We start from the raw sequence: 72089 nt of genomic DNA on the forward strand, positions 1-72089 counted from the left end.
CTTCGGTTTATCGAGACCTCTAGCAGAAGCTTGCTTCGTTGCCCTTGAAACATGCATGAAACAACCAGAGTTCATTAGATTAAGGACATTCGACATAGGCACACCCCACCCGAGTCTCGTGGGAAAAAGAGCAAGCCATCACATTGGCTCAACGCATATTTGGGACATGTTGATATGCAGCCAATACGATCTATGAGGGCTGGCTTGAGATTCGCAAGCTACATGAATGCTCAGGTCTTCCTCCTCTCGAGGCTCCTTGTCCTCCACCAGCTTACAATGACATATCTAGTGGCGAGGATGATGCATAGGGGATGCAATAAAAATGGATCTCGACCCATTTGTTTAGTGATTTTTGTATTTGATAATCAACATAACCTTTTGGACTAATGTGTTTGCTAGTGTTTTTATTTATAGTTCAAGGATACAACATGGACTGAACTGAGGCAATGAGGAGGGCAACACCTCAAAGAAGACACCAGAAGACTTATTGATGACTTACCAACATCATGCAAGAGTCCAAGGCACAAGACAAGAAAAAACCCAAGAAAAGGAACTCAAAGAAACAAGAAAATCAAGCAACACAAAGGAGCATCAAACCAATCCACTATACATTGGTGGCTCACTAGACCTGTGTTCTGGATGAATAGAAGACTGACTGAAGCCCTGCATGCACATGACTCGGTCTGGTGAGCACCAGACGAGTCTTCGGACTCAACACATAGAGAGGGTGCAAAACACACTAGGGCCATGTGGTGCACCCGACAAGTCGAGAGGGACATCGAACACACATTGCTCCAACAGTTAGCAAGGCCTAGCTCCACCAGCTAGCTGATATGGCAAACATCAGGCACGTCTAGTATACACTTCTGGTACATCAGACCGGTCTTGTGTGTTATAGAGAATATGCCAGCCTTCAATGGCTAGCTGATGTGGCGCTGTCGTGGAAGGCACCGAACCTAGTCTAGTGTAAACAGATGGCACACTGGACTGGTCTGGTGTGATGCATAAAAGTTTGCTTCCTTCCAACGGTTATTTTGGGCTTGGGGCTCTATATATATTCACCCTGAATGAAACATGTGATGCCTAAGAGGGGGTGAATTAGGACTTCTAAAACTTTCTCTAAACTAGGCCAAAAATAAATCTCTAGAGCAAAACCTATGCAAATAATCAAACTAGAATGTGCAAACTAGGTTTTGTCTAAGTGTTGCTATCTCTACTGCAATCGCTAAGTTTCAATCCTAAACAATCCAAGTATAAAGATAAGATTAAAACTTAAATGTTTAATATAAATGTAGAAGCTAAAGAGCAAGGTAGCAAACTCTCGTGGATGATGCCGTTATTTTTACTGAGGTATCTGGAACCACGCAAGGTCCCGACTAATCCTCGTTGGTGCCCCTACACAAAGGGAAGCCCACGCGAGGGCTAAGCACCACGATCGAGTAACTCCATAGAGAGCCGCGGGCCTTCTCCACACGCAAGTGGTGCTCCCCTTCCGGCTCCTCTCGGACGCTCTCTACCGTCTCTACTATGGAGCTTCCGGCCGAAATGCCGTGGGCCTCGTTTCCTCTGGAACACGGTGGCGACCGTGACACAAACGTGGTTGTCATGGTTTCGCAAGACTCTCGCCCCACTCGGTACAATGACAATGGCTTGCTCAAGAGCCGAGTGGTTGTGTGTTTTTTCTAAACCCACTCAACTAACTAGGATTTACCTAGAGCAAGCACTAATGCGGTCTAACTAACCTAAGCACTTCACAAAGCACCTACGCTAATCACCGATTGATTCTATTAAGCACTTGGGTGTATGAGCACTTGGAAATGTCTACTTTATGCCTTGGTATGTTGCTTGAAGAGTCATCCCAAGTCTTGACACTTGTAAGCGCCTTGTCCTTGCTCCTCCCCTTTTTGGGTTCGGCCATCGTTGGACAGCTATCCCTGAAGTGGCCCTTCTCTCCGCATGCGAAGCATCCTCTCTTTCTTTGCTTTTTTATATCAATGTTAAAGAGAAGATCCTTGACCTGCAGAGACACACCCATTAGATTAATCTTGTGGATCATCCCCATTACCTTTCCGGTGCGTCAGATTGTTTCTTCGTCCTCGGAGGATGATGTTGATGGTTGATTATCTTCATCATCGTCACTTTCTTCTTCTTCCTCTTCTTCACTTGAGGAACTTGGAGTGGGAGCCTTCTTTTTACCCTTCCTTTCATCACATGCAAAATCATATGGTCTTGAGGAAGTTGGCTCCTCTCCCTAACACATTTTTCGTTACATCTCAAAAGCCGCGATTTTTCCAATCACAATTATCGGGGTCATTGTACTCAAGTCCTCCATGTTGTGAAGAATAGTGATGATGCTCCCATATCTTTGTTGTAGTAGTAGGGAGATAATCTTCCTTACAATATTCGCACCACCTAGCTTATTAATGCCAATAGAATTGAGCTCATTGATAATTAGATTCAAACGAGAATATATGTCTCTAACAAGCTCATTATCTTTCATAGAAAAAGAATTATATTCATTTAAGACTAGGCAATGTCTTTGCTCACAAACATTGGATGTGCCGTCATGGAGCTCATGCGATTTTAGCCAAATCTCATTAGCAGTTTTCAAAATAAAAACTTAATTAAAAATATCCATGCTAAGAGATTCATACAAGCAATTTTTGGCTCTAGCATTTAAATAAATTTCTTTTTCTTCACTCGTGGTGGGTTTCTTGGGATTCTTGGGTGGTTTCATCGCATCACGAGTGACTCTCCAAACACCTAGATCAACGGTCTCTAGGTTACAAGTCATTCTAGCACTATAATATGGGAAGTTGTGGTGTCCTATGGGTATCCATCTCCTTTCTCTAAAAAGCGTCAACTCTTTTAATGGTGAAGCTAAAGCATTTCAAATGAGCCAAATCAGGCTCTGATACCAATTGAAGGAAACAGGTGACACCTAAGAGTGTGTGTGTGGGGGGAGGTGAATTAGGACTTCTAAAACATTCTCTAAACTAGGCCACAAATAAATCCCTAGAGCAAAACCTATGGAAATAATCAAACTAGAATGTGCAAACTAGGTTTTGCCTAAGTGTTGCTATCTCTACCGCAATGGCTAAGTTTCAATCCTAAACAATCTAAGTATAAAGACAAGATTGAAACTTAAATGCTTAATATAAATGCGGAAGCTAAAACCAAGGTAGAGATGCAAACTCTCGTGGATGACGTTGGTATTTTTACCGAGGTATCCGGAACCATGCAAGGTCTCGACTAATCCTCGTTGGTGCCCCTACGCAAAGGGAAGCCCACGCGAGGGCCAAACACCACGGTCGAGTAACTCCATAGAGAGCTGCGGGCCTTCTCCACGCGCAAGTGGTGCTCCACTTCTGGCTCCTCTCGGATGCTCTCCGCCGTCTCCACTATCAACCTTCCGGCCGAAATGTCGTGGGTCTCGTTCCCTCCGGTACATGGTGGCGGTCGTGACACAAACGCGGTTGTCACGGTCTCGCAAGACTCTCGCCCCACTCGGTATAATTACAACGGCTCGCGCAAGAGCCTAGAGGTTGCGTGGTTTTTCTAAACTCACTCAACTAACTAGGATTCAACTAGAGCAAGCGCTAATCCGGTCTAACTAACCTAAGCACTTCGCAAACCACCTATGCTAATCACCGAGTGATTGTATTAAGCACTTGTGTGTATGAGCACTTGGAAATGTCTACTGTATGCCTTGGTATGTTGCTTGGGCTCCCACACCTTGAAATGGTCAATTGGGGTGGTATTTATAGACCCCAACAAAAAACTAGCCGTTGGAGAAAAGCTGCTGCTCTCTGCGGCACACGGACAGTCCGGTGGGGTCACCGAATAGTCCGGTGGACTGACACCGTAGATGATCGTTGGCACTGCAGGCTTTTACACCGGACAGTCCGCGTGTCACACCGGACAGTCCGATGGCTTCTCTCCACCAGTGCCACCTGGAACTAGTCGTTGGGCTACTGTTCCATGGTGCACCGGACATTCCGGTGCTCTCAGCCGGACAGTCCGCTAGTGGCAACACTTGTCTTCGTTTCTTGGACTTTCCTTGATACTTGTTGATCTTCTTGTAATCTTCATAATGTCTTCTTTTGAGGTGTTGCTTTCCTCAATGCCTTAGTCCAAGTAACTTTAGCATCCTGTGAACTACAAACATAAACAGTAGCAAACACATTAGTCCACTGGTTATGTTGATCATCAAACACCAAAACCTATTGAGCCAAATGACCCGGGGTCCATTTTCCTTACACACTCAATCAGGAAGTTGCAAGTGTAGAGAGCTGAGAAACATAGTGTATGAATTGAGACACCAATCCATAGCTTAAAACACTCAAGTGCTTAACAGAATGACTCGGTTATTAGCACATGTGCTTTGCTAAGTGCTTAGGTTAGTTAGAGCGCTACATGGCGCTTGCACTACGTTTATTCCTAGTTGATTACAGTGAGGTTAGACACCCTGAAACCCCTTGACACTTGTGTGCGTAATTGTAACGCCCTGAATTTGGGGGTAGAATTTTTTTCTTCTTTTCTCTCACCAAATTCGGGCATTACTCTCTTTTCTCTTCCCTGTTTCGCTCCTTCTTCCCAATTTCAAACCAGTATAGCGACATGTGTCCGTGTCATGTATAAACCAAAACCTAAGTGTCATGGGTGTTGCATCATGCCGACGCACATTTCTTCGTCTGATGTTGCGTGTTCGTCTCGTTCCGTTTCGGATTTCGATTCGCGATTTAATTCCGTTTAGTGGTCGTGCACGTCGTGGGTTTTCGATCCGCGAAGTGGCTCAGCCCAGCCCAGCCCAGCCCAGCCCAGCCCGGCCCAGCCCGGCCCTGCGCGCCCCGGCGCCCCCACACCCCCCATGCGGCCCTCCTCTCTCTCTCTCTCATTTGGATCTCCCGCGCAACAACCTCCCTCTCCCTCCTCCACCTCTCTCTCCCCGTGGTGCCCTAGGAATTGGAGACGGCGATCACCGGAATTTGGACCCCGAGGTGAGCTCCCCTCCCCTTCTCCTCTCTCTCTCTCCCTCTCCCTCTCCCTCCTCTTCTTCCTCCCCCGCGCGCGCCCTCCCTTTCTCCTGCTCGCGCGCGACCCCGCCCGCCCCCCTGCCCACAATGGCGGCCCCCGCCCCCGCTCCCCTGCTCGCCAGCGGCGCCCCCACCCCCTCCCCGGCCCGCGGCGGCGCGGCCCCGCCCGCCCCCTGCTCGCCGGCGACGCCCCCCGCCCGCCCCTCTTCCCGCGGCGGCGATCCCGCCCGCCCCCTGCCCGCGGCGGCCCCCCCCGCCCCTGTCTGCGGCGGCGACCCCGCCCCCTCCCCCTGCTCGCCGGCGCGCGGCCCCGCCCGCCCCTGCTCGCGCGCGGCGACCCCGCCCCGTCCCCTGCTCGCCGGCGCGCGGCGGCCCCCCGCCCCCCTGCCCGCGGCGGCGCCCCCCGCCCGCCCCCTGCCCGCGGCGGCGCGCGGCCCCCACCCCCTGCTCGCCCGGCACGGCCCCGGCGCAGCCTCCGGCCCCCAGCGTGGCCCCCCGGCGGCTCGGCCCCGGCTCGGACCCGGCGCGGCCCCTGCCCCCGACGCGACCTCGGCCCCTGCGCGCGTCGTTCTGGCCGTTGGCGTGGTTTGCGTGGCCTTGGCGTGGCCTCGCGCTTCCCCGTTTACCGCTAGCGCGTTCTCGCGTGCGCGACCCGCGTTCGCGGTGATTATTTTTGGTTGGTAGTCAATGTCAAACTCCGTTAGTTAGCGTGCTGCGTCGCGCGCTTCGTCGCGTGACGGATTTGTCTAATTTCAGATGCTATTTATGTGTTGTGTCGTGCGCTTCGTCGCACGACGATCCTTTTTTAATTTCAGGTTGTTTAAGGTGCAACGTCGCGCGTGTATTCACGCGACGTTCCACTTTAGACTCAGTCTAGTTGACGTATGCCGTCGTGCGTTTCGTCGCGCGACGCTTAACGTCTCTTTATAATTAGTGCGAAGTGTCTCGTTGCGTGCTCGGTCGCGCGACGAGTCGTTAACTTCTTAATTCGTTTTAGAGTTCTATGTCGCGCGTCTCACCGCGCGACAATCCTTTTTATTTATCTTCATCTGCTTATAATGATTAGACATGAAACATGACTTTACTTTACGCTAAACATAGTGTCTACATTAATTTCCTTCTATTAAGCGAGTGGTTAATTTATAATCATGTAACGTGACCGTTTCTCGACTGTCTTGTTCTCTTTCTCTCTTAACTGTAACTGCGAGCCCGCGTGGAACGTTTGTTTACTTACTGCATTCTATTGTATGGTGTACTGTTCTTTTGTATTAAATATGTGGATGTATGTGTGTTTGCGCTCGCATAGAGAATGATCTGGTCGGAGAACCCAAAGAACTCGCAGGAGAAGCCCCTGAGCAGTAGTCGGTTGGTGGAGGCAAGTGTCCCTTGACCTATCTCTGTCCTATTCATTCTTTAATTCACCTCCCGCATTCCACATGTATACCTAAGGATTGACTAGCTTTTGTTATCCATGTCCTTGTTCACCTATTTGGGTTGGATTATTATTGTTTAGCTTTATGCTATTGCTCAACCTCTAATCAATGAACATAATGAGATTATCTATGATACGCTGTTTTCCCTTCTCTTATTATGATGTTGTACTTGTGGTCTTCAAGGGGGCTCGAGCGGTTTCTCGAGTGCCTCTCCGTAAGGACCTGTTCTATGGATGACCGCCCGGGAAAACAGTGCAACCATGAGGGTGGAATGGGATGCCCTTAGCTGAATAATTAGAGGATCCGGGGTGTAGTTCACTTAGCCGTCGTGCCGTCAATGGGGCTCGGTGTATGCGGCTCGCTCTGCCAAGTTTGGGTTCGCCCCTTGGGGAGGAGTGCGGTGCATTTAGGAAACCTAACGGGTGGCTACAGTCCCAGGGAATCTTTGTAAAGGCTACGTAGTGATGCCCTGCTAGACCACCTAGGTAGTGGTTAATGGAGAGTAGCTCTCTCCGGGCAGAATGGGAATCACGGCTTGTGGGTAAAGTGCACAACCTCTGCAGAGTGTTTGAAAACTGATATATCAGCCGTGCTCGCGGTTATGAGCGGCCAAGGGAGCTCCAGTGATTAGTGGTACTTGATCAGAGACATTATGGTACAGGAGGCTATGAGATCGATGGTTTTGGTTATGACTATGGTGCTGGTAAGTGGTATTCTTTCCGTTTGGAAAGGGTACATCGGGCTAATAACTTGGGTTAATGCTAAAACCTGGCTTTCTATTAGTAAATAATAATCTGACCAACTAAAAGCAACTGCTTGACTTATCCCCACATAAAGCTAGTCCACTACAGCCAAACAGGATACTTGCTGAGTATGTTGATGTGTACTCACCCTTGCTCTACACACCAACCCCCCCATCCCCAGGTTGTCAGCATTGCAACCACTGCTCAGGCGAAGATGAAGCTGTGGAAGGAGACTTCCAGGAGTTCCAAGACTACGACGAGTTCTAGGCGTGGGTTAGCGGCAACCCCCACTCGGCTGCCTGTGAAGGCCGCGTTTATCTACGTTTCTTTTCCGCACTTTGATTTATTGTAAGGACTATGTGGACGTCTCAGACGTATGATGTAATCAACTATTATTTCCCTTTTAATACTATTTTGAGCACCGTGTGATGATGTCCATGTTATGTAACTGCTGTGTACGTGAATAACTGATCCTGGCACGTACATGGTTCGCATTCGGTTTGCCTTCTAAAACCGGGTGTGACATAAGTGGTATCAAAGCCGTGCTGACTGTAGGACCGCTAACCTAGAGTAGAATGGTCGTTCTAAGGACTATAGACCTCTGTCCCTGCCTTGACTTTGATATCTCTTCAAAAGTTGGTCATACCGACCAAACCTATGTTCTACTATATAATATACCTTGCTGAAAATTGTGTTTTATTCTAATCCTTCATTTTATTATGGTTTATTACTTGCTGGTCATATTAATTCTGTTCTCACCCTTTTGCTTGCGATGTCTTTTGTAGATGGCTCGACTTAGACACACTGCACGAAAGTCTGTCATCCCCTTCTTACCCTCCCGTCTTGCTGAGCGTCCGCTTCGCCGTCCCGTGGCCGGACAGTCCAGCCACTTGGAGAGACTGCACCACCGCCTGCATGAGGAGCAGGAACGTCGACGACAGGAGCAGCAGGGCTCTTCTTTCTCGCTCCAACAGGAGATAGAGTCTATGAGGAGCTGCTCCCCTGTGCTTCCCCTGGAGGCGCCCCCTGCACCACCACTGGGCGCCCCAGCCTCTGGAGTAGCTGCTGGAGGAGACCCAGACGACGGAGGTGGCGACGACAGCTCGAGCCACGACACCGACTTCTCTGCTGACCAGGAGCTGGAAGGATGGGTTGCTCGACCTATCACTCGAGACGCTGCTCGCGGGTGTCACTTCCACGATGCGCTTGATACCCTGCTACGTCGGGCACTTAACCGGCGTACCTGGTCCATCGAGTATCGCTGTGTGGTCTACCAGCATAGTCGCGGGGTCTACCCGGACCGCTGGGAGGCGACCTGCTTGGTGCGCCGCCCGGAGAACAGTCTCCAGGGTGCGGAGGCCTGCTCAGAGCACTATTCTATCTCTGAGCGGGACTCAGCTGAGGCAGCCATGCAAGATGCTGCACGGCGTGCGCTTTCGCACTACTGCTCGGTTCTCGGTGGGGTAGCTGACGGTCTTGACCTGAAGTATTACCCCCGCCGTCCATCTGGCAGCACAGGAGGCGTGATTGTCTCACCTGTCGGTGAGGACAATCCTAGGTTGAGCAGCACAGTCAACCTAGCCGCCGTGCTAAACACGGAGCTGGACCATGCATTAGACGAGCTGAGTAGGGCTCGTGCTGAGATCGCCCTGCTGCGGGCTGAGCGCGCGGAACGTCGTCACCTGGACGATGGTTCCCCCGCTCCCGTTGGGACTCAGCACCCGTACCGCTCACCTCGGCGTGGACGCCAGCCTTATGGCAACCCCGACTGCAAGACCAAGATAAATCTAGAACCATAGATCGTTAGAGTTGGATCTTGTAATTAATACAAAATATATATACGTAGAAGCTTCAGTCTTAGCGTTAGTCTCGGTCTTAGTTAGTCTTAGTTAGGCAGGGTAGTTTGCTATATCCTGTGCATTTATGTTTGTCATGATGAACTGTGTTTGGTTTGGATCTTTGTAATGACTGTCACCAGAGTGTGGGTATCCCCTGCATTTTGGTTTACCTATTATGTTAATGGAGTTAGTTAGCTAGTTGGGAAACCTTTTATTCCACTTTCCTCTTTATCTGAGAAGCTGTGTTGGTCTGTGTTGGAGATCAGTGAAGATGCTCATCTGTTCAGTGCTGTTGAAGAATTCTATACTCTTTTCTTATGGTGCAAGATTTGCCAGATCAGTTCTGATGTGTGGTTGCATTCTGCAGATGTCAGAGAACAGGCGCAGAGGAGGAAGGCTTGCTCAGCAGGAGCGAGCCGCTCAACAGGAGAAGGTGCCCCAGCAACAGCATCTGCCGCCCCCGCCCCCGATGTCGATCGAGCAGATGTTTCTGATGCAGACTCAGGCAGTTCAAGCCATCAGTCAGACTCTGGCCGCTATTCAGCAGCAGCAGCAGCAGCAGGCACCACCTCAGCCTCAGATGCCCAGAGACAAGCGTGCTGAATTCATGAGAGGTCATCCACCAACGTTTGCTCATTCTTCTGACCCCATGGATGCTGAAGACTGGCTGCGCACTATGGAGCGGGAGTTGCATACCGCTTAGTGCGATGATAGGGAGAAAGTCCTGTATGGTCCCCGTCTGTTGAGAGGAGCAACTCAGTCATGGTGGGAGTCCTACCTCGCCACCCATGCCCACCCCGACGCCATCACCTGGGAAGAGTTCAGAGGTAGCTTTCGTCAGTACCATGTTCCTGCAGGTCTGATGACAGTGAAGAAGGAGGAGTTCCTGGCCCTCAAGCAAGGGCCATTGTCGGTCAGTGAGTACCGGGACAGGTTTCTGCAGTTGTCTCGCTATGCTCCTGAGGATGTCAACACCGACGCCAAGCGGCAGTACCGTTTCCTGAGAGGCTTGGTTGACCCTCTGCAGTACCAACTGATGAATCATACCTTCCCGACATTCCAGCACCTGATCGACAGAGCAATCATGACAGAGAGGAAGCGTAAGGAGTTGTAGAACTCCGTTGCAATGAGATCAGCCTGGAGAAAAGCAGGTGTTTGGGCCAGACATTTTGCTTGAAGCTGAAGAGAACATCAGGATGGTCCGAGAGAATATGAAGATAGCGCAATCAAGGCAGCGAAGCTATGCAGACACAAGAAGAAGAGAGCTGAGTTTTGAAGTCGGAGACTTTGTCTATCTGAAAGTGTCACCGATCAGAGGAGTCAGAAGGTTCGGAGTCAAAGGCAAGCTAGCACCCCGCTACATTGGTCCGTACCAAATTCTCTCAAGGCGTGGAGAAGTGGCCTCTCAGCTCAGTCTACCAGAGAATTTGTCTGCTGTGCATGATGTCTTTCATGTGTCTCAGTTGAAGAAGTGCTTGCGTGTGCCAGAAGAGCAGTTGCCAGTGGAAGGTCTTGAAGTCCAGGAGGACTTGACCTACGTTGAGAAGCCAGTGCAAATCCTTGAGGTTGCAGACAGAGTCACTCGAAGGAAGACCATCAGAATGTGCAAAGTCAAATGGAATCACCACTCCGAAGAAGAGGCAACCTGGGGGCGTGAAGATGATCTGATGGCTAAATACCCTGAGCTCTTTGCTAACCAACCCTGAATCTCGAGGGCGAGATTCTTTTAAGGGGGATAGGTTTGTAACGCCCTGAATTTGGGGGTAGAATTTTTTCTTCTTTTCTCTCACCAAATTCGGGCGTTACTCTCTTTTCTCTTCCCTGTTTCGCTCCTTCTTCCCAATTTCAAACCAGTATAGCGACAGGTGTCCGTGTCATGTATAAACCAAAACCTAAGTGTCATGGGTGTTGCATCATGCCAACGCACATTTCTTCGTCTGATGTTGCATGTTCGTCTCGTTCCGTTTCAGATTTCGATTCGCGATTTAATTCCGTTTAGTGGTCATGCACGTCGTGGGTTTTTGATCCGCGAAGTGGCTCAGCCCAGCCCAGCCCAGCCCAGCCTAGCCCAGCCCGGCCCGGCCCGGCCCTGCGCGCCCCGGCGCCCCCACACCCCCCCATGCGCCCCTCCTCTCTCTCTCTCTCATTTGGATCTCCCGCGCAACAACCTCCCTCTCCCTCCTCCACCTCTCTCTCCCCGTGGTGCCCTAGGAATTGGAGACGGCGATCACCGGAATTTTGACCCCGAGGTGAGCTCCCCTCCCCTCCCCTTCTCCTCTCTCTCTCTCCCTCTCCCTCCTCTTCTTCCTCCCCCGCGCGCGCCCTCCCTTTATCCTGCTCGCGCGCGACCCCGCCCGCCCCCCTGCCCGCAGCGGCCGCCCCCGCCCCCGCTCCCCTACTCGCTGGCGGCGCCCCTCGCCCCCTCCCCGGCACGCGGCGGCGCGGCGCCGCCCGCCCCCTGCTCGCCGGCGGCGCCCCCGCCCGCCCCCCTGCCCGCGGCGGCGATCCCGCCCGCCCCTGCCCGCGGCGGCGACCCCGCCCCCTCCCCCTGCTCGCCGGCACGCGGCCCAGCCCGCCCCCCTGCCCGCAGCGGCGGCCCCCGCCCCCGCTCCCCTACTCGCCGGCGGCACCCCTCGCCCCCTCCCCGGCCCGCGGCGGCGCGGCCCCGCCCGCCCCCTGCTCGCCGGCGGCGCCCCCGCCCGCCCCCCTGCCCGCGGCGGCGATCCCGCCCGCCCCTGCCCGCGGCGGCCCCCGCCCGCCACCTGCCCGCGGCGGCGACCCCGCCCCCTCCCCCTGCTCGCCGGCACGCGGCCTCGCCCGCCCCTGCTCGCGGGCGGCGACCCCGTCCCGTCCCCTGCTCGCCGGCGCGCGGCGGCCCCCCGCCCGCCCCCCTGCCCGCGGTGGCGCCCCCCGCCCGCCCCCTGCCCGCGGCGGCGCGCGCCCCCCGCCCCCTGCTCGCTCGGCGCGGCCCCCGGTGCGGCCCCGGCGCGGCCTCCGGCCCCCGGCGCGGCCCCCGGCGCGGCCCCCCGGTGGCTCAGCCCCGGCTCGGCCCCGGCGCGGCCTCGGCCCCTGCGCACGTCGTTCTGGCCCTTGGCGTGGTTCGCGTGGCCTTGACGTGGCCTCGCGCTTCCCCGTTTACCGCTAGCGCGTTCCCGCGTGCGCGACCCGAGTTCGCGGTGATTATTTTTGGTTGGTAGTCAATGTCAAACTCCGTTAGTTAGCGTGCTGTGTCGCGCGCTTCGTTGCACGACGGATTTGTCTAATTTCAGATGCTATTTATATGTTGCGTCGTGCGCTTCGTCGCGCGACGATCCTTTTTTAATTTCAGGTTGTTTAAGGTGCAACGTCGCGCGTGTATTTACGCGACGTTCCACTTTAGACTCAGTCTAGTTGACGTATGCGGTCGTGCGTTTCGTCGCGCGACGCTTAACATCTCTTTATAATTAGTGCGAAGTGTCTCGTTGCGTGCTCGGTCGCGCGACGAGTCGTTAACTTCTTAATTCGTTTTAGAGTGCTATGTCGCGCGTCTCGCCGCGCGACAATCCTTTTTATTTATCTTCATCTGCTTATAATGATTAGACATGAAACATGACTTTACTTTACGCTAAACATAGTGTCTACATTAATTTCCTTCTATTAAGCGAGTGGTTAATTTATAATCATGTAACGTGACCGTTTCTCGACTGTCTTGTTCTCTTTCTCTCTTAACTGTAACTACGAGCCCACGTGGAACATTTGTTTACTTACTGCATTCTATTGTATGGTGTACTGTTCTTTTGTATTAAATATGTGGATGTATGTGTGTTTGCGCTCGCATAGAGAACGATCCGGTCGGAGAACCCGAAGAACTCGCAGGAGAAGCCCCTGAGCAGTAGTCGGTTGGTGGAGGCAAGTGTCCCTTGACCTATCTCTGTCCTATTCATTCTTTAATTCACCTCCCGCATTCCACATGTATACCTAAGGATTGACTAGCTTTTGTTATCCATGTCCTTGTTCACCTATTTGGGTTGGATTATTATTGTTTAGCTTTATGCTATTGCTCAACCTCTAATCAATGAACATGATGAGATTATCTATGATACGCTGTTTTCCCTTCTCTTATTATGATGTTGTACTTGTGGTCTTCAAGGGGGCTCGAGCGGTTTCTCGAGTGCCTCTCCGTAAGGACCTGTTCTATGGATGACCTCCCGGGAAAACAGTGCAACCATGAGGGTGGAATGGGATGCCCTTAGCTGAATAATTAGAGGATCCGGGGTGTAGTTCACTTAGCCGTCGTGCCGTCAATGGGGCTCGGTGTATGCGGCTCGCTCTGCCAAGTTTGGGTTCGCCCCTTGGGGAGGAGTGCGGTGCATTTAGGAAACCTAACGGGTGGCTACAGTCCCGGGGAATCTTAAAGGCTACGTAGTGATGCCCTGCTAGACCACCTAGGTAGTGGTTAATGGAGAGTAGCTCTCTCCGGGCAGAATGGGAATCACGGCTTGTGGGTAAAGTGCACAACCTCTGCAGAGTGTTTGAAAACTGATATATCAGCCGTGCTCGCGGTTATGAGCGGCCAAGGGAGCTCCAGTGATTAGTGGTACTTGATCAGAGACATTATGGTACATGAGGCTATGAGATCGATGGTTTTGGTTATGACTATGGTGCTGGTAAGTGGTATTCTTTCCGTTTGGAAAGGGTACATCGGGCTAATAACTTGGGTTAATGCTAAAACCTGGCTTTCTATTAGTAAATAATAATCTGACCAACTAAAAGCAACTGCTTGACTTATCCCCACATAAAGCTAGTCCACTACAGCCAAACATGATACTTGCTGAGTATGTTGATGTGTACTCACCCTTGCTCTACACACCAACCCCCCCATCCCCAGGTTGTCAGCATTGCAACCACTGCTCAGGCGAAGATGAAGCTGTGGAAGGAGACTTCCAGGAGTTCCAAGACTACGACGAGTTCTAGGCTTGGGTTAGCGGCAACCCCCAGTCGGCTGCCTGTGAAGGCCGCGTTTATCTACGTTTCTTTTCCGCACTTTGATTTATTGTAAGGACTATGTGGACGTCTCAGACGTATGATGTAATCAACTATTATTTCCCTTTTAATACTATTTTGAGCACCGTGTGATGATGTCCATGTTATGTAACTGCTGTGTACGTGAATAACTGATCCTGACACGTACATGGTTCGCATTCGGTTTGCCTTCTAAAACCGGGTGTGACAGTAATTGTGATTGTACCGAGTGAGGCGAGAGTCTTGCGAGAGCTAGACCATACCAACTGCGTCTGTGCTGTGGCCACCACCGTGTATCAGAGGGAACAAGGCTCGTAGAGTTTTAGCAGGAAGGTCAATACTGAAGAAGATGGGGAGCATCCGAGAGAGGCCGAAAGCGGAGCACCACTTGTGCATGGAGAAGACCCACAACTATCTACTGAGTTACCTGTCTGGGTGTTTGGCCCACACGTGGGCTTCCCTTTACGTAGGGGCACCAACGAGGATAAGTAAGAACCTTGCATGGTTCTTGATACCTCATTAAAAATATCGGCACATTAACAAGAGTTTGCATCTCTATCTCAATTGAGCTTCTGCATTATATTGCTTCCTTTAGTTGTGTGCTTTACCACTCCTAGCTTAGATTATAGGCTAGTTGGTAGAATTAGAATTTAGATTGCGTAACTTTGTTTTTTAGTAGAGATAGCAACACTTATACCTTAGTTGCACTAGCTTGTTTGGTTATCTGCATAAGTTTTGTTTAAGAGGTTAAATTAGAGGCCTAGTTTATAATGTGGAAATAGAAGTCTTAATTCACCATCTCTTAGGCATCCACTTTTATTTCAATTGGTATCAGAGCTAGTTGCTCATTAGAAACCTTTTTGGCTTAACCATCGTTGCGCCGACGCTATCAAGAGTGGGATGGATGGATACCCATAGGCCACCTCACTTTGACGACACTAACTTTCCCTATTATAGTGTTACAATGGCTTGCTATCTAGAAGCTATTCATCTAGGTGTTTGGAGAGTCACTCGCGACGGGATGAAACCCCTCGTAATCCCGACAAGCACACCACAAGTGAATAAAAAGAATTCATTTAAATGCTCGCGCTAAAAATGGATTGTATGAATCTCAACATGGATGTATTCAATTAAAATTTTACATTGAAAATTGCTAATGAGATTTGGATTAAATTACATGACTGTATGTCCATGAGCAAAAAATGTCTAACTTTGAATGAATATGAATCCTTTACAATGAAACATAATGAGCTTGTTAAAGATATGGAAGCATCATCACCATCCTTCATAATATGGAGGATTTGAGCCAAATGACCCTAGCACTATTGATTGGTAAGATTGTGGCATTTGAGATGTCACGAAAGATGGGTCAAGAAGAAGATGCTTCATCAAGGTCTTATGCTTTCAAATGTAAAGAGCATAAAAGATGAAGGACAGGAAAAGTATGGAAAGCTCAAGTTCCTTAATTGAAGAAGAGGAATCTAAAGAAGAAGGTGAAAAAGATGATCAACCCTCTACATCATCCTCCGAGGACAAATATACAATCCAACAAGTTAGAAAGGTAATGAGGATGATTCACAAAATTAACCTAATGGGTGCGCCCCTGCAAGTGGAACATATTTTCTTTAACATGGACAGGAAAAAGCAAAGAAAAAAGAATATGCTTCACATATGGGGAAGGGTCACTTTCAGGATAATTGCCCAAACAAGGCCGCACCCAAGAGGAGCAAAGGAAAAGCGCTCACTCCAGTGAAGACATGGGATGATTCATTAAGTAAAGATGGAACCCCACCTAAGAACCATGACCATCGCTCTACATCACACTTATCTCACAAATGCCTTTTGGCATGAGGTAACACAAATGATTCATCCACTAGTGAGTATGATAGTGATAATGATAGTGATGATAAAAAATCCTCTTTAGATGAACTTGTACATGCCATTAATTTTTTAAGTAGGTTTGCATTAAACTAAAAGTTCTACTAAAACTGTTCAAATCTAAATTAATTAGCTCTCAAAATATTACAAAAGTTTGCTAGAAAAGTTTGAATCCTTTGTAAATTTCAATGTTAAGCTAACAACTAAAATTGAATAACTAGAATGTAGTGCACCACCCTCAACTATCAATGAAAACTTGATTAAAAGAATGAAAACTTAAAGCTAAGTTAGCTAGCTAAAAAATATTATTGATAGTTTGCTAAGTAAAATGGAAATTCTTAGCATCCATAATAATGAGCTAACTACAAAGCTAGAAAACATTAGTACTACCTAGAAGATCCTGAAATTGAAATTCTTAAAATTATCAAAAAGGATGCATCAATTTCTTGCTTGGATTTAATTGATATTAACCCTAACCCCTGCAAACAAGTCTTGATTGAGAGTGTAATTATAACATGTTCACATGAGATTGCAAGTGAAAAAGAGGAATTAAGGCAAAAGTGGCTCTCCTTGGTATAGCTTCATACAACAAGAAAGGTAAACCCACGCAAACCCAACCTCATCACGCAAACCCAACCTCATCAGGATAACACCACTACGGGAGTGAAGAAGTCGGATGAGGGAGAAACTATGGTTTGTTAGCTGTGCCATAAGGAAGGACACAAGTTTTACCAATACAAGGCAAAACCTAAAATTTATAAACTTAAACACACCCTAAGGTCGGTCATGATCTCCCTCTTGACGTGATCTCCAGACATCACTTCGAGTTGGTTAGACTCTTAATGAAGCACTGGCTCTGATACAAATTGAAAGTCGCTTAGAGGAGGGTGAATAGGCGAAACCTGAAATTTATAAACTTAAACACACCCTAAGGTCGGGGGTTAGCGTTAGAATTAAATTCAAGTCCGAAAGATTGTTTGCCTTGCTAAGAGTTGCTCAAATGATGTGGATGATGAATGGGAGCAAAACCCAAATTAATACTAGCAAGGAAACGTTAGAGAGGGGAAACAAATCAAAACAAGAATCAAGGCGAGTGAACATGATGATTTGTTTTACCAAGGTTCGGTTCCAAAGAACCTAGTCCCCGTTGAGGAGGTCACAAAGCCCAGGTCTATTTCAACCATTTCCCTCTCTCAAACGGTCACTTAGACCGAGTGAGCCTTTTCCTTAATCTCACGGGTCACTAAGATCCCGCAAGGACCAGCACACACTTAGGTGTCTCTTGCTTCGATTACAAGTCACTTGAGAAATGGAAGGGAAAAAGAAAAGGCCAAACCAAGCGACAAGAGCAACAAAAGCACACAAGTGATCCTCTCACAAGCCCTAATGCACTAGAGTTGATTTTGGGGCTTTGAGTGGATTGATTGCTTTGATTGTGTCTTGGAGTTTTGGGTTTTTCTCTTGCAATGAATGAGAACTCAGAAATGCTTGGCTTGAAGTGAATAAGGTGGTTGGGGGTATTTATAGCCTCTCAACCACTTCTAGCCGTTGGCTGAATTCTACTGGCGATGGGCGCACCGCACAGTCCGGTGCGCCACCGGACAGCCACTGTGCACTGTCTGGTGCACGCCACGTCAGCGCAATCGTTAGGGTTCGGAGCCGGTCGACCGTTGGAGCTTTTGTCGTCTTGCCACACCGGACAGTCCGGTGCTCTCTGACTTCTTCCTGTCCGGTGTTCATCCTGTCAGTCGACCGTTGGCGCGCAGGGAGCCGTTGCTCGGCTGGTTCACCAGACAGTCTGGTGGCACACCGGACAGTCTGGTGAATTATAGTAGAACGCGCCCTGGAATTCCCGAGAGTGGCTGGTTTGGAGTTGTACGGCCCTGGTGCACCGGACACTGTCCGATGCACCATTTTTTAGCACACTCAAGTTCTTTGCTCCATTTTTATTGTGTCCCTAACCGAATTTCTCTATTGGTTTGTGTTGAACCTTATGCACCTGTAATAGATAATATCTAGATAAACTAGTTAGTCCATGTGTTTGTGTTGATCATCAACCACCAAAATTAATTATAGGAAATGGTAAACCCTATTTCCCTTTCACTCTCCAACAGATATACCAATAAGGTGAACAAAAAAGGCTACAACACCATATCTTCTCAAGAAGAATAAGAATAATAAGGTGATAGCCATCAAGGTCAATAAGCAAGCCAACAAGGGTAAAGGGGCTAAACAGATTTAGGTGCCAAAGGACATTATCTCAAATATGAAGAGCACCAAAAAGGTGTGGGTCCCAAGAGGGAAGTCAGAAATCCGATGGACTTTGGAGAATTTAGAGACTTGACAAAAATAGAATGTATATCATGGGGTACATCATATTAGATCAAGTTTATTGCCAAGTGGGATAGTGAAGATTATGGACCCAAATTCCCCACCCATGCTTAGGTAACTAGATTTATTGTTATACCTTGTTTTTTATACGCGTATCTTCATTCAAGCATTTAATTTAACCTTTCATGCCTAGTATCGCTTTCAATTGTTATAATGTTTATTAAATATGCTTTCAATAATGTGTTTTTAACTGGTATTTATTTCAATTGAGTAGCATGCATACTAGGAAAGCATATGGTAGGATTGCTCAATTTAAATTTACATTCTTGGAGCAAAACCTACATGGTTTAAAATGTTAAACAAAGCACTGCACATAGCTTGATCATACTCCCAAATAAATGATACCCATGCTTATCCTTCAATTGGTACAACTTTAATTGCTCTTGAAATTGGCATCTTACAATTTTGTAATAAATCTTCATTTGGTACCATTTTGAGTTATATGTGCCAAAGTTTAAATTATAGATAATTTACCCCTAAATATCACGTAAGATAATTATCTTATGACATTATCCTTTTAAGTGGTATTTTGACCTTAAAAGTCAAAATGCATGTCTGCTACAAGTATTCAAAACTTGTGTACACATTTTTAAGGGGAGGTTACTCTATAGTTTGATTTCTTTGAGATGAACACCCTCTCAAGCTTATCATGTGTGGTCTCATTGAAGGAAAATGGAATCTCTGGAAAAAGACAAATGTACTTCCACTCCAAATATGACAAGATCTTCAATCGATATCACTTACATGTCTTCTCCATTTATATTACTATAATAACATGTTAGATTTCATTTACCCCCATGTTGCAACCATGCATATACTTTAAAATTTATTTTGGTATCTTTAGAATATCCTTTATCATTTAACTATGCATCGAAATAGGGGGGACTATAGTATGTATATGAAAATGTCAAATTCTTAAAAACCTCTTCCGTTTTAAAATGTTTTCCAAAGGGGAGAGTTTTTTGATAGCGGGAATATATCTTTTTCACATTAGGGAAGATTACTTCACCGAATGGGAGAACATTCTCTAAGAAAGGAAATCTTTTTTGAGTGGTCGCAAGTTTTTGACACTTCCTATGTGCTTTCAATGTCTTTCTTTTCAGTGTTTGATTCCAAAGGCATAGAAATTCGAGGACCAAAGCAAACCAAATATATCAAATACCAAAACCATTACTAGAAGAAGTGTACTTAGGAGTGTCACGTGTACGTACCTTCTTCTAGTAATGGTTCTTTGAACCTTTGTACTCAGGGTTCTTGGTTCTTTGAACCCACCGTTGCAGGTATTGATCGTGTGCTGCTGTAGATGGTGCTAAGTGCCGGTGGGCACGACCTTCTTATAGGTCTAAGTAGCTCTTCTATACTTCTTATTGAGGATTGTCACTGAGCTAGCATATATTTCAAACATACAAATATTTTATAACATTTCAAAGGGTAATCCTTTGAATCACTTTTTGTAATCACTCCGATATGTATAATGTACTCTTTTAGTAAATTGTAACCTTTTTGGTAATAAAGAAATTCCGTTGCAAATGTTGGTTTGTGAATTGTGTTTACTTAATCTTGTGATCCTGGTTATATGTGGTATATCTAGGGTCCTTGGGGCACTCGGACGGATCTTGTTAAGTTATCCGGTGCACATGCATAGCCATCAGAGGTATTTGAGACGAGGACAGGTGCATGTGGGCCCAATAACTTGGGAGGTTCTGCCACAATGAAGGTTCTTCATCCCAACATGTTCTAGATGGTGATGCCAGAGCTAGGCCATGTTAGTATTAGCAAGTAAACATGCATCTGGATTAGTATTCTCTTTAGCAAAATAAACCAAGTAAACCTTGCCGTCAGATACACCTTTAAATGCTAATGAAACATCACTTCTTCTAAAGACAGTTACATCGACTTTTGTAAATAAACAATTATATCCCATATGACATAACTGACTGACAGAAAGCAAATTATAACCAAACGATTCTACCAATAAGACATTAGAAATTGAGTGCTCGATAGTAATTGCTATTTTATCTATCCCCTTTACCTTGCATTGATTCCCATTTCCAAAGATGATCGTGTCATGGGAATCTTTGTTCTTGACATAGGAAGTGAACATCTTCTTCTCCCCCGTCATGTGGTTTGTGCATCCGCTATCAATAATCCAGCTTGAGCCCTGGATGCATAAACCTACAAAGAATTTAGGCTTTGAGTTTAGGTCCCCAACTCTTGTTGGGTCCTGTCAGGTTAGTTACATAAGATTTTGGAACCCAAATGCAAGTCTTACCCTTCCGCATTTCGATCCCACATTGGTTGCAACAATTCTATCATTTTTACCATGAAGCACATATGATCCATCAAAAGTGCGATAAAGCATAGAAAGACCATGCGATGCATTCCTATCCTTAGGTGCATGAGAACCAACATGAGATGCACGGCGCCTAGGTCTACTCCTACTATGAGCATAAGAACCACTTGATGAAGCAATCATAGTATGAGGGGTAAAAACAACATCATGACACATTGGTAAAACAGAACAATCATTACAAGTATCATGATGAGCATTCTTAGCATTCTTGACATGAGTGTAAATGAAAGCATGGTTCTTCTTATCATGAAAAGGATGCGAGATACAAGCCATAGGCACTTTCCCCTTCTCCTTAGTGAAGTTGGGGGCCACATGGCTCTTTATGTTCTGGCTCCCCCATGGAAGCCAAGTCCATCCTTAATGGAGGGATGTCTACCAATGGTGAAGTCATCCCTAGCAAATTTAACGTTTTCTAGCTAATTTTTGCAAGTTTTAAGTTGATCATTCAAACGAGCAATTTCATCATTCAACTTAGCAATAGAAGAAACATGATAAATACAAACATCAAAATCATGATCTTTACATCTAGTGTAAATTGAAACATGCTCCAAAGAAGAACTAGAGGCATTCAACTTTTCTATTATAGCATTTAAATCATCATTTGTATTTTTGAGGCTAGAAATAGAAGCATGACATGAAGATAAATCACAAGTAAGCCTTTCATTCTTCATTACTTCTAAAGCAAGAGATTTTGAACTTCTACAACTTTATCATGTTTCCCATAAAGAAAATCCTCTTGCTTTTCAAGAAATCTATCCTTTTCATTAAGAGCATCAATTAATTCATTAATTCTATATACTTTAGATTTATCCAAGCCCTTAAAAAGATTGTTATAATTTACATCATCATTGGATTCCTCATCACTATAAGAAGTGTACTTAGGAGTGTCACGTGTACGCACATTCTTCTCCTTATCCATGAGGCATGTGTGTCGCTCATTGGGGAAGAGGGAGGACTTATTGAAGGCGAAGTGTAGGAAACTGTGACACCTAAGAGGGGGGTGAATTAGGACTTCTAAAAACTTATTTTTAAACTAGGCCACAAAATAAACCCTAGAACAAAACCTATACAAATAAACAATCTAGAATTTGTACACTAGGTTTTGTCTAAGTGTTGCTATCTCTACCGCAAAAAGGAGTTATGGAACCTAAGTTCCAATCCTATATAATCTACACTAAGAATAGTAAAGATTACAACTTAAGTAGAGAGAGTAAATGCGGAAGATTAAAGACCTAGTAGAGAATCAAACTCTCGTGGACGCAGCCGATATTTTTACCGAGGTATCCGGAACCACGCAAGGTCCCGACTAATTCTTGTTGGTGCCCCTATGCAAAGGGTAGCCCACGTGAGGGCCAAGCACCACGGTCGAGTAATTTCGTAGAGAGCTAAGGGCCTTCTCCATGCTCAACTGGTGCTGCACTTCTGGCTCCTCTCGAATGCTCCCTGATGTCTTCACTATCAAACTTTCAGCCGAAATGCCATGAGCCTCATTCCCTCCGGTACACGGTGGTGACTATGACACAAACTCGGTTGCCACAGTCTCACACGACCCTTGCCCCACTCGGTACAATATTATAACGACTCATGCAAGAGCTGAGGGGTTTTGTGGGTTTTTATAAACTCACTCAACTAACTAGGAATCTCCTAGAGCAAGCGCATAAGCGGTCTAAGCAACCTAAGCACTTCACAAAGCATCTACGCTAATCACCGAGTGATTCTATTAAGCACTTGGGTGTTTGAGCACTTAGAAATGTCTATAACATGTGTTGGTATGTTGCTTGGGCTCCCACACCTTCAGTTGGAGGGGTATAAATAACCTCCCCCTCAATTATAGCCATTGAACAGAAAGGTGATTGTTCTGTCGTCGGGCACACCGATAGTTCGGTGCACACAGAACATGTCTAATGCCCTGACCACATCAGCCGACTGTTGAGAGCTGTTGCTATCACACCTAGATTTAAAGGATAAAGCCGAGTGTGTCTCATATGTGCGCCAAAGAAGAACTTCACATATAATGACAAAGTGTATAGAGATAAATGTCACAAGTATCATTATTACATCGCGGACGTCTTACAAAAATAAATGATAACAATAAAGCGAACTAAATGTTATTCCTTGGCGCCATAAAGCTGACTGGGAGACGCCACCTAGATGAGCTCGTACCCTTCGTTGTAAGGCTCCTCCTGGACCACCTGTTCTTCTCCTGTGGGGGGTTTATATATCGCAAGGGTGATCTCACAAAAGATCATAGATCAACGAGTTGTGGGGAATAATGTGCATGAACTCACCAAAGGTGGGAGTTCATGTGAAGTGTAAGGCTGATCAACAAATAAGGGTCAAAGCTGAGCATTGCTTTTAATAAGTTGGTCAAATTTTATTAGCAGTTACTAAATGTAAGTAGATACCAAACCAGAGTAATAATAGATCAAAACTAATAATAAACCACAATTCGATGCAAATGACAAATTGAATTTAATTCCATAAATTAATCATGTGAGAGTCCTGAGCTGCTCATGACCGCGAGCACGGCTAGTATACCAGTTTTACACTCTGCAGAGGTTGTACCTTTTAACCACAAGTCATATATCCCGTCCAGCCAGGGTTTGCATGGTCCTTAGACACTTCCGAGGTGAATGGCTAGGGATCCACTACGAGGCCTTTACAAAGTTCCACTAGCTTCAGAAAACCCAATATAGTTTCTAGGAAGAGCAATGCAGGAATCCACCATCTGACCGCCATCGCAGCAAAATCAACCCGAGAACCTCCCTACATGCCTACTCCCCTACTCCCCTACTGCCCTTGCCTCTTTCGGGTAAGGTAGTCCTCCGCTAGCTTTCCTAGTTAGTCAGCCAAGCGCGTCCCATTCCACCCTTGTGGTGGCACGTGTTTCTCAAGTTAAGCTCGATGTTCCAATTAACATAACAGTCTTATCATGAATAGAAATAAAACAATAATAAAGAATGATCATGTGTAATAGTTATCTCAACACCCAAAACCATATGTAGCAATAGCAAAGACTACCCAAAAGTTCAGGGGTAAACAAGGTGTAAAGATAACTAGACTAGGGTGACCTATTGGGTCCCATCAAAATTGAGCCTATGCATGATAAAATGATTATAGAAAACATTATTGGGTAAATAAAAGTGGTCAAGGGCACAACTTGCCTTCAATGAGCTCCTGCTCAGCAACTTTTACCTGCTAAACACCTGGATCCTCAATCACTGGCTCGTCTACTCGAAGCAATACAAACAGACATTGTATAGGAGAAATTAACATCACACCAAACATGAATACAAAATACATAATAATAATGTACGCATCGAAACGAGATCGTAGGAACAAGAATCACTAAATTCGGAGTTATGGATTTTAAGTTATGATTTTTCGAAGTCCTTATGTGTATGGTGCAAAGTTAATTAAGTGATCAATTTTAATATGGGTTTCATGCTAAAACAGTGTTACTAAGTGATAAACAATGTTAATAAAAAATTATAAGAATCAGAACGGGTCAAAAAGGAGTTAAAATAATTTTTCTATGAAATAAACAAGTTTCTGGAATTAATTTTGCACTAATAATTATTTTCTAAATGAATTTCCATGGTTTATTCCCTGACTGGACTGTGCGCAACATTATCAGAAAGCTCAGGGTCTATTGCGCGAAAAGTCCAAGACTCAGAGCACCTAGCGCTGGACTGCGGGTTAATTCCCCTAAAACCCGAGGGGCTCTTATGCTAATTTGTCGCAGTGAAGTGGTATGCACAAATCATGGCCACCCGATTATGGCTGAATGGCTCGGATTAAATTAGATCCCACCTGAACCGGTACTCAATAGGAACCCTAGGATAGGATATGCACGACCTGGATTTTATGTTGACCAACCTGATGTGGTTCGCCCGATCAGAATTCAACCGCTAGGATTAGATTCTACCCCCGGAGCGAAGCGGTACACAGCCGACCACATGATTAGAAATCTATGGCGTAGATTTAAATAACCTAGAGCCTTCTAGATCCACCCGATCGGATCTCAATGGTTCACATCGTCCTGCCCGAATCGATATGACAACATCTAACCTTAGGCACTCGTCTTCAGATCTACGGTTTAAAGTCGTTGGGGCGAAGAGGTGCATGACGTCTAATCCCAGCCATCCGAAAGAGATCGGACGACCATGGCATCGTCGCCCTCCCCCGGACAGCTTGCCACGCCGACCGCTGCTCGGTCACGGCGAATCCCGTCGCCGGCGATATGAATCCATGGCATAGTCGCTCCAAAACCTAATTCGACCGGCTCTACATGTTACGGTGATGAAAGCAGGCACAGGCGAGGAGTCCATACCAAGAATCGTATGCGCAGGTGAGCTGTCTAGGGCGACCGCGGGTTCTTGGCGAAGTGCGGATGACGACGAGGAATTGCCAACGTCGGGCTTGCAAATCCCACACGGGAGTTGACCCAATTCGTGCGGTGGAATCATTAGGTGCGCCCGGGACAGTATGCCGCGACTGGGAGGCTGACCGAGGGCGTATCAACGGCGACGGTGTGAGCTCTCTTCCTCACTCTGTTTTCTCACCATCGGCGCTAATGGCAAAAGGGAAGAAGAGGAGGGAAGGCAACCTATTTATCCAGAGGATGACTCCCACGGCCGAGAGGATCACGCCCGAGTAGTTGAGTAGCCCAAGCCCCAGAGAAATTGGCACGACGCACGACGATTGCGGCACGAGTCCGATCCTTGCGGAAGTAGTTGCTGACGTGTGGGTCCCGCGCAGCAGTGATCGCGGGTGATGCATGCATAGCTGACCCACATGGTAGAGGACAGACGCGCGCACGCGGGCCAAACAGGAGTGCACGCCAGCGAGTTGGGCCGGCCAGGTTCAATCCGGCCCAAGCGCATAGTTTTCTTTTTTTTCTTTTTCTTTTCTTTTCTTTTTTCCTTTTCATTTTATTTTTGAATCTCAAATTTGAATCCAAACATTGTTGTAAACTTTGTACTCAGATTAAAGGTATAAATAAGGGTACTAGTTTGAAAAAGATGTATTTATTTTTATATAGGTTTCTTTATAATGTATTCTGTTTTCCTTTTTCCCTCCAACTTCAATTCTATTTCTCCAAGTTCTAAATTGTGAATTAGGTATTAATATATTTCTATTAATATTATTATTACTATTATTAAATGCACACACAAATAAATCTCAGCATGATGCACATATTATTTAGTTGTCATTAGTTAGTTAATCACTTCAAATGTGGATGTTCACATGTTCTAATAACTAGAGGACACAAGATATGATGGGATCAACACATTCCTTATTATTCACAATTTTGGGTATTACAAATCCTAGCCCCCTTAAAGATAATCTCGGCCTCGAGATTAGGAAGGACTAGAGAAAAGATGGGGAAATTCTATTCGAAGCTCTTCTTCTCTCTCCCAAGTTGCTTCATCTTCACCATGGTGACTCCATTGCACTTTGCACATCTTTATCACTTTATTCCTTGTAAACCGACTCCAAGTGTCAATAATCTTGATAGGATACTCCGTGTAAGTCAGATCACCCTAAACACTGAGTTCTTCCAGTGGTAGCTGTTCCTCGGGGACACAAAGACACTTCTTGAGTTGAGACAAGTGGAATACATCGTGTACATCGGACATATGATTAGGTAGTTCAAGCTAGTAGGCCATCTCCCCAACACGCCTAAAGATTCTGAAGGGTCCAATAAAGCGAGGGGATACCTTGCCTTTAACTTTGAATCTTCTCATTCCACGAATTGGTGACACCTTGAGGTACACGTGATCACCCTCCTCAAATTCCAGTTGTCTTCTCCGGTTTTCAGCGTAGCTCTTCTGTCGAGTTTGTGCTACCCTCAAGTTCTCCCGGATCATACAGACTTGTTCTTCTGCCTCTTCAATAATCTCAGGCCCAAAGAACTTCCTTTCACCAGTCTGATCCCAATACAGAGGAGTTCTGCACTTTCTGCCATATAAAGCTTCAAATGGTGACATCTTCAGACTGGCCTGGTAACTATTATTATAAGAAAACTCAGCATATGGTAGACTCTTGTCCCAACTGCCTCCATGCTTAAGGGCACAAGCTCTTAACATATCCTCAAGTCCTTGGTTAGTCTTTTTAGTCTGGCCATCAGTTTGAGGGTGATAGGCTGAACTGAAGTTCAACTTCGTATCCATGTTCTCATGAAGGCTCTTCCAAAATCTTGAGGTAAACTATGATCCTCGATCAGAAACAATCTTCTTCGGTACACCGTGTAAGCACACAATTCGAGCCATATACAACTCTGCCAACTGAGAACCCTTGTAAGTGGTCTTGACCGGAATGAAGTGAGCCACTTTGGTTAGTCTATCCACGATTACCCATATAGAATCATAACCCTTCGGAGTGCGAGGCAACCCATTAATGAAATCCATACCAATTTCTTCCCACTTCCATTCAGGTACTTTTAACGGGTGCAGTAGTCCAGCTGGTCTTTGATGTTAAGCTTTGACTCTTTGACATACATCACACACAACCACGTGTGTAGCCACATATCTTTTTAGCCCATACCACCAGTACTTTTGCTTCAGATCCTGATACATCTTAGTGCTATCAGGATGAATAGAGTAATCAGAGTGATGGGCTTCCTTCAGTATAGTCTCACGGAGGATGTCTATCTCAGGAACACATATCTGGTTCTTGAACCATATTGTGCCTTGTTCATCCTCCGTGAAGTCGGGACCTCTACCTTCAACAATCAGATCTTTGATCTCTTGGATTTTAGCATCACCGATCTGACCCTTTCGTATTTCCTGCTCCAAGGTAGGTTATATTTCAATAGTTATTCCTTCAGTGTGTGCAACTATTCCCAGGTTGAGCCTTCTAAAATCTTCAACTAACTCATTAGGTAACTGGGCAACAATAGCTGCATGGACATGCTCCTTCTGACTCAAGGCATTCGCAACTAGATTCGCCTTGCCCAGATGATAATGAATCTCCAAGTCATAGTCTTTGACGAGCTCCAACCAACGATGTTACCTAAGGTTGAGATCTTTCTGAGTGAAGATATACTTTAAGCTCTTATGATCAGTGTAGACTTGGTATTTGGTCCCCATAATGTAATGCCTCCAAATCTTAAGAGCGTGCACTACGGCTGCTAGTTCTAAGTCATGAGTGGGGTAGTTCAACTCATGTTTCCACAACTGGCGAGATGCGTAGGTGATAACATGTCCTTCTTGCATAAGAACACATCCCAAGCCCTGGCGGTATGCATCACAATATATATCAAATCCCTTTTTGCAGATCTGGCATAATCAGCACTGGGGGTGACATCAATCTTAACTTTAGCTGATTAAAACTATTTTGGCATTCCCAAGACCAATTAAACTCCTTTCCCTTCTCTAACAGTGAGGTCATAGGCTTAGCAATCTTGGAGAACTCTTCAATAAATAGCAGTAGTAGCCTTCAAGTCCCAAGAAACTCTGGATTTCATTAACCGTGCTTGGTATCTTCCATGCCACTATCTCCCTCACTTTAGCAGGGTCCACTGATATTCCACCATTAGAGATGATGTGTCCAAGGAATGACACTTCATCAATCGAGAACTCACACTTGCTATACTTAGCATAGAGCTGATTATCTCATAGCTTCTGTAGCACCATCCGCAGATGTTCCTCATGATCACTATCATTTTTGGAATAAATAAGAATGTCGTCGATGAATACCATGACAAATCTATCAAGATACTCCATGAACACCTTGTTCATCAGATTCATGAAGTAGGCTGGTGCATTAGTCAAGCCAAACGACATGACTCTGAACTCATATAGACCATATCGGGTTGAGAAAGCCGTCTTGGGAATATCCGATGGCCTAATCTTTATTTGATGGTATCCCGATCTGAGATCAACTTTAGAGAATACTCTAGCACCTCTCATCTGATAAAATAAATCTTCAATATGAGGTAAAGGATACTTGTTCTTAATTGTGACGTCATTAAGTGATCTATAATCAACACACATCCTCTGTGATCCATCCTTCTTCTATACAAAGAGAACCGGCACTCCCCAAGGTGAGGAACTCAAACAAATGTACCGAGCTTCCTGTAACTCCGTTAACTATTTCTTAAGTTCCTTTAGTTCTTCTACGGACATCCTATAGGGCCTTTTTGAAATAGGAGCGGTCCCTGGTAAGAGATCAATAACAAACTCAACTTCCCTATCTGGTGGCATTCCGGGTAACTCCTCTGGAAAAACATTGGGGAAATCTCTAACCACACGGATGTTACTGCCCACAAATTTCCCATCTACTAGATATATGATGGGTTTGGTAGAGGCAGTTATGGTAATCTCGACTTCGAATCTTTCTCCCTTTGAACTGGTAAGTTCTACGGTTCCCCTAGCACAATGTATAACTGCCTTGGCCTTCCTTAACCACGACATACTAAGTATCAGATCTATACTGCTTTCTTCTAATACTATAGGTGTAGCCTAGAGTTCCCTTCCCATAATTGTCAAAGTTAATCTGTTGGTCATATAATTTGCTTCAATAGGCCCTTTATGGGTAATTACTATCAGCGGCTTTTGCATATTTTTAAGTGGTAATTCATTTGTGTTGGCATAGCGAGCAAAAATAAACGAATGTGTAGCACCAGAATCAAATAATATGACTGCAGGAATTGAATTAATGTAAAACATACCAATCGCGATGTTAGCTCCAACAGCGGTAGCATCAACACTGACTTGATTGAACCTGGCAATGTTGAATCCCTTGCCAGAACCTGGAGTTGGTTGCTTGCTTGGGACGAGTGTGCTAGGAACCCTCTTTGGACAAACATTAGCATAATGTCCAACCTGACCACACTTGTAGCATGTGGTGCCTGTACTCTGTCCGGCAGATGTCGCAACCGGTTTTAGAAGGCAAACCGAATGTGAACCATGTACGTGCCAGGATTAGCAATTCACGTACACAACAGTTACATAACTGGACATCATCACACAGTGCTCAAATAATGACATAAAAGAAGGTATAATAGTCGATTACATCATGATGTCCGAGACATCCACATAGTCTTTAACAATAATCAAAGTGCGGAAAAGAAATGTAGATACACGCGGCCTTCACAGGCAACCGACTGGGGTTGCCGCTAACCCACGCCTAAAACTCGTCGTAATCTTGGAACTCCTAGAGGTCTCCTTCCACGGCTTCATCCTCTCCTGAGCAGTGGTTGCAATGCTGACAACCTGGGGATGGGGGGGTTTGGTGTGTAGAGCAAGGGTGAGTACACATCAACATACTCAACAAGTGTCCTGTTTGGCTGAAGTGGACTAGCTTTATGTGGGGGTAAGTCAAGAAGTTGCTTTTAGTTGGTCAGGTTATTATTATTACTTGTAGAGAAAGCCAAGTTTTAGTATTAACCCACATTATTAGCCCAAATGTACCCTTTCCAAACGGAAAGAATACCACTTACCATCACTAGAGTCAATACCAAAACCATCATTCTCATTGCCACCTGTAATCCGAACATCTCTGATCAAGTACCACTAATCAATGGAGCTCCCTTGGCCGCTCATAACCACGAGCACGGCTGATATATCAGTTTTCATACACTCTGCAGAGGTTGCACACTTTACCCACAAGCCGTGATTCCCTTTCTGCCCGGAGATCATGACTCTCCATTGATCACTACCAAGGTGACCCAGCAGGGTATCACTACGTAGCCTTTACAAAGATTCCCCGGAGCTGTAGCCGTCAGTTAGGTTTCCTAAATGCACCACACTCCTCCCCAAGGGGCGAACCAAACTTGGCAGAGCGAGCCGCATACACCGAGCCCCATTAATGGCACGATGACTAAGCGAACTACACTCCGGTTCCTCTAATTATTCAGCTAAGGGCGTCCCACTCCACCCTCATGGTTGCACTGTTTTCCCGGGCGGTCATCCAACAAACAGGTCCTTACGGATAGGCCTGGGCGATCAGTCTGAACCGATAATTCGGTTCGGTCTTTTCGGTTTTTTAAATTTCGGTTTACACAAAATGGGAACCGAATCAATGACTCAAATAATAAAAACCGACAGTTTGGGTATCTAAACTATCGGTTCGGTTTTCGGTCATGACTGAATAGAACCGATGCAGGTCAGCAACACATAAAGCAGCAAGTCACAGAACCGATGCTGGGCGGCTGGGCTGCATCCTGTAAAATGTAAAGCCTGCATTTTCACTTCAGGCTTTAACAACTTCAAGTCAGCAAGTAACAAGAATACAAGATGCAGTCAGATTGCAAACCGAGCTGCATGAAGCCTGGGCGCTAGGCAACCAGCAAGCATACAAAAATACAACATTAATAAGAACATTATTATAAGTCCATACAAAGTCACAAATAACATATTTCTGAATAACAGAATAAGTCCATAATCAACAAGGACACAAGTCTTCACTGAGACACAAGTAGCATCAGGAAAATAGTCAACCATAGTTTAGAAAGTAGCAACAAGAATATATCACTTGAGCACCACTTGATGCTTCATGGGTGTGCATATAATAGATGTGGCCATAGCAGACTAACAATAGCCGTTAGTTCCACAATTATTATATGGTTTAGGCCATAGCAGACTAGCAGTAGCAGCTCCACAATCCACCAGAGCACCACGCCATAGCAGCTAGCAAATAGAAACAACATATATGGTTTAGACCATAGTAGCTCCACAATCCGCATATTTTTATCATTTTATAACAAGGGCAACTCACAAATGTTTAGGAACTAGGATGTGGTTTGGTGTGTCGACTTGCTAGCTTTGCTTGATTATGACTGTGCAACAGAGCTATCCTGCTCATTAACCCTGCGTTTGCCTTTTCCTTTTTCACCATGTTCTTCAATCAACTCTGAAAGTGTGATGGATTAATTTGGATTAGAACCAACATATACGGCTATAAAGTACAATAAATAAGATTGAAACATGGTTACCTTTTTCTAATTCAACCAAATGCTCCATGTCCTCCTGGACATTAATGGGAGTAGTCCTTCGCAGCCAATCCTGAGTACAAACAAGTGCTTCCACCATGAATGGAGTAAGAGAGGTCCTAAAGTCATCAAGGATTCGTCCAGTTGTGCTAAAAACTGATTCTGAAGCAACGGTTGACACCGGGATTGCTAGCACATCACGAGCCAAGCGTGCTAATAATGGGAATCTTGAGGAATTCACCTTCCACCATCCTAGAATGTCAAACTTATTATCTTCTGGTTCAGTATCTTCAGCAAGGTACTTCTCAAGTTCAGATTTGTTGCTGCCACCTCCATAATTGTGTTGTTTTAATTTTTGTGCAATCAAGGACTTCATCCTTCCGCCTTGGGATTGGGACTGTCTTACTACTTGATAATCATTGCCTGCTGTTGTTGCATTAGGTGGAGCATACAATCTCCTATACTCTTCAAATAATTCTCTAACACATGATTTCACAGCAGCCCAAACCTTATGTCCATTTTCCTCACTAAACATGTCTTCAATTGCCAGCTTTGTGTATTCAGATAGTTTATATCTTGGATCCAAAGCTGCAGCAACAAAAATCAACAAGTTCATATTCTCTTTTTCTTTCTCCTTCCCCTTGCCTCTGTCATTCACATTTCTGCATGCTGTAGCACTAGCAACAAGAGGTTCATGCCAGTTTCCCCAATACTTATCATACTTGTCTTTCATTTTTTGGCCCATTTCTTGTCGCAAATAATCATCACTGTTCAGCCAATTGTTAATCAAGAAGTGGACTTCATCAATCTCAAAAAAAAAGTTGTGTGAAGTGACATGCAAAGAACTAGAAATACGTTCAGTGAGATCAAAAAAATGACCAAGGAATTCAGCCATCTTCTTTGCATTATCCCAGTCTTGTTCATCAGGATGTCCTGGGCCTCCTTTCACTTCTGACAAATCAATAGCACACATTAGATCTTCCTCTACATACCTTGCAAACACCTTCTCATATGCAATATCTGCTCTCAACATAATATATGTTGAGTTCCACCTAGTGCATATGTCTAGGTTTAGGAATGCCTTGGTTTCAATCTTCTCTTCCTCAGGAATCTCCTTGAATTTAGCCAAGCGAGAAGTGTTGTTTTTAATGTATCTAACAGCAGCATGAACACGCTTCACTGAAATATCTACTAGTCTGAGGCCATCTTGTACAATAAGATTGACAATGTGTGCAGCACATCTCATATGAAGAAACTTGCCTTCAGTTATGCTTGTATTTGCAATATTCATCATCCTCCTCAAGTAACTGACACCACTGTCATTAGAACTAGCATTGTCAACTGTGACACACATAACCTTTTCTAATCCCCATTCAGTCAAGCACCTTTGTAGGTTCTTCCCAATGTCATCTCCTCTATGCCCCTTTACCTTAAAGAAGCTAATGACCTTCTTATGAAGTTGCCAATCCTTGTCAATAAAATGTGAAGTTACTGTCATGTAGCTGTCTTGTTGTTGAGAAGTCCAACAATCCGTGGTTAGGCAAACTCTCTCACAATTTGACTTAAAGAATAGTTTCAGCTTCGCTTTCTCTTCAAAATAAGTCCTAACTATGTCCCTTGTGCATGTCCTTCGAGATGGTGGAGTCCAACATTGGACAGCTACCTTCAAAAATTTTCTATATCTCGATTTCTCACCAAACATAAAAGGGAGCTCATCCTCTATGACCATTTCAGCAAACGCTTGCCTTATTGCCTCAGGGTCATACCTCCAAGTGCTAACACCTTCTCCTTGGCTCACTTTCAGATTGGGCTGCTTCAAATCCTTATTGTTCTTATGTGGATTGCGCTTGCAGATATTAAAATGCCTCCGCATTGCAGTAGTGCCATTGACATAAGAATCAGCTCTAATGGCATGGCTACAATACTTGCACTTCCCTTTCTTCACCACACCTTGGTCATCCTTAATCTTGATGAAATGTTCCCACATTTCAGATCTTGGTGCCATTTGTTTTCTGGCATGGTTTTCTTCCTCATCTCCTTCGGTTCTTTTTTGCTCTCCTTCATTACCTTGGGTAATCACATTCTCATCAGCCCTTACCACCACACCCTCCACCTCCATATTCTCAGTTTTAGTTCCTGCACCAAACTCTTCTCCAGGTTCAGAGGACATCTACAAAATAGAAATTATAATAAAAATCAGTTTCAGTTTCAGTTTGATATTATCTAGAAGCTTATTAGCCAAAAGCAGCAAGTCTTGAAGCTTTGGTGGAAGCTGCAAGCGAGAAAGAAAATGAACTTATGGAGACATAAACTGAATAAACTGAATAAAAGAACTCTATTACATAAACTGAATAAACTAAAACCGCATACTGCTAGTTCTACACTTCTATTAACATACTGCTAGTCTACTACTCTGCCAGGTGAGGGTGTGAGCGTGAGGCACTTGCCTTCTCAGATTTGAAGTAAAAACAACTAAGAAACATCTAGTTCTACTAAGTACTAACTCATTGCATTACTGACTTACTGTATATCAAAAAGAATAAAAATAGGAGGGACATATAAGTGTCATACTTACGTTGTAATTGCAAGACTCAAAAGACTCCGTTGTGGGTTGAGGCCTTTGAGCGTTGGAGAGGGGATCGCACTATCGCAGCAGCACGCAGCCAGGCGGCGGGGCACGTCGGCAATCGGTGAGGCTTGGGGTTTGAGACTTGGAGGCTTGGAGAGTTGGAGCTGTTGGGGGCGTCAGCAATAGACGAGGCGACCGACACTCCGGCAGTCCGGCTCCGGCAGTCGTCGAAGTTCCACAGGAGGCGTCGCGAGCTGCAACTGTATTGAGCCACCGAGGGACAACTCTGGCGAGCAGCGACGCCTAACTCCCTAGTGGTTAGTGAACTGCAGCTTGACGGCGGCCGGCGCGACGTGGGAGTGGAGTGGGAGTGCGATGCGCCGCCGCCACTCCTTAAGTCCATAGGGGCTAGACGCTGGAGATTGGATAGTGGAGACTAGAGACTGTGGAGTCGGGTTGAGAAGCTAGGGTTACTCTTACTCGGATAACTGGGCTGTTCGGTTGGATCGGGTACCCGACGTCTATAACCGAAGAACCGAATAAAATATCGGTTTATAGCAACTATGAACCGAATGTAAGACCGAGAACCGAGATTTCGGTCCAATCGGGTTCGGGTTCGGTCCAATCGGGTTCGGGTTCGGTCCAATCGGGTTCGGTTTTCGGTCTCGGGTTTTTTTGCCCAGGCCTACTTACGGAGAGGCACTCGAGAAACCGCTCGAGCCCCCTTAAATGCCACAAGAATAACATCATAATAAAGAAGGGAAATAGCGTATCATTGATAAATCTCATCATGTTCATTGATTATTGTTGAGCAATAGCATAAAGCTAAACAATAATAATCCAACCCAAATAGGTAAATAAGGACATGGATAACAAAAGCTAGTCAATCCTTAGGTATAACTGTGTAAATGCGAGAAGTGAATTATAGAATGTATAGGACAAAGATGGGTTAAGGGACACTTGCCTCCACCAACCAGCTGCTGCTCAGGGGCTTCTCCTGCGAGTTCTTCGGGCTCTTCAACCAGATCGTTCTCTATACGAGTTCAAACATACATTCCACACATTTAATACAAAAGAACAGTACACCATACAATGGAATGCAATAATCAAACAGACGTTCAACGCGGGGCTCACAATTACGGTTAAGAGAGAAAGAGGAAATGACAGTCGAGTCTACGGTCGAGAAGCGATCACGTTACATAATTATAAATTAAACCACTCGCTTAACAGAAGGGCATTAATTTGGCCACTACATTTAGCATAAAGTAAGGTCATGTTCTACATTTAATCGTTATAAATAGATAAAGATGAATGAAAGGGAGTGGTCGCACAGCGAGACGTGCGACACAACATTTAAATTGAATTAAGAAATAAACGACTCGCCGCGCGACAGAGCGTGCAACGAGATTCTTGCATTAATTATAGATAAATGTTAACCGTTGCGCGACAAAACGCACAATGGCTTACGTCAACAGAACTGCATTTAAAATGAATCGTCGTGCGACGAAGCGCGCGACGCACCACCTTAATAAATATAAATTTAAAAGAATCGTCGTGCGACGAAGCGCGCGACGCAGCACATTAATAAAGATGAAATTAGAATGAACCGTCGCGCGGTGAAGCGCGCGACGCAGCACATCGACTAAACTAAAATTAAAATGGATTAAGACGAGGGTTGAACGTAGCGCGACTACGTCACACGCGCGAGAGCACGCTGCGTGTGCCGAGGGCACGCGAACCATGTAGGCGCGCGGGGCGCGAGGCCGCCGGGGCACGGGCTCGGGCAGGGGTGCACGAGGGCGCAGCCAGGGGCACGGCCGGGGCACGGGCCGAGGGCGCGCGGCCAAGGCGCGCAGCCGAGGCGCGGCCAGGGCGCGACGGGGCGGGCGCGACGGGAAGAGGGCGCGACGGGGCGGGGCCGCAGTGGGGAAGGGGCGCGCGGCGGGGCGGGGGGCTCGCCGGGGGAGCAGGGGAGTGCGCGCGGGGAGGGACGCCGGGGAGGGGCCACGGCGGGGAAGGACGCCGAGGAAGGGGCGCACGGGGCGGGGCCGCGGCGGGGAAGGCCGCTGGGGAAGGGCTCACCGGGGCAGGGGCTCGCCGGGGCAAGGGAGGGCGCGAGCAGGGCAGGGCAGGGCGCGCAGGGAGGGGCTGCGGCGGGGGAGGCCGCCGGGGAGGGGAGGGCGCACGCAGGGAAGGGGCGCGACACGCGGGAGGGCGAGCGGCCAGAGTGGGCGCGCGAGCAAGGGAGGGCGCGGGGCAGGGGAAGGGCGCGCGGCCAGGGGAATAAGAAAGGGAGGGGGAGGGAGAGAGAGAGGGAAGGGAAGGGGAAACTCACCTCGGGGATCCAAACTCCTGCGATCACCATCTCTAAACCCTAGGGCACCACGGGGAGAGAGAGAGGTGGAAGAGGGAGAGGGAGGTTACTGCGCAGGAGAAAATCAAATGAGAGGAAGGGATTAGGGGGGGCAGGGGCGCGTGGGCCGTACCGGGTCAGGCTAGGCCGAGCTGGGCCACACCGTGGATCAAAACCCACGACACGCACGACCACTAAACGGAATCCGATTGCGAACCGAAATCAGAAATGGAACGAGACGAACACGCGACTAACCACGACATCAGACAAAAAAATATGCTTCAACATGATGCAACACCCATGACACTTAGGTTTTGTTTATACATGACACGGACACCCGTCACTATATTGCTTTGAAATTGGGAAGAAAGAGCGAAACTGGAAGAGAAAAGAGAGTAACACCTGAATTTGGTGAGTAAAAAGAAGAAAAAAATTCTACCCCCAAATTCAGGGCGTTACAAACCTATCCCCCTTAAAAGAATCTCGCCCTCGAGATTCAAGGTTGGCTAGCAAAGAGTTTAGGGTACTTGGCCATCAGATCATCTTCACACTCCCAGGTTGCTTCTTCCTCAAAGTGGTGACTCCATCTGACTTTGCACATTCTGATAGTCTTCCTCCGGGTGACTCTGTCGACAGTCTCAAGAATCTGCGCTAGCTTCTCTATGTAGGTCAAGTCCTCCTGGACTTCAAGACCCTCCACTGGCAACTGCTCTTCTAGCACACGCAGACACTTCTTCAACTGAGACACATGAAAGACATCATGCACTGTGGACAAGCCTTCTGGCAAACTGAGCTAATAGGCCACTTCTCCACGCGTTGCGAGAATCTGATACGGACCAATGTAACGGGGCGCTAGCTTGCCTTTGACTCTGAAACTTCTAACTCCTCTGATAGGCGAAACTTTCAAGTAGACAAAATCTCCAACTTCGAAACTTAGCTCTCTCCTTTTTGTGTCTGCATAGCTTCGCTGCCTTGATTGTGCTATCTTCAGGTTCTCCCGAACCATATTGATGTTCTCTTCAGCTTGAAGCAAAATGTCTGGCCCAAACACTTGTTTTTCTCTAGGCTGATCCCATTACAGTGGAGTTCTACAACTCCTCCCATAAAGCGCCTGAAACGGTGACATCTTCAAGATGGCCTGGTAACTGTTGTTATAGGAAAACTCTACATAAGGTAATCTCTTGTCCCATCCGGACTGATCTTGCAATACACAGGCTCTCAACATGTCTTCAAGGATTTGATTAGTTCTTTTGGTCTGACCATCTATCTGCGGATGATAGGCTGAACTGAAATTCAAGTGTGTACCCAAAGCTTCATGCAACTGCTGCCAGAAATGAGAGGTGAACTGCGTTCCTCTGTCTCACACTATCTTCTTTGGCACACCATGAAGACAAACGATCCGAGACATGTACAACTCTGCCAATACTGCACTGCTGTAGTTGGTTTTGACAGGTATGAAGTGGGCTGACTTGGTCAAGCAGTCCACCACTACCCAAATGGAATCGTAGCCGGCTCGAGTGCAAGGCAATCCGACTATGAAGTCCATACCGATTTCATCCCATTTCCACTGAGGAATTTGCAACGGTTGCAACAATCCAGCTGGCCTCTGATGCTCTGCCTTGATCCGTCGACAGCTATCACACATAGCCACATGCTCTGCGATTTCCCTCTTCATTTTGTACCACCAGAATTTCTTCTTCAGATCTTGATACATCTTCTCACTTCCAGGGTGTATCGAGTAAGCTGTCTCATGAGCTTCCTTGAGGATCAATTCCCGAATAGACTGGACATTGAGAACACACAAGCGGTCTTTGAACAATATCACACCTTCTGCATCTTCCCGAAAATCTTTGCCTCTGCTGTCCAGAATCAGTCGCCAGATTTCATTGATCTTCTCATCGTTCTTCTGTGCTTCTTTAATTTCCCGCTCCAGGGTGGGTTCTAACTCAATTGTTACTCCTCGCATATTGTTCATAAATCCGAGACTCAACCTGCCAAACTCTTTGGCCAACTCATAAGGCATCGGATGAGCGACCATCGGATTGACCGGACTCTTCCTACTCAAAGCATCAGCCACTACGTTTGCCTTGCCTGGATGGTAATGAATCTCCAATTCATAGTCTTTGATCAACTCGAACCATCTTTGTTGCCTCATATTCAACTCTGACTGAGTGAATATGTACTTCAAACTCTTGTGGTCTGTGTAAACATCACATTTCTGCCCATACAGATAGTGTCTCCATGTCTTTAGTGCGTGAACCACTGCTGCCAACTCTAGGTCATGGATTGGATAATTCTTCTCATGAACATTCAGCTGTCGGGACGAGTAAGCCACAATCTTCCCTCCTGCATCAACACACATCCCAAACCAGTGTAACAAGCATCACAATACACCGAGAAGGGCTTGTGCACATCAGGCAAGACTAAGACAGGCGCTGTAGTCAACTTCTCTTTCAGCGCTTCAAAGGCCTCTTAACATTTTTGGGTCCACTTGAATTCAACCTTGTTGTCTAGCAAAGCTGTCATTGGTTTCGCAATCTTCGAGAACCCTTCAATGAATCGCCGATAATATCCAACCATTCCAATGAAGCTCTTGATTCCTCGGGCATCTGTTGAAGCTTTCCAGTTCAGAATGTCTGCCACTTTCTTTGGATCCACAGCCAATCCTTCTTTGTTGATTATGTGACCCAAGAATAGGACTTCATCAATCCAGAACTCACACTTGCTCAACTTTGCATACAACTGGTGCTTTCGCAATCTCTGCAATACCATCCTCAAATGCTCCGCATGCTCTTCTTCGCTTTGAGAATATATCAGAATATCATCAATAAATACCACCACAAACATGTCAAGGTAATCCATGAATACACTGTTCATCAGATTCATGAAGAAGGCTGGTGCATTCGTCAAACCAAAAGACATCACAGTGAACTCATACAACCCATACTTGGTAATGAATGCCGTCTTCGGAATGTCTGAAGGTCGAATCCTGAGCTGATGATAACCTGACCTCAGATCTATCTTTGAGAACACGCTGGCTCCTCTCAACTGGTCGAACATATCTTCTATTCTCGGCAAGGGGTACTTGTTCTTGATTGTGACCTCATTCAGAGCTCGATAATCGATACACATCCTTCAGGTGCCATCTTTCTTCTCCACGAATAGGACAGGGGCGGCCCAAGGCGAGGTGCTTGGCCGGATGTATCCTCTCTCTGACAGCTCATCAATCTGCTTCTTGAGCTCAACCAACTCTGGTCCAGATACTCTGTAAGCTCTCTTAAAGATGGGGGCGGTTCCAGGAAGAAGCTCTATGGCAAACTCAACTTTCCACTCTGGTGGCATACCTGGTAGGTCCTTTGGAAACACGTCTGGGAACTCGAACACAACCTTGATAATCTCAAGTGGGTCTGCCTCACTGCTATCAACAGCCATTTGATAACAACTTCCTTTCTTCGGCTCAGGCGGGACTAACTCGGTCACCACTTCCTCTCCTAGTGGAGACATCAACTTGATTGTCCTCTTATCACAACTGATAACTGCCTGATGCTTATCTAGCCAATTCATCCCTAGGATGACATCTATTCCCTGAGTACCCATTACTATGAGATTAGCGGGAAACTCTATCCCCCTTATTTCCATACTTACATTCAAGCAAATGCTATTGGCTCGAATTCTACTACCGACTAAGTCAATTTGAATGGGGGTTGACATGGTAGTTATTGGAAGATTATGTGCTTCTACCCATGATGCAGTAATGAATGAATGCGTTGCTCTAGTATCAAATAACACTTCTGCAATATGGGAGTCGACTGGAAACATACCTACTATCATGCCGGGGGTCTCCTGAACTGCTTCAGCCTCCAAGTGGTTCAGTCTCCCATGGTTATAGCGTGTCTGAGAGTGGTTGCCTGCTCCTGGCTAAGGCGCATTCTGCTTTGCTGGGGCATTGGGGCCTGACTGCTGCTGGGCTGCCTTCTTCGAACATTGCATCACCCAATGGCCTTGCTCTCCACAGTGGAAACATGCTCTATTTCCACCCTGAACTGGTGTTGCTTGACTATTCTGCTGGTTCGCTGGGGCAGGAAGACGAGGTGCCTGCTGATTCTGCCTCTAGAACTGACCTCCTCCTGACTGATTGTTCTGGCGATTCTGATGCTGGTGCTGAGGATACTGCCTTTGGAACTGCTGCTGCTGAGGTGGACGCTGGTTCTGCCTAAACTGCTGAGGTGGATTGCACGAGAAACGAGGACAATTGCTGCTTCCAGGCTGAGGTCCACTGATCTTGCGCTTGCGATCCTCCATTTCTTTGCGCTTCCTCTCTGTCATGATTGCTCTGTCAATCAGGTGCTGAAATGTTGGGAAGGTATGATTCATCAGCTGATACTGCAGAGGGTCGACCAAGCCTCTCAGGAAACGATACTGTCTCTTGGCGTCGGTGTTGACATCTTCAGGAGCATAGCGAGACAACTGCAGAAACCTGTCTTGGTACTCACTGACAGACAATGACCCTTGCTTGAGCGCCAGGAACTCCTCCTTCTTCACTGTCATCAGACCTACAGGAACATGGTACTGACAGAAGCTACCTCTGAATTCTTCCCAGGTGATGGTGTCGGGGTTGGCATGGGTGGCGAGGTAAGACTCCCACTAAGACTGAGCTGCTCCTCTCAACAGACGGGGACCATACAGAACTTTCTCCCTGTCATCACACTGAGCAGTATGCAATTCCCGCTCCACAGTACGTAACCAGTCTTCGGCATCCATGGGGTCAGAAGAATGAGCGGACACTGGGGGATGACCTCTCATGAATTCAGCACGCTTGTCCCTGGGCATCTGAGACATCTGAGGCTGAGGTGGTGGCTGCTGCTGCTGCTGCTGAATGGCGGCCAGGGTCTGACCGATGGCTTGAACTGCCTGAGTCTGCATTAGGAACATCTGCTCGATGGACATCGGGGGCGGGGGTGGCAGCTGCTATTGCTGGGGTGCCTCATCCTGCGGTGCTGCCTGCTCCTGCTGAGCACACCTTCCTCCTCTGCGCCTGTTTTCTAACATCTGCAGAATGCAACCACACATCAGAACTGACCTTGCAAATCTTGCAGCATAAGAAAAGAGTATAGAATTCTTCCACAACACTGAATAGATGAACATCTTTACTGATCTCCAACACAGACCAACACAGCTTCTCAGATAAATAGGAAAGTGGAATGAAAGGCTTCCCAACTAGATAAGTAACTTCATTAACATAACAGGTAAACCAAAATGCAGGGGATACCCACACTCTGGTGACAGTCATTACAAATATCCAAATCCAACATAGTTCATCATGACAAACATAAATGCACAGGATAAGCAAACTACCCTATCTAGCTAAGACTAACTAAAAGCAAGACTAACGCTAAGACTATAGCTTTTATGTATATATTTTCGTATTAATTACAGGATCCGACTCCGACGATCTATGGTTCTAAATTTATCTTGGTCCTGCAGTCGGGGTTTCCATAGGACTGGTGTCCACGCCGAGGTGAGCGGTACGGGTGCTGAGTCCCGACGGGAGCGAGGGAGCCATCATCCAGGTGACGACGCTCCGCGCGCTCAGCCCGCAGCTGGGCGATCTCAGCACGAGCCCTACTCAGCTCGTCTAGCGCATGGTCCAGCTCCGTGTTTAGCACGGCGGCTAGGTTGACTGTGCTGCTCAACCTAGGATTGTCCTCACTAATAGGTGAGACAATCACGCCTCCTGTGCTGCTAGATGGACGATGGGGGTAATACTTCAGGTTGAGACCATCAGTTACTCCACCGAGCACTGAGCAGTAGTGCGAAAGCGCACGCAGTGCGACATGTTGCATGGCCGCCTCAGCTGAGTCCCGCTCAGAGATGGAATAGTGCTCTGAGCAGATCTCTGCACCCTGGAGACTATTCTCCGGATGGCGCACCAAGCAGGTCGCCTCCCAGCGGTCCGGGTAGACCCCGCGACTGTGCTGGAAGACCACACAACGATACTCGATAGACCAAGTACGCCGGTCAAGTGCTCGACGTAGCAGGGTGTCAAGCGCATCGTGGAAGTGACACCCGCGAGCAGCGTCGCGAGTGATGGGTTGAGCAACCCATCCTTCCGGCTCCTGGTCAGCAGAAAAGTCGGTGTCGTGGCTTGAGCTGCTGTCGCCACCTCCATCGTCTGGGTCTCCTCCAGCAGCTACTCCAGGGGCTGGGGCGCTCAGCGGTGGTGCAGGGGGCTCCTCCAGGGGGAGCACAGGGGAGCAGCTCCTCACAGACTCTATCTTCTGCTGGAGCAAGAAAGAAGAGCCCTGCTGCTCCTGCTCCTGTCGTCGACGCTCCAGCTCCTCGTGCAGGCGGTGGTGCAGCCTCTCCAAGTGGCTAGACTGACCAGTCACTGGACGGCAAAGCGGACGCTCCGCGAGACGGGAGGGTAAGAAGGGGATGACAGACTTCCATGCAGTGTGTCTAAGACGAGCCATCTACAGAAGACACCACAAGCATAAGAGTGAGAACAGAACTAATATGACCAGCAAGTAATAAACCATAAATAAAATAAGGAATTAGAGTAAACAAAAAGATTTTTAGCAAGGTATAATATATAGTAGAACATAGGTTTGGTCGGTATGACCAACTTTTGAAGGGATACCAAAGTCAAGGTGATAGTAGGGGTCTATAATCCTTAGAACGACCATTCTACTCTAGGTTAGCAGTCCTACAGTCAGCATGGCTTTGATACCACCTATGTCACACTCGGTTTTATAAGGCAAACCGAATGAGAACCATGTACGTGCCAGGATTAGCAATTCACGTACACAACAGTTACATAACTGGACATCATCACACAGTGCACAAATAATGACATAAAATAAGGTATAATAGTCGATTACATCATGATGTCCGAGACATCCACATAGTCTTTAACAATAATCAAAGTGCGGAAAAGAAACATAGATACACGCGGCCTTCACAGGCAGCCGACTGGGGGTTGCCGCTAACCCACGCCTAAAACTCGTCGTAATCTTGGAACTCCTGGAGGTCTCCTTCCATGGCTTCATCCTCTCCTGAGCAGTGGTTGCAATGCTAACAACCTGGGGATGGGGGGGGGTTTGGTGTGTAGAGCAAGGGTGAGTACACATCAACATACTCAGCAAGTGTCCTGTTTGGCTGAAGTGGACTAGCTTTATGTGGGGGTAAGTCAAGCAGTAGCTTTTAGTTGGTCAGATTATTATTACTAGTAGAGAAAGCCAAGTTTTAGTATTAACCCACGTTATTAACCCAAACGTACCCTTTCCAAACGGAAAGAATACCACTTACCATCACCAGAGTCAATACCGAAACCATCATTCTCATTGCCATCTGTAATCCGAACATCTCTGATCAAGTACCACTAATCAATGGAGCTCCCTTGGCTGCTCATAACCGCGAGCATGGCTGATATATCAGTTTTCATACACTCTGCAGAGGTTGCGCACTTTACCCACAAGCCGTGATTCACTTTCTGCCCGGAGATCATGACTCTCCATTGATCATTACCAAGGTGACCCAGCAGGGTATCACTACGTAGCCTTTACAAAGATTCCCCGGGGCTGTAGCCGCCCGTTAGGTTTCCTAAATGCACCGCACTCCTCCCCAAGGGGCGAACCAAACTTGGCAGAGTGAGCCGCATACACCGAGCCCCATTAAGGGCACGACGGCTAAGCGAACTACACCCCGGTTCCTCTAGTTATTCAGCTAAGGGCGTCCCACTCCACCCTCATGGTTGCACTGTTTTCCCGGGCGGTCATCCAACGAACAGGTCCTTACGGAGAGGCACTCAAGAAACCGCTCGAGCCCCCTCAAATGCCACAAGAATAGCATCATAATAAAGAAGGGAAACAATGTATCATTGATAAATCTCATCATGTTCATTGATTAGTGTTGAGCAATAGCATAAAGCTAAACAATAATAATCCAACCCAAATAGGTAAACAAGGACATGGATAACAAAAGCTAGTCAATCCTTAGGTATAACTGTGTAAATGCGGGAAGTGAATTATAGAATGTATAGGACAAAGATAGGTCAAGGGACACTTGCCTCCATCAACCAGCTGCTGCTCAGGGGCTTCTCCTGCGAGTTCTTCGGGCTCTTCAACCAGATCGTTCTCTATACGAGTTCAAACATACATTCCACACATTTAATACAAAAGAACAGTACATCATACAATGGAATGCAATAATCAAACAGACGTTCAACGCGGGGCTCGCAATTACGGTTAAGAGAGAAAGAGGAAATGACAGTCGAGTCTACGATCGAGAAGAGATCACGTTACATAATTATAAATTAAACCACTCGCTTAACAGAAGGGCATTAATTTGGCCACTGCATTTAGCATAAAGTAAGGTCATGTTCTACATTTAATCGTTATAAATAGATAAAGATGAATGAAAGGGAGTGGTCGCATGGCGAGACGCGCGACACAATATTTAAATTGAATTAAGAAATAAACGACTCGCCGCACGACAGAGCGCGCGACGAGATTCTTACATTAATTATAGATAAACGTTAAGCGTTGCGCGACGAAACGCACGATGGCTTATGTCAACAGAACTGCATTTAAAACGAATCGTCACGCGACGAAGCGCACGACGCAGCACCTTAATAAATATAAATTTAAAAAGAATCGTCGTCCGCTTCGTCGCGTGGCGAAGCGCGTGACGCAGCACATCGACTAAACTAAAATTAAAATGGATTAAGACGAGGGTTGAACGCAGCGCGACTACGTCACACGCACGAGAGCATGCTGCGCGTGCCAAGGGCACGCGAACCATGCAGGCGCGCGGGGCGCGAGGCCGCCGGGGCATGGGCTCGGGCAGGTGCGCGCGAGGGCGCAGCCGGGGGCACGGCCGGGGCATGGGCCGAGGGCGCGCGGCCAAGGCGCGCAGCCGAGGCGTGGCCAGGGCGCGCGGGGCCGGGGCGCGAGGGCGTGATGGGGACGAGCTCGCCTGGGAGAGGACGCGACGGGGCGGGGCCACGGTGGGGAAGGCCGCCGGGGAAGGGGCGCGTGGTGGGGTGGGGCTCTCCGGGGAGCAGTGGCTCGCGGCGGGGGCGGGGCTCGCTGGGGGAGCTGGGGAGGGCGCGCAAGGAGGGCCGCCGGGGAGGGGCCGTGGCGGGGAAGGCCACCGGGGAAGGGACGCGCAGAGCGGGGCCGCAACTGGGAAGGCTGCCGGGGAAGGGCTCGCTGGGGCAGGGGAGGGCGCGCGGGGAGGGGCTGCGGCGGGGGAGGCCGCCGGGGAGGGGAGGGCACGCGCGGGGAAGGGGCGCGACACGCAGGAGGGCGCGCGGCTAGGGCGGGCGCGCGAGCAGGGGAGGGCGCACGGCAGGGGAAGGGCGCGCGGCTAGGGGAAGAAGAAAGGGAGGGGGAGGGAGAGAGAGAGGGAAGGGAAGGGGAGAGGAAACTCACCTCGGGGATCCAAACTCCGGCGATCACCGTCTCCAAACCCTAGGGCACCATGGGGAGAGAGAGTGAGGTGGAAGAGGGAGAGGGAGGTTACTGCGCGGGAGAAAATCAAATGAGAGGAAGGGATCAGGGGGAGGGGGGCGCGCGCATGGGGAGGGTAGGGGGCGCCAGAGGCACGCGGGCCGGACCGAGCCGGACCGGGCCGGGCTGGGTCGAGCTGGGCCACACCGCGGATCAAAACCCACGACCACTAAACGGAATCCGACTGAGAACCGAAATCCAAAATGGAACGAGACGAACACGCGACTAACCACGACATCAGACAAAGAAATATGCTTCAGCATGATGCAACACCCATGACACTTAGGTTTTGTTTATACATGACACGGACACCCGTCACTATATTGCTTTGAAATTGGGAAGGAGCGAAACGGGAAGAGAAAAGAGAGTAACGCCTGAATTTGGTGAGTAAAAAGAAGAAAAAATTCTACCCCCAAATTCAGGGCGTTACAGCAGGTCTCGCCGGGGTGCCAGTGGGGGTAGTCTAACGAGTATGTGGAGTCTGTGGAGTCCCTTATGGTGCATACTAAGTTGGTCGCTGTCCTCCTCTAGGACGAGCTGGTGTACCCTGGGGCGGAACATAGCGAGGACGAATGCTACTGCTCCCCTGCCCCTAGGTGATAGCCTTCCTCTTCATTTCACCCAGCTGAACATGCTTGTGTTCAATAGCTAGAGCCTTGTCTAGGAGCCTCTCGAATGATGGAAAGGTGTGAGCAACCAGTGAATACTGCAGTGGTCCATTAAGTCCCTCCATGAAGTGTTGCTGCTTCCTTTCATCGTCTGCCACTTCATCTAGAGCACACCGTGATAGCTGAATAAATTTGTCACGGTATTCACTGACTGACATATTGCCCTACTTCAGTGATAAGAATTCCTTCTTGTTGATTTTCATTAGGCCAGCAGGAATATGGTAGTTTCTGAACTGAGTAGTGAATTCTGCCCAAGTGATATTATTGGCAACATCATGGCCAGCAGTGTAAGAATACCACCAATCAACAACAGGGCCAGTAAGACGACCAGAAGCATAGAGCACCTTCTCCCGGTCAGAGCATTGAGCAATATTTAGCATCTTCTCCACTGATTTCAACCAATCATCAGCATGTAACGGATTTGGCGAGCTGATGAATGTAGGTGGCTTGTGACTCATGAACTCCCGGTGCTTGTCCCGGGGTGAAGCTGGTGGTGGTGGTGGAGGCATTGGTGGTTGTTGTTGTCGTACCATTCTCTCTTGCCTCATCTCCTCTCGCATCTCCTGCCTTTCCTGCTGCATCTCCTAGCGTTCTTGCCTCATCTGAGCTTGCATTTCTGCCATAGTATTGGACATCTGTTGCAGCATCTGCATCTGAGCTACAACCACTGGATTTGTCCCAACCGTTGGAGGATTCATTTCTACTTGCTGTTGTCTAACAACCCTCCTGTTGTGTGGGTTGGCAGGTAGATCGATTCCGCCTCCCTTCCTGGTATTGACCATTTGGGTTAGAAATACATGGTAAGATAGAATTATAGATAAGACGAGTAAATACGAGACATGATCTTTTGGGGGTTTTATTAGCTAAGCAGATTAGTGTGTCACCTACTAAAGCTAATACTTTACCTTATGGTAGTACATGCTAGAATGCCCTGTTATACTAATTCAGTCAATCAAAGAAGCAAATCAAACATTTACCATCAGAACAAACATCCAATCACTTCAGGTAGAGAAAATAATTTTAATTTTGTTTTAGGTCTCCTATCTCTTTAAAGGGTCATAAAAGTGGGATTCTAAGGTGTGAAATCCCCCTTGTCTTAGGATAGAAAAGGTAAGAGTAGTAAGAGTAGAACAACAAAAGGTGAGACAGGATCAAGATAAGTATAGAAAGAATCAGAGTAAGGTAAGTAGGTAAGGGTTTTGTCCAGTTCTATCTAGGTCTCGTCCTACAGTCAACATTTGCTCTGATACCACTTCTGTCACACACGGATTTAAGGGATAAAGCCGAGTGCGTCTCATATGTGTACCAAAGAAGAACATCACATATAATGACAAAGTGTATAGAGATAAATGTCACAAGTATCATTATTACATCGCGGAAGTCTTACAAAAATAAATGATAACAATAAAGTGAACTAAATATTATTCCTTGGTGCCATAAAGCTGAATGGGAGACACCACCTAGATGAGCTCGTACTCTTCGTTGTAAGGATCCTCCTGGACCACCTATTCTTCTCCTGTGAGAGGTTTATATATCCCAAGGGTGAGCTCACAAAATATCAAAGCTCAACAAGTTGTGGGGAATAATGTGCATGAACTCACCAAAGGTGGGAATTCGTGTGAAGTGTAAGGCTGATCAACAAATAAGGGTCAAAGCTGAGCATTTTGCTTTCAATAAGTTGATCAAATTTTATTAGAAGTTACTAAATGTAAGTAGATACCAAACCAGAGTAATAAAATATCAAAACTAATAATAAACCACAATTCGATGCAAATGACAAATTGAATTTAATTCCATAAATTAATCATGCGAGAGTCCTGAGCTGCTCATGACCGCGAGCACGACTAGTATACCAGTTTTGCACTCTAGAGAGGTTATACCCTTTACCCACAAGTCGTGTATGCCATCTAGCCATGGTTTGCAAGGTCCTTAGACACTTCCGAGGTGAATGGCTAGGGATCCACTACGAGGCCTTTACAAAGTTCCACTAGCTTCAGAAAACCCACTACAGTTTCTAGGAAGAGCAATGCAGGAATCCCCTGTCTGACCGCCATCACAGCAAAATCAACCCAAGAACCTCCCTACACGTCTACTCCCCTACTGCCCTTGCCCGTTTCGGGTAAGGTAGTCCTCCACTAGCTTTCCTAGTTAGTCAGCCAAGGGCGTCCCATGCCACCCTTGTGGTGGCACGTGTTTCTCAAGTTAAGCTCGATGTTCCAATTAACATAACAGTCTTATCATGAACAGAAATAAAACAATAATAAAGAATGATCATGTGTAATAGTTATCTCAACACCCAAAACCATATGTAGCAATAGCAAAGACACTACGTCGCTTGGGCGGTCCCTTCGTGATGATGGTGCCCTTCCTAAATTCCTTTCTCTGCCTTCTGAAGGGGTGATTGAAGGGTAGAAAACATCTATGGCAATCAAAGTAGCATATATTGCCACCAGCACTAAGCCGAAAACAATCTGTATCTTTAGCACAATAAGGACACGTCAATCTACCATGCACGCTCCATCCAGAGAAAATACCATACGCCATAAAATCATGAACCGAGAATAGATATGCAACATGAAGATTGAATTTCTGCTTCTTGACGCAGTCATAGGCTTCCACACCTTTCCATAGCTTCTTTAACTCTTCAATCAGTGGTTGAAGCATCACATTAAGGCGTATGCCAGGATGCTCAGGCCCAGGTATAACAAGACATAGGAACATAAACTCATATTTCATGCAAAGAGCAGGTGGAAGGTTGTACGGTATGGCAATGACAGACCAACATGAATATGACGCAGCGGTCATATTGAATGGCGTGAAACCATCAGTAGCCAAGCCGATACGAACGTTTCTTGCATCGCTGGCAAAATCTGGATCAAAGTTGTCAAGAGCCTTCCATGCATCACCATCTGACAGGTGCACCATTAAGCCATCTTGTCTGTCCGTACAATCTTTATGCCACCTCATGTGCATAACGGTCTTCCTCTAGAGAAACAAACGTTTCACTCTAGGAGTGAGAGGCATGTATCGAAGCTATTTATGTGCAACCTTTGTCATCACCTTCTCCCCATCTTCATTTACAAGCTCCACGTACCTCGACTTCCCACATTTTAAGCATTTCTGCTCTCTACCATGTTCCTTCCAAAAAAGCATACAGTTGTCCTGGCAAAAATCAATCTTCTCATACTCCATACCAAGACCTTCAAGCAATTTCTTGGACTGGTACATGTCTTTGGGCATCTTGTGACCCGTAGGAAGAACCTCGCTAATCAAATCCACAAGCTCCTTGTAACAATTAATTGAAAATGCAAACTTGGACTTGATTGACATCAGTCGGGTCATGAATTCAAGGACGGTCACATCAGTGTGCCCGTGAAGAGGCTCTTCTGACGCTTTGAGTAGGTCAAAGAACTTCTGAACCTCTGGTGTAGGTGAATCATGATGATCTGGTGCTAGTCCAGGCTGCAGATCCTCAAGCATCTGGTCCATCCTATCAACATCATCTTCACCGTCATCAACTTCTACTTCTGTTGCTCGTTCAACATCTTCACCGTGGAGATACCAGACCTTATAGCCTGGCATGAAACCATGCGAGCACAGGTGTAGTGTGACCTGCCTCTTGGTGTGGCTCGTCATATTTCTACATTTATTGCATGGACACCTAATATTATCTATTTGTGACAAAGCAGCTGCATGGTCCAGAAACATCTGCGTCTTGGCAAACCATTCACTCGTATGACACCCACCCTTATTGAAACCTTCATACATCCAATCACGTCTATCACCCATTATTGCGGCTGTGTGTACGAGTAAAGAATGTGTGTGAGATAATCACATTTCTAAACATAACACATACATCTATAGGTAAGTAGTAAAACTATATATATACATAAATAACTATATATATACATAAATAACATTAAATTTATCAATAGTGAAACCTTCATACAACCTAATATTATAAGTTAAATCTGATCAATAAATAACATCAAATTCAACAATTTAATAACATAAGTTAAATCTATTATAATAATAGAATTAATACTTATACCTAACATCAAGGCACACATTTGATATTAAACTAACTCTAATCACACTCTAATCACATGTGATATTAAACTAACTCTAATCACACCCTAAACTAACTCTAATCACATGAAAGTTAACTCCCGTCGGCCATAAAAACCGACGAAAATAAACATTTATACACAAATTTAACAATAACACTCGCATTTACATTAAATAATTCAAAAAATTATATACCTCAATGGTCCGAGGCGGCGGCGGCGCTCCGAGGCGGCGGCGAGCGGCGGGCGGCGCTCTGGGGGTGAGCGGCGGGCGGCGCTCCGGGGGGCGGGGGCGGGCGTTGCTCCAAGGGCGGACGGCGCTCCAGGGGCGGGGGCGGGTGGCGCTCCGGGGGGCGGGGGCAGGCGGCGGGCGTTGCTCCAAGGGCGGACAGCGCTCCGGGGGCGGGAGCGGGCGGCGCTCCGGGACCGGCGGCGCTCTGGGGGCGGGGGCGGGCGGCGGGCGCGCTCCGGGGTCCAGGCGGCGGGCCGAGGACGGGTGTGGGCGGCGGGCGGCGCTCGGGGGCGGGCGGCTCTTCGGGGCGGCAACAATGGCGGTGGTGGTTTGGAAAGCGAGAGGGAGAGAGGAAATGAGCCGCGCGGGATGACCGCCGGCCCATAAAGCAGTAATCCCCATCGGCTGGCGTCAGGGCCGACGGGAGTTACCTAATTCCCGTCGGCTGGACTCAGGGCCGACGGGAATTAACGTAAAGCCCGTCGGCCGGCGGCTGAGCCGACGGGAGTTAACCAAATCTCGTCGGCTAGACTCAGGGCCGACGGGAATTAACGTAAGGCCCGTCGGCTGCTTTTTAGCCGACAGGAGTTATCTAATTCCCGTCGGCCTTTGCTCGGGCCGACGAGAATTAAAATGGTCGACGGAAATGTTCAGTATTCCTGTAGTGAGACTACCCAAAAGTTTAGGGGTAAACAAGGTGTAAAGATAACCAGACTAGGGTGACCTATTGGGTCCCATCAAAATTGAGCCTATACATGATAAAATGATTATAGAGAACATTATTGGGTAAATAAAAGTGGTCAAGGGCACAACATGCCTTCAATGAGCTCCTGCTCAGCAACTTCTACCTGCTGAACACCTGGATCCTCAATCACTGGCTCGTCTACTCGAAGCAATACAAACAGACATTGTATAGAATAAATTAACATCACACCAAACATGAATACAAAATACATAATAATAATGTATGCATCAAAACGAGATCGTAGGAACAAGAATCACTAAATTCAGAGTTATGGATTTTAAGTTATGATTTTTCAAAGTCCTTATGTGTTTGGTGCAAAGTTAATTAAGTGATCAATTTTAATATGGGTTTAATGCGAAAACAGTGTTACTAAGTGATAAACAATATTAATACAAAATTATAAGAATCGGAACGGGTCAAAAGGGAGTTAAAATAAATTTTCTATGAAATAAACAAGTTTCTGGAATTAATTTTGCACTAATAATTATTTTCTAAATGAATTTTCATGGTTTATTCCCTGACTGGACTGCATGCAACATTATCAGAAAGCTCAGGGGCTATTGCGCGAAAAGTCCAAGACTCAGAGCACCCAGCGCTGGACTACGGGTTAATTCCCCTAAAACCCGAGGGGCACTTATGCTAATTTGTCGCAGTGAAGGGGTATGCACAAATCATGGCCACCCGATTATGGCGGAACAGCTAGGATTAAATCAGATCCCACCCGAACTAGTACTCAATAGGAACCCTAGGATAGGATATGCACGGCCTGGATTTTATGTTGACCAACCAGATGTGGTTCGCCCGATCAGAATTCAACCGCTAGGATTAGATTCTACCCCCGGAGCGAAGCGGTACGCAGCCGACCATACGATTAGAAATCTACGGCGTAGATTTAAATAACCTAGAGCCTTCTAGATCCACCCGATCGGATCTCAACGGTTCGCATCGGCCTGGCCGAATCGGTATAACAACATCTAATCTTAGGCACTCATCTTCAGATCTACGGTTTAAAGTCGTTGGGGTGAAGAGGTGCACAATGTCTAATCCGAGCCATCCGAAAGAGATCAGACGACCTCCCCCGGTGATGAGGACATCACTTCTATACATACAATGAATGGACCGATAACATGATCGCGTGCACGACAGCTAATTCTCCAGGTACGTTCTGCCCTAGTCAATTGTGTTTCAGAGCTTACGCTTGGGACCATAGATGTTTTGATGATTAGGAACCTTGGCGAGGACCAGCAAGGACTTGGAAAAGGCCTAGGTGTTGAGGACGAGCAGCAAGGGCGCCCACAACAGGAAGGAGCTTAAGTCCGACTCGGCTGCGACTCCATCTCGGGTTCCAGGACCAGTCTGCACTAAAATGGACGCCCAAGATGCACCCGGACTCCGATTGCGACGGACTTGGAATGGTTGGAAATATAAGGAGATTATCTAAGCAACCCAACTAGTTCCACCCTAAAGTTCATCCGGAGTCAACGGGAATCGTCGAAACAAGTCAGCATTCAGATTCTGTTTTGGTGCTGCGACACCGTCTGTTGGGTCGTTGGGCCGTGTATCGCGTTGGAGCTCATTTGGGGCGAGTCCAGGGGTCACGCACACCCTAATACTCTATTTATTCAGCAGCCGCCACCACATTAGGGTTGGGTTTTGCTTAAGTTTAGATCTGTCAAGAACAGTCGCCGTAGATCGCTTTGTAAGACCCCAACTTGTGAGCTTAATCTTTCATCCGCAATATTCTAGATTGTGTTCTTTCTTGTTCTTGCTTGTGTCTTCGATTCTCAGGCAGGAATTAGCCCTTGTGGCGAGGTTAATCGCACAGTGCATGGTTGATAACCAGAGGAAAAGTGGTGCTGCGATTGCGGGGTTCTAGTCGTGTTGATTGTAAGTCGGATCGTCTGTGTGACATCTCCACCAAATCGATAGTTATCTTCACCTGACGGAAGATCGGGCACCCCCGTTCCTTTCAAATGGTATTCAAAGACTCAGGTATTCCCGTTAGGCTTACCCTAGTTTAGTTTAGGTTTTTCATCCTATAACTCTAGATAATTGCCATACAAAAAAAATTCCGCTGTCCTATAACCCTGTTTAGCCTTGCAATTTCGTTTCAGATTGCTTTGTTGAATTTGTGTCCATGTTCGAGTCTTGTTGCTGGGTTAGGTCGTGTCGTAATCGTAGTTCAACCGCTCCATCGCTGTTATTTGTTTCCGCCGCTATCCCATCCACCTTTCCCAGATTACAAGTCGAGACACCACATTACTCGATTTGCCCTCGCTAGCCACCTTGTGTGAACTCTCGCCACCCTAGCCCTAGATTAGGTTGCAAGCCGCCTTGCAATGCAGCCCCTCCTTGTTTCATCATCTAGCGCTTACCTATTGCTTATACCAGGGAGGTTTGTGCCCCTATGCTCTATAGCCGCCGCTACGATTCCTGCCAATTTGTGCTCTTGAAAACCATAACTTGAGGTACCTTCCATAAAACGGGCGTAACTTTTCGCTCGGTGCTCCGTTTGAGCTCAATTTTTTACAGCAGATTCCTGACTCCATTCTGGGGTGACCCTTTGGCCTGTTTGGTTCGGTCAAAAAATTCAAACAAAATTGGGAAGATAATTAAAAAAAATTGTTTTATGTGTTTTCAGGAATTTCAGAGATTCTTTGTGATTTTCTTTAGGCCACAATACAACTCTGTTTCAAGTGAAATTTTGTGTGCTTCCATCTTTTGTGATTTTGGATCAGTGATAAAAAATTCAGAATATTTCGAGCTCTTTTGCTGGTACTCTTTTGGAAACGTACCTTTGATTTCTACTAGTGCTGAAAAATCTGCGCTATTTACAGAACTGCCATTCTGCTGGTTATTTAAGTTTTTGTCCACCGTTCCTTGTTACCTTTACCTTGTTGTGCTTTGATAGGACACGTCTTAGCCAGCAATTGTGACTTGTGCTTTGAACACTTATTGAACTTCGTTAATCTGCACTCGATTTTTGCTAATCCTTGATATTAATTTTTGGCCTCCCAAGCTCCACATACTTTCTTCTAATCAATACAGCTGTGACCTTGCAATCATGGTTTCACTACCTCTTGGTAAGTATCATGAACCAGCCTCCGATTGTACCATCATTTGCTTGTATTTCGTCAGACACGTGTAAGAGCTTGGTAAGATACATTAGAGCGTGTTCCTCTGTTCCACCTGAGAGGAGTGTGTAGTGAAATTATTAGGGATAACTGTCACCATTTGTTTCCTGCTTTTGTGTTTCGATGGCAGGCGACGAAGAAGAAGCAAGGATCCCTACAGACTTCGATGAATGTGTTAGCCGCCAAGATCTTGAGGCAAACAACAAGCTCCTGAAGGAGCAAATGGAGGAGACGGTCCACAAGTCAGTGCATGATGCCTTCATTGACATGAACCTTGTCAAGACTTACGAGAGGCTGGATCGACGATTGTCCCAGATCGTCGACAGACTTGCTGTGTTGGAGACGCAACAACAAGCACCACCACCACCACCTCCTCGTCCACGTCTTCCCGATGATGCGGTGAGGATGATGGCTACATTAGTGCTTCCGACGGTGAGGATGACGATGATGACTCCAATGATGTTGCTGCTAATGATGATGCTATGCTTGGTGCTGATGCTACGGTGAACCTTCGAAGCATCATGGTGCAGCGTGTTCTTAGTGCTTAGCCTGAATCATTAGAGAAGCAGCAACACCATAATTTGTTCCAGACTTTCTTCGCCATCGAGAATCGGCGTGCACGTGTTATTATTGATGGTGGAAGCTGCAATAATTTGGTGAGTTCAGATTTGGTCAAGAAGCTTGGCCTGACCACACGTCCACGGCCACATCCATACCACATTCAGTGGATCAATGATTCAGGCAAGGTTAAGGTAACACACATGGTACGAGTGCATTTCTCCATTGGTATGTATTCTGATTATGCGGATTGCGATGTAGTACCTATGGAAGCTTGTTCTATTTTGTTGGGTAGACCTTGGGAATATGATACTGATGCACGTCACCATGGTAGGAGTAATACATACACTTTTAGGCATAAAGATAAAAACATTACTTTGCTACCTTTGACTCTTGCTGAAATTGTACAAGCTGATAAAGATAGAGCTGCAAGTACCCATAAGGAACCAACTAATGAGACAGAAATTCAGGAACAAATTAAATTGAAAGCTCCTGTCATGCTTGCTACTAAATCTGATCTTCTTGAAACTCATGCTACTGATGCTTGTTGCTATGCCTTGGTTTGCAAAGATGCTTTCTTTTCTATTGATGATATTCCTAGCACTTTGCCTGCATCTGTGACTAACCTTTTGCAGCAGTTCCGAGATGTTTTTCCCTCTGAGTTACCTCCAGGACTTCCTCCCATTCGTGGGATTGAGCACCAGATTGATTTGATTCCTGGAGCGAGCTTGCCCAACCGTGCTGCATATCGAGCAAATCCTGAGGAGACTAAGGAGATTCAGCGCCAAGTCCAAGACCTTTTGGACCACGGGTATGTACGTGAGAGCCTTAGTCCTTGTTCTGTTCTTGTCATTTTGGTTCCAAAGAAAGATGGCAGTTGGCGCATGTGGGTAGATTGTAGAGCCATTAACAACATCACTATCCGGTACCGTCATCCTATTCCTCGATTAGATGATATGCTTGATGAGTTAAGTGGTTCTAAAATATTTTCTAAGATTGATTTGCACAGTGGGTACCACCAAATTAGAATGAAATTAGGTGATGAATGGAAAACTGCTTTTAAAACCAAGTTCGGCTTGTATGAGTGGTTAGTGATGCCTTTTGGATTAACTAATGCCCCTAGTACTTTTATGCATTTGATGAACGAGGTTTTGTGCCCATTTATTGGAAAATTTGTGGTGGTTTATTTTGATGATATCTTGATCTACAACACTTGTTTATCTGAACATCTTGACCATCTACATGCTGTTTTTGATGCTTTGCGCGTCGCACGCTTATTTGCTAACCTTGACAAATGCACCTTTTGCACCGAACGCGTATCGTTTCTTGGCTATGTTGTCACTCCACAGGGTATTGAGGTTGATGAGGGCAAGATGCATGCTATTCAGAGTTGGCCAACGCCATCGACGGTGACACAAGTACAGAGTTTTCTTGGACTTGCAGGATTTTATCGTCGTTTCGTGAAGGATTTCAGCACCATCGCTGCCCCATTACATGAGTTGACCAAGAAGGGTGTTTCATTTAATTGGGGGTAGTCACAAGAGGATTCTTTTGCTCTTTTAAAAGAGAAGCTTACTCACGCGCCACTACTCCAACTTCCTGACTTTGGTAAGACTTTTGAACTCGAATGTGATGCAAGTGGAGTTAGCATTGGTGCTGTTTTGATGCAAGGAGGTAAACTCGTTGCATATTTTAGTGAGAAATTGAATGGTCTTGTTCTTAATTATTCCACATATGATAAAGAATTATATGCTCTCATACGATCTTTGCAAACATGGAAACATTATTTGTGGTCTAAGGAATTTGTTATTCATTCTGATCATGAGTCACTTAAGCATCTTCGTAGTCAAACAAATCTGAACCGTAGACATGCTAAGTGAGTAGAATTTCTTGAAAGTTTTCCTTACATCATTAAACATAAAAAGGGGAATGATAATGTGACTGCCGATGCTCTGTCTAGACGCTATGCTCTGTCTAGACGCTCTGTCTAAAATGGACACCCAAGATGCATCCGGACTCCGATTGCGACGGACTTGATACGGTTGGAAAGATAAGGAGATTATCTAACTAACCCAACTGGTTCCACCCTAAAATCCGTCCGGAGTCAATGGGAATCGTCGAAACAAGTCAGCGTTCAGATTCTGTTTTGGTGCTGCGACACCGTCTGTTGGGCCGTTGGGCCGTGTATCGCGTCGAAGCCCATTAGGGGCGAGTCCAGGGGTCATGCACGCCCTAATACTCTATTTATTCAGTAGTCACCGCCACATTAGGGTTGGGTTTTGCTTAAGTTTAGATCTGTCAAGAACAGTCGCCGTAGATTGGTTTGTGAGACCCAAACTTGTGAGCTTAATCTTTCATCCGCAATATTCTAGATTGTGTTCTTTCTTGTTCTTGCTTGTGTCTTCAATTCTCAGGCAGAAATTAGCCCTCGTGGCGAGGTCAATCGCGCAGTGCACGATTGATAACCAGAGGAGAAGTGGTGCTGCGATTGCGGGGTTCTAGTCGTGTTGATTGGAAGTCGGATTGTCTGTGTGACATCTCCACCAAATCGATAGTTATCTTCACCTGACGGAAGATCGGGCACCCCCGTTCCTATCACCCGGACAGCTTGCCACGACGACCGCGGTCCGATCACGGTGAATCCCATCGCCGGTGATATGAATCCGTGGCATAGTCGCTCCAAAACCTAATTCGACCGGCTCTGCATGTTACGGTGACGAAAGCAGGCACAGGCGAGGAGACCATACCAAGAATCGTACGCGCAGGTGAGCTGTCTAGGGCGGCCGTGGGTTCTTGGCAAAGTGCGGATGACGACGAGGAATTGCCAACGTCGGGCTTGCGAATCCCACACAGGAGTTGACCCAATTCGTGCGGTGGAACCCTTAGGTGCCCCCGGGACAGTATACCGCGACTGGGAGGCCAACCGAGGGCGTATCAACGGTGGCGACGCGAGCTCTCTTCCTCACTCTGTTTTCTCTCCACCGGCGCTAATGTCAAAAGTAAAGAAGAGGAGGGAAGGCAGCCTATTTATCCAGCGGATGACTCCCACAGCTGAGAGGATTACGCCCGAGTAGTTGCATAGCCCAAGCCCCGGAGAAATCGGCACGACGCATGACGATTGCAGCACAAGTCCGATCCTTGCGGAGGTAGTTGCTGACGCGTGGGTCCCGTGCAGTAGTGATCGTGGGTGATGCAGGCGTAGCTGGCCCACATGACAGAGGACAGATGCGCGTACGCGGGCCAAACAGGAGTGCACGCCAGCGAGTTGGGCCGGCCAGGTTCAATCCGGCCCAAGCGCATAGTTTTCTTTTTTTTCTTTTTCTTTTTCTTTTTCTTTTTTGTTTTCCTTTTCCTTTTATTTTTGAATCTCAAGTTTGAATTCAAACATTGTTGTGAAGTTTGTACTCAGATTAAAGGTATAAATTAAGGGTACTAGTTTGAAAAAGATATATTTATTTTTATATAGGTTTCTTTATATTGTATTCTCTTTTCCTTTTTCCCTCCAACTTCAATTCTATTTCTCCAAGTTCTAAATTGTGAATTAGGTATTAATGTATTTCTATTAATATTATTATTACTATTATTAAATGCACACACAAATAAATCCCAGCATGATGCACATATTATTTAGTTGTCATTAGTTAGTTAATCACTTCAAATGTGGATGTTTACATGTTCTAATAACTATAGGACACAAGATATGATGGGATCAACACATTCCTTATTATTCACAATTTTGGGTATTACAGTTTCTACCGATCGTTGGGAAGGTTGTTGCCAACCATTGGCCAGACAGTCCGGTGCACACCGGATAGTCCGGTGCTCCAGCTCTCGAGAGTCTATTTGTGGAGCTCTCTGCGCAGACTGTCCGATGCCCCACTAGAGCGCTGGCTGACTGCCCACGTCTTGGATTTATTCACTATTTTCTTGGGCTTCTTTTGGTCTTGAGTCTTGGACTTGTGCTTGATATTTATTGATCTTCTAAGCATTTTTAGGTCTTCTTTTGAGGTATTGCATCCTCAGAGCCTCAGTCAAATCCTCTTTGCATCCTGTGAACTACAAACACAAACACTAGCAAACACATTAGTCCACAGGTTATGTTGATCATCAAACACCGAAACCATTTAGTCAAATGGGCCAAGGTCCATTTTTCATACAATCTCCCCCTTTTGGTGATTGATGACAACACAACCAAAGTAAGCAAATAAAACAAATATTTTAATGAAAATATACAATCTATTTGCTAGGATGCATAAATGTCCCCACAATGTGAGATTATGGACTTAAGCCTCCCCTTAACTCCATAATCCACATACTTCCTATTTTAGACCAAAACTACTCGTAGAACCAAAACTACTTGTAAGCTCAAGATATGAAAAAATTAAATTTGGTGGTGTTTGGTACTTGATATACTTTGAATTGCTTTGATCCCTAAAACTTCTCTCCCTTTGGAATCAAGCACCGAAAAGGAGGACATTAAAATCATATAGGAAGCAATTAAAAGACTTGCCCTCTAAAAATAATACTCCCCTAAAAGAGAGTTCTCCGCCTTTTGAAAAAAGTATACTCCCCTTTGTATGAAAGAATGCGTACTCCCCCTATCGGAGATTGAAAGTTGCCTAGAGAGGGGTGAATAGGCAAAACCTAAAATTTACAAACTCTAAACACGCACTATGCTCGGGGTTTGCGTTAGAATTAATTCGGAGTGCGGAAGATAGTTCTCCTTGCTATGAGTTGCTCAATCAATGCAGATAACTTTGGGAGCCAACTAAAATCAATATGAGCAAGGGAACTTTTTGAGAAAGGGAGAGGAAACAAATTGAGTGGAGATCAACACAAATGAACATGGGCGATTTGTTTACCGAGGTTCGGTTCCAAAGAACCTAGTCCCCGTTGAGGAGGCCACAAAGGCTAGGTCTATTCCAACCCTTTCCCTCTCTCAATCGGTCACACAGATTGGTCGAGGCTTCTCCTTAATTACTTGGGTCACTAAGACCCTACAAGGATCACCATACACTTAGGTGTCTCTTGCTAGCTTTACAAAGCACTTAGAAGAATAAGAATGAGAAGGAGAAATCAATCCAAGCGACAAGAGCAACAAATGAAACACAAATGATCCTCTCTCAAGTCTCTAAGCAATTGATTTGATTTTGGAGCTTGGAGGGAATTGAATGCTTTGATTGTATCTTTGGAGTATTGTCTTTGCTCTTGTATTGAATGTGAAGTTTAGAAAACTTGGATGGCTTGAACGGAGATGGTTGGGGGGGTATTTATAGCCTCCAACCACTTCCTAGACGTTGGCTGACTTTGCTGTTGACGGGCGCACCGGACAGTCCGGTGGTGCACCGGACATGGCTCTATTCATTGTCCGGTGCGTGCCACGTCAGCAGCCTGTTGGGGTTTGGAGCGGTTGACCGGTGAAGTCATTTGTCCTCTTGCGGCATCAGACAGCCCGGTGGCACACCGGACAGTCCAATGTGTTCTGACTTTGTAGCTCTGACTTCTAACTTCTGCACTGCACACTTTTACTTTTCACGGCAGGCGATCGTTGATCGCAGTCGATCGTTGTTCTGTTGGCACATCGGACATGTCCGGTGCACATCGGACAGTCCGGTAAATTATAGCGAAGCGCCTCCCTGAGAAACCCGAGAGTGGCTGGTTCGCGAGGTGCTTGACCTGGGCACCGGACAGTGTCCGGTGCGCCACTGACAACACCATTGCTAGTCTTTGCTCCAAACTTGGTTGAGTCCCCAACTTAATTTCTTTCTTGGTTTATGTTGAACCTTAAGCACTTGAGATAAATGACAACTACGCAAACTAGTTAGTCCATGTGGTTTGTGATGGACATAAAACACCAAAATCGATTATAGGAAATGTTTTAAGCCCATTTCCCTTTCAATCTCCCCCTTTTTGGTGATTGATGCCAACACAAACCAAAGCAAGTATAAAGTGTAAAAATGTAACTAGTTTGCAATTATGACAGATGTGCAAAGGTTACTTAGATTTAAACCAATTGAAAGCATTTCTATATATGTCTAAGTAAATGTGATTGCTTTCTTCTATTATAACATTTTAGACCACATTTGCACCACTTAGGTTGTTTTTGCTAATCTTTTTTAAAAGTATTCTCAAATCCTTTTGCAAATAGCCAATGGTATAAGAATATGATTTCGAAAAGCACTTCTCAAGATTTTGAAAATTCCCCCCCTGTTTCAAATGCTTTTCCTTTGGCTAAATAAGAGCTCCCCCCTGAAGAAGTTCTCCCCTTAGCTGTCAAGAGGGTTTTTGCACTTGAAATAATTTCTTCCCTTTTGTGAAATAGTTTGTGAATTTTTTTAAATGAGTGGTGTGGTGCGGTCCTTTTGCTTTGGGCCTATTACTTTCTCCCCCTTTGGCATTAATCGCCAAAAACGAAGAAACTTGAGAGGCCTTATAATTCTCCCCCTTTGGTAAAAAGATATGAGTGAAAATTTATACCAATTAGAAGTTTATGAGTTAGGCAAAGGATAAATGATAACGACAGAGTTGGAGTGGAAGCCTTGCCTTTACCGAATACTCCATTTCCCTTTCAATCTAAGACTAATCATAGAGATACTAGTGGAAGCATATTAGTCTTAGCCTTGGCACAAGAAGAATAAGAAATATGTATTTGTACCAAATGAAAGAGAAATGATCAAAGGTATATAAATCAATAATGTGTGCAATGTTTCAATCAAAGTTCCGAGAATCTAAGATGTTTAGCTCATTCCTAAGCTTGCTAAAAGTCTTTTCATCTAGTGGCTTGGTAAAGATATCGGCTAATTGGTTGTGGGTGATAACATAAGAAATTTCGATATCCCCCTTTTGTTGGTGATCTCTCAAAAAGTGATACCAGATGTCTATGTGCTTAGTGCGGCTGTGTTCAACGGGATTATCCGACATGCGGATTGCACTCTCATTATCACATAGGAGAGGGACTTTGCTCAACTTGTAGCCATAGTCCCTAAGGGTTTGCCTCATCCAGAGTAATTGTGCACAACAGTGTCCTGCAACAATATACTCGGCTTCAGCGGTGGATAGAGCTACTGAGTTTTGTTTCTTTGAAGCCCAAGACACCAGGGATCTTCTTAGAAACTGACAAGTCCCTGATGTGCTCTTCCTATCAATTTTACATCCAGCATAATCGGCATCAAAATACCCAATTAGATCAAAGGTAGATCCCTTGGGGTACCATAGCCCAAACTTAGGAGTGTAAACTAAATATCTCATGATTCTTTTATGGCCCTTTAGGTGAACTTCCTTAGGATTTGCCTAGAACCTTGCACACATGCATACAGAAAGCATAATATCCGGTCGTGAAGCACATAAATAGAGTAAAGAACCTATCATCGACTGGTATACCTTTTGATCCATGGATTTACCTCTCGTGTCGAGGTTGAGTTGCCCATTTGTTCCCATGGGTGTCTTGATGGGTTTGGCATTCTTCATTCCAAACTTCTTGAGAATATCTTGAATGTACTTAGTTTGGCTAATGAAGGTGCCCTCTTGGAGTTGCTTGATTTGAAATCCAAGGAAATACTTCAACTCCCCCATCATAGACATCTCAAATTTTTGTATCATAATCCTACTAAACTCTTCATAAGATGACTTGTTAGTAGACCCAAATATAATATCATTAACATAAATTTGGCATATAAACAAGTCCTTAGCAATAGTTTTGGTGAAGAGAGTAGGGTCAGCTTTTCCAACTTTGAAGCCATTAGTGATAAGAAAATCTCTTAGGCATTCATACCATGCTCTTGGGGCTTGCTTGAGCCCATAAAGCACCTTTAAGAGCTTATAAACATGGTTAGGATACTCACTATCTTCAAAGCCAGGAGGTTGCTCAACATATACCTCTTCTTTGATAGGTCCATTGAGGAAGACACTCTTCACGTCCATTTGATATAACTTAAAGCCATGGTAAGTAGCATAGGCAAGTAATATACGAATTGACTCAAGCCTAGCTACACGGGTGCATAGGTTTCATCAAAATCCAAACCTTCGACTTGTGAATAACCTTTGACAACAAGTCGGGCTTTGTTCCTAGTCACCACACCATTCTCATCTTGTTTGTTGCGGAATACCCACTTGGTAGCTACAACATTTTGGTTAGGACGTGGAACCAAATGCCATACCTCATTCCTCGTGAAGTTGTTGAGCTCTTCTTGCATTGCCACCACCCAATCCAGATCTCTTAGTGCATCCTCTATCCTATATGGCTCAATAGAAGACACAAAATAGTAATGTTCACAAAAATGAGCAACTCTGTAACACCCCAGGTGTTTATATTCCGCTCGACAACGAGTACGGATTTAAGCACGTAATATCAGTAGATAAAACGGATTTTAAATTTTAATTATATTTGTTTATCGCGATTTTAATATCGCATCTGTTCCGTCTATCGCGAGTGCGACATCGTTTTATTTTTATCTATCCGGGCTCTTCCTAAATTTTCGTGATGATCGGAACATTGTCGTTCCGAAAATCGGTGCGTCCGATGATTATTTAAAAATTCGTCGCTCGCGCGGATACGAATTCGGAAGCCCGACCCACTAGGATGTTTTATCCCGAGCAGATAAAGAAGAACTCGATGACTAAGCTTTTAGTGTAAAATAATTTAATCCCCTTTTTGTTATCCGTGACATTGCGTCTACGGATTTTTAATTGAATTGTTATCTAGTCAAGTGTTCGAGTAGCGAACGGAATTCGTCTGAAGTCAACTAAATCAAACGCAGAGTAAATTATCGAAGCCAAAATCATTTTAACCTGGTCTATTTACATCTCGCCATAAATCGTAACCTACAACACAAGTTATAATTATATTTATATTCATATTTATATTTCTATTTTTCTAAAAGAAAATAAAATATCTTCTCCTTATTTTTGAACCAACGTCGTGATCACTTCCTGGCGCCTGGAGTCTTCCTGAAGTGTCGTAGCTGAAATTCTTTTGCTTTCACGTGTAAGGCTTCTAGTTCTATCCGGCTATCCCAGCCATCGCTCATCCTTTTATCCGAGCAGCTGCTGGGCGTTTTACATTCATCCGCTCTCTGTGACTGATCGTCGCGATTTTCTTTTGCACACAGCTCACGGATTTCCTTGACCGCCGCCCTCTCTCTCCTTATCTATTCACTGTCGTACCCAGATTTTTTTCTGCGCGTTGCTTATCTCCTGGCCGCCCCTGTCTGATTTTTGCCGCCGCTCTGGCTCTGGGATAAAATCTCGCTGCCCAGGCTGTCTTCTTTCTTCCCCGCGCGGCAGCTTCCCAGCTCGCTAGCGCTTCTTCCCGTGCAGCTCGCCCAGCCCCAGCGCCGTTATTTCTCCCTCCATCTCTCCTGCGCGTGCTCAGATCCTAGCGCCGCGCTCCTTTCTCCCATGCTGCGCGCCGCTCGCTCTGCTCCCTGCACGCCGCGGTTGCCTAGCTCGCGGAGGCTGCTGGATCCGACCCCGCCATGAGTTCCCTGGTGCCGCGTCCGGCTCCCTGCTCAGCACGCCGCGCCGTCACCTGGAGTCCCTACGCGCTCCCTCTCTGCCCGACCATGGAACTCGTCGCGCTCGGTCCTGTCTATCTCCGTCACTTGCGTCAGCTCGCCAGACCTACAGCTCCATAACCTACAGCTCTATATATGTCACTCTCCCGTATCGTCATCGAGGCCGGTGAACCACGTTCTTCTCTGCTCGATCTCGTCGAACCACGAATCCCGAACTTTAGACAAAAATAAGCGAGGTCCCTGTGCATCGCTTATCAAGTACTCGGTCGAAGACTTCAATCGAAGATCGTCGTCATTCCGTGCGTCATCAAGGAATCCTAAGGATCGGATGAAGACGAAGCTAGCAGCGCGATATTCCCCAAGCGCTCGACAAATTGTCTGGATCGGAAAATCGCTACCGATCTCGTGGATTCGTGTCAGCTGTGGAAACGGTAAGCTGATAAATTATTTAGAATAGTTCGATCGATGAATAAATTAATGTGCTAGTGCGATGCTCATTAAGGTGCTCGATAAATTGCGTAAGTCATGAAACTCTCGTCGACTTCGCAGTTCTTGCGATTATCGAGCCAGGTTCAGCTATAGCGAGTTATTTCGCTATTCCGGCCAATTAGCGGAATTAGTGTACCGAATAGAATATTAATAGGCCTGTGTGATGAGGAAATAGTTTAATCACTTATACATATGTGTGTATATATTTACGATAAAGAAATATTTAAATAATTGTTGATATGAAAATCATGTGAGGAGTAAAATAAAATTTAAAATAGTTCTTTATGAGCGATGTAGAATAATTCATAAAACGAGGGATAAGTTTAGAATTCAATTAATTAACTGATAAGTTGTGGTTAGGCTAATTGTATTAAAGGTGTATAATTTGTTGTTTTGTGATGTTCGCGTTAGGTTCGGTTAATCTAGCGAAGCGTAATTATTGCGCATAGTCATATATTAATAACTAGTGTTTCCGTACAAAATTATACAACGCCTCGCCGCTAGGTGTTTAATTCACCGTCGTGTAGCCTTATTTAGGTTTGTGATATTCTTGTTTATATGCATTCATGTGCATTATGCAAATCATTTAGGTACGTTGATTAACCACGAGATGCGGAGAACTTGAGTCAAGTCGACCCCAAGCGTGGACTACTCCGCATGGTGAGGCTGATGGACCAACCTGAAGATGGTTAAATCAAGAGAATGTTTGGTCGAGGGATACTCATCAAGTGGACAACGTCTAACAACACTAACCTAGTGTTATTCCAGGCAAGCCCCGGTGCATGCAACCCCTTTCCTTGTGTTTTTAAATACTTTTTGCACACTTAAGTCTAGTGAAATGTGCATTAGGTTCATAGGAATTGCTTGAAACCCTTTGATGCATTGCTTTCCTTGATATCCATACCTTTATAGATACTTCTGGTGAAGTATCAAAATATGATTTACAAAAATGCTTAGCCCTGCTTAGATCTTGTGGATAGAGGTTGTCCTTAGCCTAGCTCGAGAAAGGATGACTTCTACCTGCAAGAATATTTTCATTTGGAGCAATGATGGGATCTTACTGCAAAGTTCCCTGTGATGCTCTTTTCATCCTAGGAACAGAAACAATCCTAAGGATGGAAGTACTTAAATCGAGACTTGGGCTAGGAACAGGTGCTCCGCCCGGGTCAATTAAGGATTGGATGCGTATGTAGGCCTGTTGATCAAGGACTATCTTATCTAGCCACATGCCCTGAGAATGGGACATGGTAAGCTTGAACCCGGCTATTCCATACATGAAAAGACAATCGCGCACTGGGCGTGGAGAGATGGCGAGAGTGGCACGTACCCTCCTGGCAACGGATCGCCTAAAAGGGGTGGTGTACTCTCGGGTGGCGCGGACCTGTTCATGCAGTGGAGGATCCGTGGGAATAGTAGACATCAAGGTTTACAAGAAACATATGTCGTGTGGTTAGAAATCCTCAGCTGAGTAAATCGATTCGGATCGCCGTTATATCCCCGGAGAGTGGAGACTTGAGCTCCGACCTACAACCTAAGTCAAGATGTGAACACTAAAATGATGTTGTATTGATGAGATGATGAAATTAGACTAGATGCAAACAGAGTCTATTAAATATTTAATCTGGCGTTAAAATATTAAAAGTAAGGACTCACTTTAGTAAGCTATTTCTGCAAAAGTATCTAAGTTGATTCTTGCTAAAGCCTCTCCTTGATTCCCAAATCCAGCATATCCTTGAGAGTCTTTTCTTTAGTCGGGTAAGTCTTGCTGAGTAATTCCATACTCAGGGTTTTATTCCCTGTTGTTTTTCAGGTTATAGTTTTGTGCTGTTGTGATGGTGTTAAGTGCCGGTGGGCTCGGCCTTCTTATATAAGTATACCCCTTCTATACTTCTTATTGAGGATGGTCGTTTGAGCTAGCATATATTTCAAACATATACTTTTGTAATCACTCCGATAAAATAATGTAAAATTTTTGTAACTTGTAAAATTTGGTAACAAGATTTCCGCTGCAAAAATATTGGTGTGTGTGATTTGTGTTTACTTAATCCCGCGATTCTGGTTGTAAGTGGTTTATCCGATGTCCTTGGGGCAATCGGACGGATCCTGTTAAGTTATTTAGTGCACATGCATAGCTGTCTGAGATCTTTGAGACAAAGACAGGTGCATGTGGGCCCAATAACTTGGGAGGTTCTGCCACAGCTGGTATCGGAGCTGGATTAAGTATATACGGTCACATACGTATTTTCAAAACAAAAGTTTTGGTTTTGAAAAACCTATTTTCAACTAAACACATTGTTGGGCTTTGAAAAAACAGTTTTGAAAAACTATAATGCTAGCGACATCCTCTGTTAAGCCCTAAACTAAGGACTATCAGGTGGCTTAGTTGAAAACCATAACCCATAATCGGGTGGGTATTGCATACATGTGTATTGTTATTTTTAAGGCCATTCAGTTTTGAATGGAATCGACGCTCAAGGTAATGTGAGATGTGAGAGCATGACCGAACAAACGTCGGTCTAGGGAAGTGCTTAATTGTAGCGCTTGATTATATACATGTTACACATATGTATATATGAAGACTGCGATGTGGAGTATTTACTTTTCTGGGAATTAAGTATCCCATGGATGTATATGGGTATACAGACCTAGGAATACTGAGAAGTGTAATGTACTTGTAACGACGCACCTACACTCAGGTAAGAAGGTGAGTTACCATAATGAGTTGCCCTATGGTTAAAGTGTGGCAACGGCGCCTATGCGTGGCTCGGCGCTTAATGATGAGCTGGCCTCCGTATAGCAATATATGGAGTATAACCTGTGATAAACTGTCATGTGTGACTTGCATCATTGGAAAATTGGGCTGCAATGGATTTTCTGCAGGTACACTAACCTCGAAAACGTATGTGTAGCTGACGACTAGCAAAATACCGTGAGAGTCGTTAGTATGCCACCGATATAGAACGTTATCGCCACAGTACGTTGGCAAAACTCGTGAGGACGTATAGGACGAGCATGCATCCTGATTGTTGCATCATGTTTGTCACCTATACACCCAAAATGCTTCTCTCATCTTTATTCAGCAACCATTGATTGTAGATTATGTGGTGTAATGCTGTATTATGGACTTCGATGAAATAGGTGTCCTCCATTCTTTAGGTGACCTCTTAGGGTGCCTTATGTGTTTGCTTTGGTGCTTGATGTACTGATAGGAGGATAGTGACTTGTTTGCCTAAATCTAAAATTAGGCCATGTTCTTAGTTGGTGAACTGAGACCCAAATTTGAATTTACCATTATCACCCCATGACCAAACACATATAAATGAATGTTTAGATAATTTCTTTGTTGGACATAAAATGTACCAAGCTTAAACCAAGGATCTCAAACCATGTCTCCTTCTAGAACCGTTCCCTTGTTCAGTTGATGCAGGTTGAGGTCTCTATTGTATTTGGCCTCTCCTTGCGGATTGCATTGTTGCTTTATCAACCCAACCTGGGAAAGTCATGCGTGATCATTTTCCTTAATTTGGTGTCGTTGATTTCTTCATATCTATTGAAGGCATACCAACTTCATCTTGTGATTGTTTTCCTCTGTATCTAATCGGATACTAATCCTTGACCTTGTAATCTCTGCGATGGGCATAGAAATATGCTTGGGGCTGAATTAACAGTCTCCCATCGTACTCCTTTCATCAAGTTTAGGTTATGGCCATGCCTTGTTCAGTTCATCGGGCCATGATCTATTTGGATCTCTACTTGTAATCATTCTTACATGTGGAGTATCTCTTTGTATATTGTCACCCTTGCCTAATCCATTGGTGTCGCGCGATATTTCTTATCGGTTATGTCTGGTAATGGTGCTATGACTAAAACTGATGGTGCCGTGACGAAACCGAGGGCCTTCTGTGTGTGCGCACACATGGTTGTGCTGCTCGGCACGCGCTGGTATCACAGTCAGTAGTTGTAATCCATTATGAGACTATGTCAATGCGTTATCTTGGCACAATCTATTTTTTTCCTACGTGGGATTTATTATTGGTGCCTGTTCGGTAATGGTGTCACGATTAATGACTTATGGTGCCGCAGCGAAACTGAGAGCCTCCTGTGAATGCGCACACAAGACTGTGCTACTCGTCGGATGCTGGTATCAAGGTCTCTAGTCATGATCCATTATGGAACTACACTGATGTGTGATCTTCCGTGGACACCTTCCTTGAAACAATTTCTATGTTGTTTGTCGAGTGACCAAGCAACATCTATCATCTCTGTTGGATCAAACAGGCATACCACTTCCATTTGTGGTCTCTTTTCTTTTGATCTTGGTAGTGACTACTTATACAAGTTCCCTTTACATCCTTTGTGTAAAGGTGAAGCCTTGGAGCTTTTTAGTGTCGAGAGACAACTGATTAGCTCTCAAAATGAAGATTGATTTTTCCCTGCTGTTGTGATGCAGGAGTTTGTTCATTCGCTCTCTTATTTAATCCAAGTATTCCCTAACCAAGTGGATAATTCATCTCACATGAAGAAACGGATGAACAACCTGACCAAATGGATTTCTGCCCAAGTGCATGATCAACTGTTAGTATGAGTGAACTCTCAACCCTTGGCTTACCAATGGTACTGAGAGGATTTGCTTAATGTCAAAAGTAGTTCAACAAGTTGGTTTTGACTAACTTGTAACTGCTCAATGAACGAAGGCTGAGTTTAGAGATCATTTTATCGAGTTCTCTAAACTCACTTTGGTTCAACCCACCCTAAAGAAAGTACTTAACAAAATCAAATTAAGTCGACCAGTAACCATCTAATTATCTCTCTAGTTATGCCTCGATCGCCTCACATGTGTTTTCCCAGCATATGCGATCAAGTCGAGCCATGCCTAGTGCTTGATAAAATGGACTGGTCGTAAAGTTCGTATCTACAGATCTCTTCACTGGTGATTCTCTAGAATCTAGACCATCTTTCGTGGACTCGAATTCTCGGGTAAGCCACATGTTAACCGCGACAGTATTCGACATCCACACCCGTCTCCTGTGCTATCAATTTCCTGTAACCACTTGTTGGTAAACTTCTTTCTGTGTTTTACCCAAGACGGTGCATCTGATTCTGTTTGGGGAAAATCACGTATTTACCGCTCACCCAATAGACTCGGATAGTACAATGTCATCAGAAAAAGCAAACTGCACACATGAAACCTTATGTGTTCTTGTGGCAGGTAGCGTCTCTACTGTGGGACATCTCTAAATTAGCTTAAGGCGATATATGATATGCCCACTAGAGAAACTACATCCTGAGGCACTCACCTTTACTTGGACTGTCTTAGGGTTATCGCTGATATGGATATGGGTTACATACTTCTCTACCCTTAGAAGTCTTTCGCTCTGAATCTCGTGACGAGATTCTTTTAAGGGGGGAGGGCTGTAACACCCCAGGTGTTTATATTCCGCTCGACAACGAGTACGGATTTAAGCACGTAATATCAGTAGATAAAACGGATTTTAAATTTTAATTATATTTGTTTATCGCGATTTTAATATCGCATCTGTTCCGTCTATCGCGAGTGCGACATCGTTTTATTTTTATCTATCCGGGCTCTTCCTAAATTTTCGTGATGATCGGAACATTGTCGTTCCGAAAATCGGTGCGTCCGATGATTATTTAAAAATTCGTCGCTCGCGCGGATACGAATTCGGAAGCCCGACCCACTAGGATGTTTTATCCCGAGCAGATAAAGAAGAACTCGATGACTAAGCTTTTAGTGTAAAATAATTTAATCCCCTTTTTGTTATCCGTGACATTGCGTCTACGGATTTTTAATTGAATTGTTATCTAGTCAAGTGTTCGAGTAGCGAACGGAATTCGTCTGAAGTCAACTAAATCAAACGCAGAGTAAATTATCGAAGCCAAAATCATTTTAACCTGGTCTATTTACATCTCGCCATAAATCGTAACCTACAACACAAGTTATAATTATATTTATATTCATATTTATATTTCTGTTTTTCTAAAAGAAAATAAAATATCTTCTCCTTATTTTTGAACCAACGTCGTGATCACTTCCTGGCGCCTGGAGTCTTCCTGAAGTGTCGTAGCTGAAATTCTTTTGCTTTCACGTGTAAGGCTTCTAGTTCTATCCGGCTATCCCAGCCATCGCTCATCCTTTTATCCGAGCAGCTGCTGGACGTTTTACATTCATCCGCTCTCTGTGACTGATCGTCGCGATTTTCTTTTGCACACAGCTCACGGATTTCCTTGACCGCCGCCCTCTCTCTCCTTATCTATTCACTGTCGTACCCAGATTTTTTTCTGCGCGTTGCTTATCTCCTGGCCGCCCCTGTCTGATTTTTGCCGCCGCTCTGGCTCTGGGATAAAATCTCGCTGCCCAGGCTGTCTTCTTTCTTCCCCGCGCGGCAGCTTCCCAGCTCCCTAGCGCTTCTTCCCGTGCAGCTCGCCCAGCCCCAGCGCCGTTATTTCTCCCTCCATCTCTCCTGCGCGTGCTCAGATCCTAGCGCCGCGCTCCTTTCTCCCATGCTGCGCGCCGCTCGCTCTGCTCCCTGCACGCCGCGGTTGCCTAGCTCGCGGAGGCTGCTGGGTCCGACCCCGCCATGAGTTCCCTGGTGCCGCGTCCGGCTCCCTGCTCAGCA

The sequence above is a fragment of the Zea mays genome, chromosome 4 (assembly GCF_902167145.1).
Source record: "Zea mays cultivar B73 chromosome 4, Zm-B73-REFERENCE-NAM-5.0, whole genome shotgun sequence".
Lineage (NCBI taxonomy): Eukaryota > Viridiplantae > Streptophyta > Magnoliopsida > Poales > Poaceae > Zea > Zea mays.